Source organism: Euphorbia lathyris, chromosome 9 (assembly GCF_963576675.1).
Source record: "Euphorbia lathyris chromosome 9, ddEupLath1.1, whole genome shotgun sequence".
Classification (NCBI taxonomy): Eukaryota; Viridiplantae; Streptophyta; class Magnoliopsida; order Malpighiales; family Euphorbiaceae; genus Euphorbia; species Euphorbia lathyris.
The window spans coordinates 71423275-71495363 of record NC_088918.1 but is presented as its reverse complement, the minus strand read 5'-3'; the positions used below and the strand labels follow the sequence as shown (position 1 = coordinate 71495363).

At 38.6% G+C, this 72089-nt stretch overlaps 2 protein-coding genes across 2 annotated transcripts; both read right to left on the bottom strand.

Annotated features, from left to right (window-relative positions):
• Positions 1 to 22437: 22437 nt before the first annotated feature.
• LOC136207192 (glycine-rich RNA-binding protein 4, mitochondrial) lies at positions 22438 to 26313 on the bottom strand. The gene is made up of 4 exons (XM_065998497.1): positions 25971 to 26313; positions 23410 to 23478; positions 22951 to 23057; positions 22438 to 22777 (listed from the first exon to the last, which is right to left on the bottom strand). The coding sequence occupies exons 1-4, from the start codon at positions 26137 to 26139 to the stop codon at positions 22664 to 22666; spliced, it is 459 nt and encodes a 152-aa protein (XP_065854569.1). The 5' UTR covers positions 26140 to 26313; the 3' UTR covers positions 22438 to 22663.
• A 15729-nt stretch (positions 26314 to 42042) lies between these two features.
• Positions 42043 to 50769, bottom strand: LOC136205923 (UDP-N-acetylglucosamine diphosphorylase 1-like). Its single transcript, XM_065996778.1, has 15 exons — positions 50288 to 50769; positions 50082 to 50136; positions 49848 to 49999; positions 48480 to 48519; positions 47778 to 47870; positions 47594 to 47706; positions 47422 to 47496; positions 46721 to 46760; positions 46537 to 46619; positions 46358 to 46435; positions 44695 to 44838; positions 43884 to 43951; positions 42764 to 42878; positions 42525 to 42681; positions 42043 to 42348 (listed from the first exon to the last, which is right to left on the bottom strand). The coding sequence occupies exons 1-15, from the start codon at positions 50441 to 50443 to the stop codon at positions 42251 to 42253; spliced, it is 1467 nt and encodes a 488-aa protein (XP_065852850.1). The 5' UTR covers positions 50444 to 50769; the 3' UTR covers positions 42043 to 42250.
• Between the last annotated feature and the right edge of the window lie 21320 nt (positions 50770 to 72089).

Below are 72089 nucleotides of genomic sequence, written 5' to 3'. Positions count from 1 at the left end.
TATGGTCAAACCACCTTAATCGGTTTTCCCTCATTTTATTCTCAATAGATGTAACCTCTACTTTTGTCCTAATTATTTCATTACTCACCCGATCCTTTCTCGTATGACCACACATCCATCTCAACATATGCATCTCCGCCACCGACATCTTATGAATGTGACAGTGTTTCACTACACAACACTCCGTACCATATAACAATCCTGTCTGATTGCCGTGCGGTAGAATTTTCTCTTCAATCTATTAGGCATGACGGGGTCATAAAGGAAACCCGTAGCACTCTTCCACTTCGCCCAACTAGATTTAATCTTATGAGCAACATCTCCATCTACTTCTCCATCCGTTTGGATAATAGATCCTAAATACTGGAAGCAATCTGAGGCCTGAACAACTCTCCCATCTAGGGTGATTGTCCCTGCTTCCCTACTCCTATCGTCGCTAAACTTACACTCCAAATATTCTGTCTTACTTCGGCTCAACTTAAAGCCTCTAGATTCTAAAGTTTGTCTTCATAGTTCCAACTTCCTCTCCACGCCTTCTTTCGTCTCATCAACCAACACAATATCATCTGCAAACAACATGCACCATGGTATACCATCTTGAAGTGAACTATCCATAACGATGGCAAAAAGAAATGGGCTTAGTGTAGACCCTTGATGCACTCCAATCGTAATAGGGAACTCTTCAGTCTTCCCAACACTGGTACGTACATTCGTGCATGCTCCCTCATACATGTCCTTTATGATGTCAATATATTTCCGCGAAATGCATTTCCTTATTAAGGCCCACCAAAATACTTCTCTGGGTACCTTATCATATGCCTTCTCCAAGTCAATGAAAACCATATGCAAATCTTTCTTTTTATTTCGATAGTACTCCATTAATTGTCTCATTAGATGGATGGCTTCCATAGTTGATCTTCCCAGCATAAAGCCAAACTGGTTTTTCGAGATCTTCACCGTCCTCCTTAGCCTTTGTTCGATCACTCGCTCCCAAAGTTTCATAATGTGACTCAATAATTTGATTCCTCGATAGTTGGCACAATCTTGGACATCGCCTTTGTTCTTATACAAAAGGATTAGGATACTTTTCCTCCATTCTGATGGCATCTTATTGTTTCTCCAAATTTTGTTGAAGAACGTCGTCAACCATTCAATTCCTCTCTCCCAAACATCTCCAAATCTCAATAGGATGCCATCAGGTCCTACTGCTTTCTTCAATCTCATCTTCTTTAATGTCATTTTGACTTCATCCCTTTGAATTCTCTGTATGCAGTCACGATTTATCATATCGTGAGGTATACTTATATCTCCAACATCTTGTCCGCGATCTCTATTAAATAAGTCATCAAAATAGGACCTCCATCGTTCCTTGATATCCTTATCTCCAACTAGGACTTTTTGGTCCACATCCTTCACACATTTAACTTTTCCAAGATCTCACGTCTTCCTATCTCTCATCCGAGCAATTCTATATATGTCTCTTTCCCCTTCCTTCGTATCCAACCTTGTATATAGATCCCGATTCACTTTTTCTCTAGCATCTCGTATGACCTTCTTTACTTCCCTTTTAGCCTTTTTGTACTTTTCGTAGTTTTCATCACTCCTACATTTCCCTAATATTTTATAGGATTCTCGCTTACTCTTTACTGCTTGCCGTACTTCTTCTGTCCACCAAGATGTGTCCTTACCCAGTGGCATGCTACCTTTAGATTCCCCTGGAACTTCCTTCGCTACTTCCCTTATACTATGCTCCATCTTAGTCCATATTGAATCTATATCTAAATCCATATTATAAGTCCAAATATCTTTTTTGGTCATCTCATCCACAAGTTTTTGTTGATTCTCCCCTTGCAGTTTCCACCACTTAATCTTAGTCTTCACTTGTGGTGTTCGTTTTCTTATACATCTCCTACTTCGAAAATCAAGCACCACTACTCCATATTGGGTTGTCGTACTCTCACCAGGGATCACCTTACAATCAATATAACTCTTTCTCCAAGTACTCCTTACTAGGAAGAAGTCAATTTGGCTCGCATTACCGTCACTCCGATAAGTCACTAAGTAGGATGTTCTTTTCATAAACCATGTGTTCATGATACTTAAATCATAGGCTGATGCGAATTCCAAAATATCATTTCCTGCTTCATTTTTATCTCCAAAACCATACCCTCCATGAACACTCTCAAACCCATCTCGCCTAGAACCCACGTGTCCATTGAGATCACCACTCAGTGTTGAAACACCTTTCCACATGATTTTGATTTGACAAAATTATTTAAGTAAATGATAAAAAATATTCTAACACATTAAATTTAAATGCTTTGATTTATTCACACTAATGTGTTTGTTCAATGTTGAGTTTATTGATTTATAAGACATTAAGATAAAAATTCTAAAGGCCCATAAGTGGAAGTCAAGCCCAAGTCAACAGATCAAGACCTCACGGCCCAAGAAGATAAAATGCAGTCATATCAACTGAAACGACGGCTCAGCGTGAAGAAGGATCGAGAAGCCTTTTAACAAAAGCTTCAAGAAGAAGCTGCTGAGTTGAGCGACAATGTAGTCAGGTCAGCGGTAGAACAGAACCAACTTGTAGACAAAGTATTTCTACTTTGGGTAAAGTTCAGAAGGCGCAGGAAGCTGTCTGGAAGACTTTGCCGTAAATGTCGAAACATTCTGTTTATTTGATGAAATCTGCTGAGCACTGCCGTAGACAAAAGATGCAAGAATCTCATTGGCCAACGACACTGAGCACGTCCTGAGTGACACCGACAGGAAGCCGTTAGCCTCCAACGGTTATTTCGAAATTCGAAATTACCGGTGCTTGAAGTGTCACTATATAAAGACCTTTCAATTGCTTCATTAAATGCAGATCTTCAATTAGTCGAAACGCTGACCAAATTCATACTTGAAGTTCTGTGAGAAAAGCAAAGCAAAATCTTACACCAATTCCCAATCATTGTGTAAAAGTCTAGAGTGATTTCAATCATCTAAAGTGTCTTAGCAATTGTTGTTTAGGACAAACACTTTATCATTTCTAGAAGAATAGAAAGGAGAGGCTGAGTACTCGGTTATAGTACTCAGCGGTAGTTATAGGAGTGAGTAGAGGTATAGAGGAAGGTACTCTTGTATACTTAGCTTCTATTGTAAAAGGTTTCGTGTTCTACCTTTAAAGAGCTCAGTAGAGAATTCAAAAAGCTCGGAATGCATTCCGGGGACTGGACGTAGGCGGAGAGGCCGAACCAGGATATGTCTGCTGAGTAACATATTTCTAACCCTTAAACTCCTTTATATATTGCTTGCTATAAAACTGACTAAGTAACGAACTCACGCTGAGTTGAGTGCACTAAGAAGCTGAGTTCGGGAATAGACTCTAAGTGCTATCTCCTGACTCAAGGAAAGAAACAGACTTAGTCACAAGTTGACTAAGCTTGTGTCTTAAAATTACTTAGCGCCGCTGTGTAAACCTTTTCTTAAGAAAAGAAGTCAGCCTTAACGGACAAAATTTTAAATAGTTCCTATGCCCCCCCCCTTGGAACTAACCTTGTCACGTTATAAGGGACCAACAAGTGGTATCAGAGCTTAAAATCTCACTGAGCAAGATATAACTATCTTGAGCTGATCCCCACAATGGCTGAGAACAGCACTCGTTTCCTCACAGGAAATCAGACAACTCAGATTTTACCTGAGGGACTGTCCATTACTCGGCCTCCTCTGTTCTTCGGGTCTAACTATACCTTTTGGAAGAACAGAATGAAAAATTTCATTCAGGCAACAAATATGAGTGCATGGCTTTCTATAGTCCAAGGCCCATTTGTTCCTGTTGAAACTATTGTCGGCCAAACGGTTGTTAAAGCTGAGACTAAGTGGACAGAAGATGATCTCAAGAAGCTACAAAATCATGCTTTGGCTATAAACATGCTTCACTGTGCGTTAGATGCTGCAGAGTACAACAAGATTTCAGGTTGTGAGTCAGCGCAGGAGATCTGGAAGAAACTGGAGGTCACCTACGAAGGAACCAACAAAGTTAAGGAGTCCAAGGTGAACCAGCACATGAGGTTGTACGAGCTCTTTGAAATGAATGATGATGAAGGAATCTCTGACATGAACTCAAGTTTCACAAACATAATCAACGAGCTCAAGAGACTTGGCAAGATCTTTACTGAGGAAGAGCAAGTCAAGAAGATACTGAGGAGTCTTCCTAAAAGCTGGCAAGCCAAGAAAACTGCTGTTGAGGAAGCTCAAAACTTAACCACCTACAAGTATGATGAACTCATTGGCTCGCTGCTGACCCATGAGATCTCAATGAAGAACTTTGAGGTGAAGGAGAAGTCTGAAGACAAGAAGAAAAAGTCTCTTGTCATGAAAGCTGACTCCACTGATGGGAGCTCAACAGACGATGAAGAAATGGCAATGTTCACTAGAAAGATGAAAAGGCTGTTCAGAAAGAATGATAAATATTCCAAGAAGCCTTACAAGAAGTTTGACAAGTACAAAGCTGAGTCCAGCAACAGTAAGTACAAGAAGGACATCTCAAAGCCTATTACATGCTTTGAATGTCATCAAACTGGCCATATCAAATCAAGTTGTCCCACCTTGAGGAAGGAAAGGAAGAACGGCAAGAAGGCAATGGTGGCAACCTGGAGTGATAGTGATGAGTCATCATCATCAGAAGTTGATGCCACTGAGTCAGCAAAGATCTGCTTCATGGCAGATGAGCTTGCTGAGCCTTGTGTTTCTGAGCATGCTGACCCCTCCATTGCATCTGACGATGAGGTACACTCAACTGAGGTAATATCACTACCCTTGCTCAGAAATGAAATGATTAATGCCCTGAGTGACCTCTACACACTTGTCAAAAAGTGTAACAAGAAGGTTAGAGCACTCAGCAAGCGATGTGACGAGATTGAAGAGGTCAAACTGAGTGACCTTCGATATCTTCTCCAAGACAACTCAACTTTGCATAGCAACGTAGAAATTATGCAAAATTTTGTCTCTGAGGTCCAATCAGATTCTAAGAAACTGAAAAAGAACGTCACATCTATTCAGAACCAACTCAAGGTTCCGAATAAAAGAAATATTCCTATGAACACTTAGTACCGAAGTACTAGTCAACAGAGATGGAATCCTCAGCGGAAGGTCAGCTGCGACTTCTGTGGGAAAAATGGACACACTGTCCAAGTGTGTCGTCATAAGATTAAATATGATGCTTTACCTGCTGAGCCTAACAAACAAGGACCCAAAAAGACTTGGGTACCTAAAGATAACTAGCTATATTGTAGGTAAGCCTGAGGTGTGCTGAGAAGTCAAAGATGTGGTACATTGACAGCGCATGCTCGAGGCATATGACTGGTGATGAAACTCAGTTCATCACATTTGTGCGTAAACGAGGTGGAAGCGTAAGTTTCGGAGACAACAAAAAGGGTAAGATAGTAGGGTCAGGAACCATTGGTGGTAATCCTACTATTGAGTCAGTCTCCCTAGTCAGCGGACTTAAATATAACTTACTCAGCGTAGCTCAGCTATGTGATAATGGGAGAAAAGTTATATTTGATGACACTGGATGTAAAATATTCGAGGGTAAAACAAATGAGTTGATTTTAACTGTCCCTCGTATTGATAATGTCTTTATGCTGAACTTAGAAAAGAAATTTTCAAAAACTGTATGCTTAGTGTCAAAGGAAGAAAATTCCTGGCTATGGCACATGAGACTTGGTCATGTAAGCATGGACCTCCTAGCCAAGTTAGCAAGAAAGCAATTAGTTGAGGGACTGCCAGAACTTAAGTTCGAAAAAGATCAATTATGCAACGCTTGTCAAGCTGGAAAACAAACCAAACAATCTTTTCATAGTAAAAACATTGTCTCAACTAAGCGTCCATTAGAGTTGCTACACTTGGATCTCTTCGGTCCAGTCCAGCCGCTGAGCTTGGGTGGTAGAAGATTTTCCTTGGTCATTGTAGATGACTTTTCTCGGTACACTTGGATCATCTTGCTGAGTAGTAAGGATGAAACCTTTGAGACGTTTTCAACTTTAGTAAGAAAACTTGAAAATGATAAAGACCTTAAGTTAGCTCACATCCGAAGTGATAATGGTGGAGAATTCAAAAACCAACAGTTTGTTGAATTCTGTGAAGCCAACGACATTGACCATAATTTCTCTTCTTCTAGAACGCCTCAACAGAATGGGGTTGTTGAAAGGAAAAACAGAACCTTGGTTGAAATAGTCAGGACAATGTTGAGTGAGCATAGGCTTCCAAAGTACTTTTGGGGAGAAGCTGTCAACACAGCGTGCTACATACTTAATAGGGCTCTAGTCAGACCCATATTAAAGAAGACTCCCTACGAACTTTGGAAAGGACGAAAGCCCAACATTGGATACTTTCGTGCCTTTGGTTGTAAATGTTTTATTCTAAATACCAAAGACAGCCTTGCTAAGTTTGACTCAAAAGCTAATGAAGCTATCTTTTTAGGCTACTCAACAAACAACAAAGCATATAGAGTTTTCAATAAACGTACTTAGGTCCTAGAAGAGTCAGTACACGTTGAGTTTGATGAAACTAACCCTGCAGGAAAAGATAAGCATCTGACTGAGGATGATCCATACTCAGCACCCGCTGACCAAGAAACAGCCGCTGAGTCACTACCTCAAGGGCTGACCAAAGGTAAAAGCGAAACTCAAATTGTTTTCACTGACCAATCTATACCTACAGAGATTGTTGAAACACAACCAGCTCAAGACATCACTCTTCCAAAAGAGATCAGAATACCAAGAGGACACTCAGAAAGTGTCATTCTTGATGCTGCTGAAAACACCCTGATGACAAGAAATCAACTCAGGAGATACCTCAGCAACGTAGCATTCGTCTCAGTTCAGGAACCAAAGAACTTCGATGAAGCTGAGCACGATGAGTTCTGGATGGGTGCAATGCAAGAAGAACTTGATCAATTCAGAAGAAATGAAGTATGGGACTTAGTGCCAAATCCAAGAAGCCAGAAGACCATAGGAACAAGATGGGTCTTCCGCAACAAGCTGGATGAACAAGGGAACGTGGTCAGAAACAAAGCAAGACTTGTAGCTCAGGGCTACAGTCAGCAAGAAGGTATTGACTACGGTGAGACCTTCGCCCCAGTGGCAAGGCTAGAGACTATAAGAATTTTATGTGCATATGCAAGTTATATGAACTTTAAATTATTTCAAATGGATGTTAAGAGTGCATTCCTTAATGGAGTTATAAACGAGGAAGTCTATGTTAATCAGCCTCCAGGGTTTGAGGATCCTAAGTTCCCAAACCACATTTATAAACTCAAAAAGGCTCTGTATGGTCTCAAGCAAGCACCACCTGCTTGGTATGAGAGGCTGACCAGTTTCCTATTGACTAGAAATTATGTCTGAGGTAAAGTTGATACAACCTTATTCATTAAGAGGAAGGGTAAAGATACCCTACTGGCTCAGATATATATTGATGACATTATTTTTGGTGCCACTAACGAGTCAATGTGCAAGGAATTTAGTAAGCAGATGCAGACTGAGTTTGAAATGTCAATGATGGGAGAACTCAACTTCTTCCTTGGACTTCAAATCAAACAAGGGAAAAATGGCATCTTCATCAGTCAAACTAAGTATGCTAAGGAGATATTGAAGAAGTATGAACTTGAGAATTGCAAGTCAATATCTACCCCTATGGGCACTGACACTGTCCTCTGCGCTGACGAAAATGGTAAGTCAGTAGACAGCAGATTGTACCGAGGTATATTGGCTCTCTACTCTACTTAACTGCTAGCAGGCCGGATATTCGGTTCTCAGTATGTTATTGTGCTAGATATCAATCTAACCCTAAGGAATCTCATTACATAGCTGTAAAAAGAATCCTTAGATATTTGCAAGGCTCAGTGAATGCAGGTTTATGGTATCCCAATACTAATGATTTCACACTCATTGGATACACTGACGCTGACTACGGACTAGACAAGCTTGAATGAAAAAGCACCTCAGGAGGATGTCACTTCCTTGGAAGCTGTCTTGTGTCCTAGTTCAGTAAGAAGCAGGCGTCAGTAGCCCTGTCAACCACTGAAGCTGAGTACATTGCTGCTGGAAGCTGTGTTGCTCAAGTCCTATGGATTAAGCAACAGCTAGAAGATTATAGCGTTCAGACTAAAAAATTTGAAGTCGAATGTGACAACAAGAGTGCCATTGACCTATCAAAGAACCCAATCCAGCACAGCAGGATGAAGCACGTCAGCATAAGACATCACTTCATCAGAGATCATGTACTCAAGGGAGAGATCAAGCTGACCTATGTCCCAACGGATGAGCAGCTTGCTGATATCTTCACAAAGCCATTAGCTCGTGAGCAATTCAACATACTTAGAGAAGCCATTGGTATGTTTAATCCTCTTCAGTAAATTCCAAGTATAATATGTGATATATGCATGCTGAGTTGATTACCATGCTGAGTGATTTATGCTAAATCAATATCTATTACATGCTGAGTAGATATACACACTGAGTGGTTATCTTAAACTGAGTGATTAAACACACGAATTATTCCTTGCGTAGAACTAACTACTCAGAACATTAAACGTTTGAAATCCTCAACACTGAGTAAAGATCCGTTGCAAAATTTAATGCAAAACACGCGAATTAAATAGCCACCTAGGATGACGTAAGCGCAATAATTAGAAAATACATGCGCCGAATGTGTCATAAATGCCAGAATCTTTGTCGATTGAGTATCTCGAGGTCAAACGGCCACCTCAACGCTTCAGATCAACTCGACACTTCTATAAATAGTGGACGATTTTCCACTTTTACCTCTTTACGCTTAGAAATTTCTGGTATTCAAATCCTCTTCTCTCCAAAATTCCCAAAATTTCTCAAATTTCTCTGAAAATCATGTCGGATTCTCAGAATCTCTCCGGAGGCTGTTACAACGACGATAACCGCTCCGATGAAAACCCTCAATCTCCTGCTCCGCAGGAACATAGTGAGACTCCCACCAAGTCTCAAGAAACTAGTCAGCGTGACCACTCAAAGGTCACTACACCGAGGAAGAAAACTAAGGCTGACCAAGCCACTTCCTCGAATGGGAAGCAAAAGCAGGACAAGGCAAAGAAACCCATGGAGCGCACCTACTCTCTAGTCTACGAGAGCGTAAGGGGGGTATAAGGTTGACCACTCTCGATGGTTTTCAAAGGGATTTGTGGAAGCTGAGCAACCCTTCTGTGAGTGGATCACAAAGAACGGCTGGACCGAGCTGTTCTCAGTTCGAGAAGCTACATATCCTGAGTTAGTGAAGGAATTCTACGCTAACCTAAGAGCCGTTGATGATAACCGGGACTATATGGTCACCAAGGTTCGAGGGAAGGATATCTTCATCAACCCTGCTTACCTTGCCTCACTGCTCAAACTGAAAAATGAAGGAGCTCAACTCAGAAAATCAGGTGACCAAGATAAGATTGAGTATTCCGCTGAGTTCTGTAAACCTCCTGGTCATATAGGGGAAATTTCGAGTACCTCCATGGGTCAACATCAAAAGATGGACCACTACATACTGACCAATTTCCTCTTTCCTAAGGTCAACTCCACCAACTCAGCATCAAACTTTGAGCAGTGCTTCATCTGGCACATGCTGACCTATAAGCCGATCAACATGCCTGTCTTTATAATCGGTGGGTTTCAAAGAAGTACTGGAACCCTTAGGTTAGGCTCCATTATCACAAGAATCCTCAAAGATCACCGAGTGAGCTTGGTTGAGGAAATCCACACCTTGGGTACAGAAATCACTGCAGCTGCATTGTTTGGTCTATTCTACGATCAACCAATTGTGCCCAAGAAAGGAAAAGGGGCCGCTGTTCAAGAAACCGAGGGGATGCAGACCCGAAAAGGGAAGAAGGGAAAGCAAGTTCAAGCTGACAAACAGGATAGAAAGAGAAAAGTTGTTCAAACCTCTTCAAAAGATGTTGCTTCTCCACCGAAGAAAGTTCGGTTTGTATCGAGAGAAACAAAGCCTCAAGTGGCACAAGGACAAGCTGAGCCTAAGTCAGCAGAAAACCTCAAAAGGCAAGCTAAGCCTGAGGAAGAAGGAGAAAAAGAGGACACTACTGATGAGCAACCACTTAGGAAGAAGAAGAAAATCTCTTCTGGGTTAAGTCCTATCAACGTAGCCCCACTTGGAGTCGTCATTTCTGAAGACTCTCATTATGTACGGAGTCAGGGCATTGTTTTTGAGAAAAATCCCACTGACCAAGATCAAGAAGAATTGGGTGGTCAGTTTGATGCTGAGGAGACAGCAAATGTTGAGCAACATGAGCCATCAGATGTTGACCAACATGAAACAACCTACACTGAGCAGGTTGACGAAGAAGCTGAGCCAACAGCAAAGGATCACATTGATCAAGGGGCAACTTCACCTACTGACTCAATTGAGTCCATTCCTGCTGACCCCTCTCCTCAAAAGACTAAGAGATTAAGGAGACTTAAGAAGAAGGCACATCAATCCCCTGTCATTGACCTTATGAGTGACTCACCTCTGCGGGATCAGATCACTGACCTTTCAGATATGCAGTTTAAGTTCTTCTCAAATCCCACTGAGTCTCCACCAGAGCAACAGGAAAAGCAAGCCTTTGTTTCTAATCCTAAGGAACATGCTGAATCAACTCCTCCTCTAAGCCAAGATGATTCCGAGCAAGTGCTCGAAGTTCTTGCTCCTCAACATGTTGAGCTAGCTAAGGAAATACCTGCTCAGGTCCATGCTGACACACCTCAACCTTCTCAAACCAGTCAGCTTCAGCCTGACTCTGAGCAAGTAGATACTTCTGCCGACCATCCTCTTCCACAAACACAAGTGTAGAATATCAATTCAAGACCAGCCGCTGATCATACTGGCACTTCTGATATTGAGCAAAACCAAACACTTCCACAATCTGGTTCTACTCGTACTCCGGCAACTGAGCCAAATAATGATGGATCCTACTCTTATCTGAATGCCTCTGAGTCTGGTCGAAGAATCATTGACTCAGCTCAAGCTCTACTCCAGGACCTCCATCAAACAAATACCGATGCCGCTGGGTCAGTTCCTGTTGAGCCAACTCAGCTTTCGCCTGTCACTCAGCTTCTCACAAAAATCAAAGGTCTTAAGGATCTTCTGAGTGTCATGACTTCACTTCAGTCTCAACAGCCCAGACAGGAATCAATAACTAAGCTGGCCAAACTCCAGCTGACAATGGTCAATCACATGAACTCTCTTTAGGGTCAACTTCATAACCTGTCAGCTGCGAACTCAATGTATGCAACTTCTGCTGAAGTTCAACAACTTTTCAACCAGCTTCACACTGAGCAAGCCAGAACAAATGAGCAACTCTCTTCCTCCTCCCAATGCTCCATTGAGCAAATTAGTGAGGCTGTCCGTCTACTCAACTTGAGTAAGGAAGAGATGGAAACTGATCAACTCAAGACGAATGAAATTCTGAGGTACTCTCGAGTCACTTTCAACCATGTGCGCCACTCAAATGTTCAACGTTAGTATTATGATTCGACTTTGCTAAAGATGTTTCATCAAGCCTTTGCCATGCTGACTGACAGTATAACCTGGGTTGGAAAGTCTCAAGCATACATCCTGAGTATGCTCAGTGCCTCGGCTATCAGGATTCCACGTTCTGTCTTGGATGAGGGTGTTCCTATTTTTGATGGCATCAATGAAAGCACACGAAGGCTTAAGGCATTCTCTGGCCGATTAACTCGTGCTGCCATCGACGACACCTTCATTCCTCCTCCTCCCGATGCTGACAAAACGGGGGAGAAAGAACAAGCTCAAAGAACTCAACAATCAGGAGAAGCATCAGGAAGTCAGCAAAAATTCAAGGGAAAAGGAAAAGCTAAAGAACATGATGTCCAAATTAACTACAAGAAAAAATAGCTTGACTAGGATTGCTAGATTTAGTTTTGTTAAACTTGTAGTCTTTCCCTTATGTATTTTGTTGTGCTGACCCTGAATACAAAACTATGCATGCATCTACCTTTTTCAAAATTGACCAATCTTATGTAATGCTTACTTATGTTTTGTGATAAACTCTAACGCATCTTCAGTAAATCAACTGTGTTAATTGTCTACATTGCTCTATGATTGTATGTTGTGTTGATCTAGTTGACCTCTTTTATATGTCTTCTTAACTAAAACACATTGAACAAAGATATACTCAGCGCTCTCTGATATCTAAATCTTCCGCATTAACTGAGTTAAAAAGAATATGTTCCATGAGCTGATCTATTTCTGAAAACTGACCTTAGACTTACTTGATTAAACCTTGAAATGTTTAAAGTAAAACTAAGTCAGTAGCTCAACCCTTACGGGGGAGTATCCTGAGTAATATAAGGTCAACTATCATGGGGGAGCTCAACACTGAGTTCTTCACTGAATATTTTTGCCAACATCAAAATGGGGGAGTTTGTTGAAACACCTTTCCACATTATTTTGATTTGACAAAATTATTTAAGTAAATGATAAAAAATATTCTAACACATTAAATTTAAATGCTTTGATTTATTCACACTAATGTGTTTGTTCAATGTTGAGTTTATTGATTTATAAGACATTAAGATAAAAAAAGTCTAAAGGCCCATAAGTGGAAGTCAAGCCCAAGTCAACAGATCAAGACCTCACGGTCCAAGAAGATAAAACGCAGTCGTATCAAGTGAAACGACGGCTCAGCGTGAAGAAGGATCGAGAAGCCTTCTAACAAAAGCTTCAAGAGGAAGCTGCTGAGTTGAGCGACAATGCAGTCAGGTCAGCGGCAGAACAGAACCAACTTATAGACAAAGTATTTCTACTTTGGGTAAAGTTCAGAAGGCGCAGGAAGCTGTCTGGAAGACTTTGCCGTAAATGTCGAAACATTCTGTTTATCTGATGAAAAGCTGCTGAGCACTGCCGTAGACAGAAGATGCAAGAATCTCATTGGCCAACGACACTGAGCACGTCCTGAGTGACAACGATAGGAAGCCGTTAGCCTCCAACGGTTATTTCGAAATTCGAAATTACCGGTGCTTGAAGTGTCACTATATAAAGGCCTCTCAATTGCTTCATTCGATGCAGATATTCAATTAGTCGAAACGCTGACCAAATTCATACTTGAAGTTCTGTGAGAAAAGAAAAGCAAAATCTTACACCAATTTCCAATCATTGTGTAAAAGTCTAGAGTGATTTCAATCATCTAAAGTGTCTTAGCAATTGTTGTTTAGGACAAACACTTTATCATTTCTAGAAGAATAGAAATGAGAGGCTGAGTACTCGGTTACAGTACTCAGCGGTAGTTATAGGAGTGAGTAGAGGTATAGAGGAAGGTACTCTTGTATACTCAGCTTCTATTGTAAAAGGTTTCGTGCTCTACCTTTAAAGAGCTCAGTAGAGAATTCAAAAAGCTCGGAACGCGTTCCGGTGACTGGACGTAGGCGGAGAGGCCGAACCAGGATATGTCTGCTGAGTAACATATTCATAACCCTTAAACTCCTTTATATATTGCTTGCTATAAAACTGACTAAGTAACGAACTCACGCTGAGTTGAGTGCACTAAGAAGCTGAGTTCGGGAATAGACTCTAAGTGATATCTCCTGACTCAAGGAAAGAAACAGACTTAGTCACAAGTTGACTAAGCTTGTGTCTTAAAATTACTTAGCGCCGCTGTGTAAACCTTTTCTTAAGAAAAGAAGTCAGCCTTAACGGACAAAATTTTAAATAGTTCCTATCCCCCTCCTTGGAACTAACCTTGTCACGTTATAAGGGACCAACACTCAGTACCATCTTTTCCTCCCTAGGAACCTGTTGCACCACTTCCTCCAAGTCCTCCCAAAAATCTTGTCTTATAGAGACATCTAATCCTATTTGTGGCGCATATGCACTTATGACATTCACAACCGCATCCCCTATCATGAGCTTAACACTCATAATTCTATCGCTCTTTCTAGACACTGCTACTACATCATCAATATACTCCCGATCAATAAGAATACCTACTCCATTTCTACCCTTATCCTTTCTTGAGTACCAAAGCTTATAACCCCAAGGAGCTATCTCTCTAGCCTTAGCTCCAACCCACTTGATTTCTTGTAGGCACATTATATTTATTCTCCTCCTCTTCATAACATCTACAATTTCAACTAATCTTCCTGTCAAAGAGCCTATGTTCCATGTCCCAAACCGTAACCTACTACCCCTACTCCTACCATTACCGTTACCGTGGACTAGCTTATTTACCCGCAACCCTTGCATATTTGACACCACCCCCGAGCCCCGGGGTGGCACGCCGTTTCGGGGCGACGACCTAGCAACCCTTGCACATTTTTCACTACACCCGAGTCTAGGAAGTGCAGCGCGTCGCTGAGTATGGAACGCCCCCACGATATTCATATTTTGGTTCATGTCATAAGATGTGGCTAAGTTTTACGATGGCCGTCACAAACCTACTGCAACCCTCCTCCTTTGTCAGGACTTGGGACCGGCTGTAAATGTCACCAAGTGACCCTCACAAATGGAGTTAATGGTGTTTACTATATATATAAAAAAAAAAAAATCTAAAAATTTCAGATCTGATATCTAACACCATATCACATATCAAATATTAGATCTGACCTTTTTATTGAATTTGATGACTAATCACCCTATTTTTTACATTTGAAAATCGGTTAATTACTAGTTAAAAAACTTTATAATAGAAAAAAGATTTTTGCTAAACATTATATTTGTATATATCCTCATGTCTAATTATTTTAATGTATTTGTAAGATGCATTTATACATTTCATATTTTTTTTATTGAATTTTATTTTTATTGTTTTCCTGTAGCTTAATTTTGTCTCCCTTTTCATATTATATTGACGAATTTCAACTTGAGTAAGAAAAGACAAATTTGAGCTAGTGCAAGAATGATTAGATAAGATTACACCTTTATAAGTATTGAAGTTTAATTAGAAACATTAAAGTATATATATAATTACGCTTGCACAAATGCGTTTAGGTATTTTGTTTTTTCGAAAAGAAATGCATTAAGGTATTTATGTATATTATTTTTGGTAGATAGGAACCCAACTAGCTCGGGAGAACCGAAACAAAAAAACTGAACAAAGAACCATTTTTTCGACGGCCACCTCGATCTTAAAAAAATATATTTTTTAGAGGATTGAAGGATGTGCACCACACTTATGAAGATCCAAAATTAAAAAACCAGCGAAATTCGTCATCCAGTCGGCAACTTGATTTCCTTCATGATAAACATGATGAAAAGACACCTTTCAATCCATGCCTCAGAGTTCCCAACATTTAATAATGAGCTAGAGCAACGGATTGTGGACTCACACTTGACCTATCATAAAACTGAGCACCGAACTCGAATCCATTTCTATCACCACCTTCATGTGCCCCTTATCTCAAGCTAATGATGGACCAAAATAGAGGCACCGAAGTTTTCCAGAAAAGCAATACAAATCCTAAGTTAACACCGAACCCACCAAGCCAGTCTCCCTTATTATTTCGAATAAGACCACTCGCAAAAGCTAACATCGGGTTCTTTTTACTCGTTTCGTCCGTATTAATTTTTACCCAATCCCCATCAGGAGGTCTCCAACTAATCCGTCTCTCCTCCTTAGCACTTGCCACACGGTTTAGACAATTCTCATTGACGAAAACAACTTCCCAAGCTCGGTACATAATATGATCAATTTTTTACCCAGAGAAATTAATCTCCTCAAACACTAATATTTTTGAACTTCCAAAACCACCAAATCACCACACAAAGAATTATGTTCCAGGAAACCCTTCAATAAAAAGTCTGCATGAAAGTCAATCCCCACAATTAAGAGAAAAGAATACCTGATGGGTATGAAGGGGAATGAACTTACTCCAAATTTCTTTAGCTTCTGCACAATCCATTAGTACATGAATCTGCGACTCCGACGCATACGATACATCCCATTTCATCTATGACCCTCTCCTGCCCCAATTCGCGTTTCACAAGATTCGATTATGCATGACCATTCACAGGAAGCAGCAGATTCACTCCGAAACATTGACACTCCAGACGTCTTTCCTGCGAGTATCCACAACAGTGTTTGCAGTAGATTCCTGTAGAATTTCAAATCCTGAAGCCACCGTATAATTTCTCGACTTTGACGCTCCCCAAAACCAAGAATTGCTTATGTTAGACTCTACGAACAACATAAAAGAAGCCATTTCGAAGATGCACTATTAGGAAGATATGAAGCTAAAAATGCCCAATGCCACCTACGACCCTTCTCCCAAAAGTCGCTAACCAATAGGGAACTCCAGTGCGTCGGAATATGTTGAGTAGTTCGATCCATCATAGCTTTATCTTGACACCATATATTCGTCCAAAAACACGTATTGTGACCATTATGCACAATTCGCTCAACCCTTTTCCGAAGGAGAAGCACCCAACAAAATGCCTCTCCATGTTGCTGACTGGTTAGCTCTAGCCTGAAATCTCTCCAAACCTTTGTTTCCCCCGCAGTACTTTGTTGCAATGACTTTAAACCATATTGATTTTGTTTCTGTCAACACTTTCCATCTGAGTTTTTCCAACATTGCAGTATTAACCTCCATGGTATAACGAATATTAAGCCCCACCCCCTCCCTGCATTCTTGGGCCGATACACGGTTTACCAATTTACCAAATGCAGTTTTCTCTGTGAGGAAGCAGAACCTCATAAAAAGTCCGGTTACACGCATCCAACCTTTTACACACGCTCAAAAGAAATGCCACTGTTTGCATTGAGTAATTCAAAATTGAAGCTGACATACATTTTAATAAGAGTGATTATATCTGCAAAGAGAGGCATTTGGCCTTCCATCCCAATATACGAATGTTCACTCTATCAATTGCATGTTTAAATGTAACTTTAGAAACCCGAGAGTGAAGGAGATGCATTCTTAAATAAGTACCTAAATTTTCCATTCTCTCAAAGCCAAGAATGTCACAAATCCCTTTACTTACCACTTCAGACACATTGGGGGAGAAGAAAAATCTAGATTTAGCAAGACTGGCCTTTTTGCCCGAGCAATTATAGAATTGGCTAATAACATTATTAATTGCTACATCCTGGTCGATATTGGCTTCAAGCACTAAAACAATACCATTCGCAAAAAATATATGGGAGGTCGGTGGACCATCCCGCGAGAGAGTAATTGACTTCCAAACCTGACAATGAATAACATTCTCAATCATGTGGTTAAAGCGCTCCAAGCAAATGACAAATAGATACGTTTTCCTGAGGCCCCTAGAGGGGGCAAAGCTAGATAGTTTCTCACGGTTCTAAAGAACCAGCATAGACGAGGCAACTACATAGTTCGAAATTAGTTTTACCCAGTGCACACCGAGACCTAACAGAGTCAAAGTATCTCTAAGGAATTGCCATTTGATCCTATCGTACGCCTTCTCTAGATCAAGCTTTGGAATCATTCCCTCCATCCACTTTGCTTGTGCTTTAGAGAATGAATTGCTTCCTGAACCATAATCACATTATCCAAAATATGTCTCCCTCGAAAGAAATTGCTTTCAGTTAGAGCCACAATGTTCCTTATATGAGGTTTAAGACGGTTCACTAAGCATTTTATCACCACCTTATAGAGAACATTACAGATGATAATAGGTCGAAATTGAGAAATAAAATTTCAGGTTAGTTACCTTTGGGATCACAGTAATAAGTGTATTCTTTAACTCTGGTTTCAGAACCCCTAAATTCCAAGTTGATAGAACAAGTTCACAAACCTGAGGTACAGCCTTCCCCCACAGCTTCTAGGATTGGCTCATTTTGCATCAATGGGGATGCACGGAACCGACGACATAGTAATCTCTCAAAGCAATTAAATCATACAACAAACCAACGAGCTATTTTTATGGTAAATAGCTATTTTTATTTTATAAAATAACCCTCTTATTATCTAATTATCACAAAAAAAACCCTAAACAAAATATCAAATTCACCATCTTCTCCTTCTCTCACGTCTTTCTTTAATTTATTTTCATTCACGCTCACTCTCTATTTTCTCTCTCTAAACACACTTACTCTCCCTGATTGGCATAGAATTTCATGGGTAAAAGATGTGGAAAAACTGTGTTGAAGCAAAGTCCATACAACATTCCCCGCCAAGCATTGAAATGATGAAGATTAAGATTAAGATAAAGATGCATAAATCTGATGAATGTTTAGAGAGTTAACAAGCTATCTAAACCTGCTTCATGCCTATTTCCACACACTCTGTAAACACTCATATTGTTTGCCAATTTTTCCAATCCACTGTGCAATCTAGCTCATGTATTTCATATCATAAACTTGATATCCAAAATAAAACTCAACCAATTTCAAAAATTGGCAAACAATATGAGTGTTTATAGAGTGTGTGGAAATAGGAATGAAGCAGATTTAAATAGCTTGTTAACTCTCCAAACATTCATCAGATTTCTGCATCTTTATCTTAATCGTTTCATCTTTATCATTTCAATGCTTGCCGGGAAATGTTGTATGAACTTTGCTTCAACACGGCTTTTCCACATCTTTTACCCATTAATTCTATGCCAATCAGGGAGAGTACGTGTGTTTAGAGAGAGAAAATAGAGAGGGAGAGTGAGTGTTTTTAGAGAGAAAATGAAAATAAATTAAAGAGAGATGTGAGAAAAGGATGAGATGGTGAATTTGATATTTTGTTTTTGTTTTGAGGTTTGTTTGTAATAATTAAATAATAAAGGGGTTATTATATAAAATACATAAATATAAAGATAAAAATAGCTCTTTGCCATTTGACTTTTGATTTTTTTTTTTTAACATCGTTAGTCATTTTGGCGGCCAGCGTAAAACTTAGTCACATCTTATGACATGAACCATAATATAAATACCGTTGGGGCGTTCCCTACTCAGCGACGCGCTGCACTTCCTAGACCCGGGTGTAGTGATAAATGTGCAAGAGTTGCTAGGTCGTCGCCCCGAAGCGGCGCGCCACCCCAGGACCCGGGGGTGGTGTCAAATATACAAGGGTTGCGGGTAAATAAGCTAGTCCACGGTAATGGTAGGGGTAGGGGTAAGGGTAGTAGGTTACGCTTTGGGACATGGAACATAGGTTCTTTGACAGGAAGATTAGCTGAAATTGTAGATGTTATGAAGAGGAGGAGAATAAATATATTATGCCTACAAGAAACCAAGTGGGTTGGAGCTAAGGCTAGAGAGATAGCCCCTTGGGGTTATAAGCTTTGGTACTCAGGAAAGGATAAGGGTAGAAATGGAGTAAGTATTCTTATTGATAGGGAGTATATTGATGAGGTAGTAGCGGTGTCTAGAAAGAGCGATAGAATTATGAGTGTTAAACTAGTGATAGGGGATGAGGTTGTGAATGTCATTAGTGCATATGCGCCACAAATAGGATTAGATGTGTCTATAAGACAAGCTTTTTGGGATGACTTAGAGGAAGTGGTGCAACAGGTTCCTAGGGATGAAAAAATGGTACTAGGGGGTGATCTCAATGGACACGTGGGTTCTAGACGAGATGGGTTTGAGAGTGTTCATGGAGGGTATGGTTTTGGAGATAAGAATGAAGCAGGAAATGATATTTTGGAATTCGCATCAGCCTATGACTTGAGTATCATGAACACATGGTTTATGAAGAGAACATCCCACTTAGTGACTTATCGGAGTGGCGGTAATGCGAGCCAAATTGACTTCTTCTTAGTAAGGAGTGCTTGGAGAAAGAGTTATATTGATTGTAAGGTGATCCCTGGTGAGAGTACGACAACCCAACATAGAGTAGTGGTGCTAGATTTTCGAAGTAGGAAATGTATAAGAAAACAAACACCTCAAGTAGAGACTAAGATTAAGTGGTGGAAATTGCAAGGGGAGAATCAACAAAAATTTGTGGATGAGATGACCAAAAAAGATATTTGGACTTGCAATATGGATTCAGATATAGATTCGATATGGAATAAGATGGAGCATAGTATAAGGGAAGTAGCGAAGGAAGTTCTAGGGGAATCTAAAGGTAGCATGCCACCGGGTAAGGACACATCTTGGTGGACAGAAGAAGTACGACAAGCAGTAAAGAGTAAGAGAGAATCCTATAAACTATTGGGGAAATGTAGGAGTGACGAGAACTACGAAAAATACAAAGAGGCTAAAAGGGAAGTAAAGAAGGTCATACGAGATGCTAGAGCAAAGGTGAATCGGGATCTGTATACAAGATTGGATACGAAAGAAGGGGAAAGAGACATATATAGAATTGCTCGGATGAGAGATAGGAAGACGCGAGATCTCGGAAAAGTTAAATGTGTGAAGGATGTGGACCAGAAAGTCCTAGTTGGAGATAAGGATATCAAGGAACGATGGAGGTCCTATTTTGATGACTTATTTAATGGAGATCGCCAACAAGATGTTGGAGATATAAGTATCCATCACGATATGATAAATCATGAATGCCTGCGGAGAATTCAAAAGGGTGAAGTCAAAATGGCATTAAGTAAGATGAAGTTGAAGAAAGCAGTAGGACCTGATGGCATCCCTATTGAGATTTGGAGATGTTTGGGAGAAAGAGGAATCGAATGGTTGACGACGTTCTTCAACAAAATTTGGAGAAACAATAAGATGCCATCAGAATGGAAGAAAAGTACCTTAATCCCTTTGTATAAGAACAAAGGCGATGTCCAAGATTGTGCCAACTATCGGGGAATCAAATTAATGAGTCACACTATGAAACTTTGGGAGCGAGTGATTGAACAAAGGCTAAGGAGGACGGTGAAGATCTCGGAAAACCAGTTTGGCTTTATGCCGGGAAGATCAACTATGGAAGCCATCCATCTAATGAGACAATTAATGGAGCACTATCGAAATAAGAAGAAAGACTTGCATATGGTTTTCATTGACTTGGAGAAAGCATATGATAAGGTACCAAGGGAAGTACTTTGGTGGGCCTTGATAAGGAAAGGCATTTCGCGGAAATATATTGACATCATAAAGGACATGTATGAGGGAGTATGCACGAGTGTACGTACTAGTGTTGGGAAGACTGAAGAGTTTCCTATTACGATTGGAGTGCATCAAGTTCCGCACTAAGCCCATTTCTTTTTGCCATCGTTATGGATGAACTAACAAGTTCACTTCAAGATGGTATACCATGGTGCATGCTGTTTGCAGATGATATTGTGTTGGTTGAGGAGACGAAAGAAGGAGTGGAGATGAAGTTGGAACTATGGAGGCAAACTCTAGAATCTAGAGGCTTTAAGTTGAGTCGAAGTAAGACAGAATATTTGGAGTGTAAGTTTAGCGGCCGTAGGAGTAGGGAGGCAGGGACAATCATCATAGATGGGAGAGTTGTTCAGGCCTCGGATTGCTTCCGGTATTTAGGATCTATTATCCAAACGGATGGAGAAGTAGATGGAGATGTTGCTCATAGGATTAAAGCTGGTTGGTCGAAGTGGAAGAGTGCTACGGGTTTCCTTTGTGATCCCGGCATGCCTAATAGATTGAAGGGAAAATTCTACCGGACGGCAATTAGATCAGCATTGTTATATGGTACGGAGTGTTGGGCAGTGAAACACTGCCACATCCATAAGATGTCGGTGGCGGAGATGCGTATGTTGAGATGGATGTGTGGTCACACGAGAAAGGACCGGGTGCGTAATGAAATAATTAGGACAAAAGTAGGGGTCACATCTATTGAGAATAAAATGAGAGAAAACCGACTAAGGTGGTTTGGCGATGTGAGATGTAGAGCGCTTGATGCGCCGATTAGGAGAACCGAAGAGTGGCAAAGGGATGTAGTGGTGAGGGGTAGGGGAAGACCTAAGCAAACTTGGAGGAGGGTGATCAAGAGTGATATGAGTTTATTGGGAATTGAGGAAAATATGGTAGTGGATAGGACGGAGTGGAGGGAGCGAATCTGTGTCGCTGACACGACTTGATTTTCACGGTTTTATATGATGGTTCATGTTAGCCGACCCCGAATCATTTCGGGACTAAGGCTTTGTTGTTGTTGTTGTTGTTGTAGTCATTTTGGACTATCTTTGCTACCAAAATGAACCACAGGGTACCAATTTGCAAACTTTTAAACCACGTAGTTCATGTTTGAAAATGACTCAAACCACAATTTATTTTATACTTTTTCCTTTATGTATTTTTCTATTGACTAAACTAAAATTTTCTGCTGACTGATTTTCTGAAACAAACAAGCACCGGAAACCGGAAAATAAGAAAATATTTTCCAGCAAACAAACAGATGCATATATTACTATGAGGCTTCCAGAATGAATGACTATGACTATATTTCTTAATAATTATGTGTAATTGACGTCATAAATATATGTATAGTTATTGTTGATATCTATTTTTTTATATATTTATTTATATATATATAAGAGAGAATTCCATGATTTTTTCCCTTACCCTAGAAGAAGTTAAAAAAAAATTGTTGCATATACAGAATGATATCAATCTATATTTACATTCCTTATACCATAATTGAAGATCACCACAAAAAGTATCATCCTACCAATAAGTTCATATACTTGTGCCACTAAAGATCAATGAAGGCTTGCAGATTGAATGTAAAACATTTTTCTGGTAAACATAGCTTACCATTTCTTCTGCTCAAGTGGTTTCAAAGTAGCATGATGAACTTGGTCAGTACCAGCAATCTGTGATCTCCTTTGGAGGTCCAGAGGCTTTCGGGTATCCCCCGAAACTTCCTTTCCCAGGCTTCGCGAGTTCTACATATATCACTCTTCCATCAAACATCTGACAATAAACAAAATAACATCAGATCCGAAACTTGATATTTAAGGGTGACAATCTCTGATACAATAACATGATGTATAGAGAAAACCCGACTGACACAATTCATGATTTTGACACAATAACCCGAAATTGCCACCTATGAAAAAAACCAAGGCGATGAGACGAAGTACAACCTTGTGGTCCATATTCTCCATGGCTAGAATGGCATCATCTTGACAACTATATTGAATAAATGCATATGCTTTAGACCTCTTTGTGACTTCATCTTTTACAAGCTTAACTGCCACAGACAGCAGATGAAGTTGGGAGACAAGCAATATGTATCTGGATGACTGCAGAAATTTAACAAATAAAATACAGAGAAAAGAAAAGCTCTATTGGCTCCTAAACTTTGCTTCTTCTTTTTTTGTTGAGTCCTTGATGTTCTATTTTGTTGTATTTAGCCCTCAAACTAATGTAAACTCAAACAGTAAGATCTTATTTCAAAATTTTGAATTTTAGTGGCTCAATGTTAGTATTTGTAATGTTTTAAGGGCCTAATACAACATAATGTAACATTAGGAATAAATTGAAGAAAAAATGCTAAGTTTCGGTTGGCCTTTTGCCTCAGTAAGTAATAAAAGTTGATATACCTTCAGCTATTTCACCAAAATTAGAAAATTCGTTTTGCAAACTAGTTTCACTAACTGAATATCCCAAATCTGCATGTCCAAGCACCAAAGGAGGGTCAGAAAAAATAATAAGATGAAAAGAAAATAGGACTACAAAGTCAAAAGAAAAGAAAGTCCACACAGCTCAATACTCACCATAGAAATTTCTGAACTTTTTAACTTTGGGTGAGATGATACAAATTAAATAAATCAATTGTGATTTTTATGTCATCATTATGAGTCTCTTGTGCACCTAAATCATGTAGATAGTTCTTTATAATACGATGAAACGTTTTCGTAATGTCCCATGGTAATCATGAGTTGCAATTATATTAAACTACATCTCATATCGATATCATCATCAACCAAGACATCATTGAACAAAAGCTTACAGGGCTATTTTTCACATCAAACTCCCCTAACAGGCTGCGTCTTTGGATTTGATTATGCAGAAACTTAATGATTTACAATGCAAGGAAGACTAATGAAATGTCAACTCCAACAATTTCTTTGTCCTCGATCTTCCTTAATCTCTAGGAATTAGTCACTTCGAATGGGAACTAAACACGAGGGTTGTGCTTGTTGCGGGACTTAACCCAACACCTTATGGTACGAGCCGTCGTTGCAATTAACAGTTGGATGTCTAATTGTCCAGGCAGTAACCAAAATCTTTATAAGCAGAACCAATCATTAGTTCCCAACCGTGGGGTGAATGGAACCCTATACATAAATCCGTTAGCGAAAGAATGGAAAAAGCTTTTGTTGTGTCACTTATGATGGTCACATTTAAAGAAAAAAATCATAAAAGTCATAACTAGTTCCATGTTAACCTGTATTAGTTTAATGCTTAAAGCTTTTCCTATTCCTATAGAACCAACACTTGTAGATTCAGCTCTACTGAAAATGCCTTGCCCCAACTAATAAATTAAATTTGAAATATAAAACTGGAGTCAACTGACCTTGATGGATAAGGATTTCTTTACTTCTTCAACCTTATCCTCCACATCCTTCGGATGCTTCTTGTCCTGTTCGCTCATAGTATCTGCCCATTTTATCTTCTCTTGAATTGAGACAAGTAAATTCTCTGATGTAGACAACCAGCTTGATAGTGTTTGCAACATATTCCCAAGTTGACCAGGTATTATTCTGACAACTTGTTTTCAATTAAAAAAATTGTTCACATTTGCACAATTTTGGGGAAAGGGTTGAGTTTCACAGCCCTTGCATGCTAATGATGAAATTTTTTAAGTTTTGGCTAGTAGTAAATTGAACAATGTGTCATGAGCCTGCAGCTTGCTTGAATATCTAAAACAATCGCCCGTTCGTTTCAAGGAATCACGCTCCTAAATGATTGATAAACCTCCATTACTTGCACATATTAAATAACAGATAGCACATAAAGCTGCTTCTAACTACTTTATGCCATTGGTACATGTACTCAATTAAGAGAGGCTCTATCTCTTATAACATTATCAATTTGACATCCTTATTACCTATCAAATATCAAACTCAAATCTCTCACAAAAGTACTCTCAGTTGCCATTTCCTTGGCTGAAATTTCAGACATTCTTTTTCTATGCAAGCTTTCCCTTCCTCAACCTACACAAGAAATGCTACATACACCAAATATGAACAATCAATCCCCTAACCACCCGCCACAACCTTGAGAAAGCTGGATTCTGAGCTATTGCACTCTCAGTGGGCAGGCCAAACATTAATGAAGTCCTTACAACCTAGAAATAAGTTTGCATTTCTTGTAGCTCATGACCTCACTACTTGCGGATACTTACATGATCAATAAAAAAAGTCACTTTAGATACCAAAAGCCTGCCTCTGAAACTAATAAAAGAACCAAAGTGTGCATGACAGAAGCCTGAGTAACTTCATAAGCAATCTCCCTCAATTTTTTCCCTCTTTATAGTTGCTCTTTCAAGCTGCTAGATTATCTCAGCTAGGTATCAATTATCTAATAGTCATGACTCAGTACCATTACCATAGCTGTATCTTAATTGAGTTTTTCCATCATAAAGGAAGGCACTTCCTCCCTTCCCTTTTGCAACTATACATCAATTTCAAACTATTTATTGGTAAAATACACATCATTTTCGACTTAAACATGAACTAGTGCATTCAAAAAGGACACTTCCAAAATCTTTCACCAATATCTAAAGTCATCTAATCATTATCCACTAAAGGAACCTTTTTCCGAAATGCATAATTGAATCTTATCTCAGCCCACTGAACATACTCTAAACTCAGTTTTAATTGACCTAACCAAGGTCATTTTGGCCAATGCTATAAGTTGAAGACTCGAAGTCACCAACTCACCATTGATTCTCAGAAGGGTCAATTGAAGTACCAACTACAACAAACATAACATATATATGATAAAATAGAAACCCTATATACAAGACCCAAACAGTTCCCAAAATTCAGCAGTAATACGACATAATTATCAAAGTATAACATTAAAAGGATATAGAATAGACTTCCATTTTAACAAAAAAGAAATTGAGAAAAGAAGAAGAGAGTAGAGAGATTACTTTTAACGATAATTTTGCTAGCCAGAGGAAAATTAGAAGTGGAAACCGATGCTTTAAGCTTCAGAGAAGGAGGGTTGCCGGCGTAATTACACCGAGATTTTATATTTGTGGGGAAGGAAATGCTAATTGGTATAGGAAAAGAGAGCGTTGCAGCTGCCGATGGATTCATCTCCGAATCGTTCGGTTCGATTCTCTATTTTCTGAAATCAAGCGGGGAAAAGCAATGCTATACTTTTCTCATATTTCTGAATATATGTTACTTGTACTTGGGAAATTTATTACTAGGGAAAACTTCGAAAAGAAACCTTCTAGTTAAAGTTGCAGTTTTTCCTAGGGTTGGAGTTAATACTTCAAAAAATTAGTAATACCGTTAAAGTTGGAGTTTTTCGTCAATCACTCCCGTTTACTTTGGAAGTTCAATCATCCCATGACTCCAATAATCCAATATTATCACCAACCGGACATGACGTCAAACTGAATTGATGAGAGAATTATAGGTCATTTGGTCGGATCGGATGGTTCGGATTGAACCGGATGACATAATAAATAAATAAATAATATTTTTATATATTAAATATATATAATTAATTTAAAATTATTTTTATAAATTATATATATCCAAAACAAATTATAAACAACTTTTAGTTTGTTCTTTTTTGTCAACTTGAGACTTAAATATATAACGGATAAATAGAATTTCGAATAACTTGAAATATGTAAACGTATTCTATGACATGCAATCTTTTTAACGGTATATTATAAACTCAAAACGAACAATTGAAATGCTTTAGAAGAAACTAAAAATAAACTAAGCATTCTTATCCCACATAGAAAAGAAATGAGAATATTAACTAGTTTATAAGTAAATGGCTTTCACAAGCCTTTAAGTAATTAATAGAGAAAATGCTCTCTCACGTGCAAGGGGGGATGCAGTCGATCTACCATCAGGTTAGGGGCGCACCCGCACGACGTGGGCAACGCGAATGCCACACCGAAATGAGCTCTCTTAGCCCGATCTCTTTTTGCTAAATTTATATAAAAACTTTATCTTTTTTATTTTTTCTTCCCCTTAAATTATTTTTATTATTTTTTCCTTACATTTTAATTTTTTTTTAAATAGCAACTCGGTGTGAACCGGGTTGATCGGTTCCCGGTTTAACCATCGGTCGAACCGGTTCACACCGATTTTCAGAGGGTTGATCAACCCAGTGAAGCTAGGTCCGGACTGCCTGCCGGTTCCTGATCGAACCGGTCCAGTTCGGGCTTGATAACATTGCTCTAATCTCATTCTCCCAAACCTCCTACGAGGTATTTGTTAGAAGGGATAGAGAAAGTGGGATAGGGATAAAAAAACACGAGATACGTTATCTCATGTTTGTTTGGAAGATAAAAGAGTAAGACAGATGAGCGATAAGTCTCTTTTCCCTCAAATCCTATACCCGAGGAGGTGGTATAAGGAGGTGGGATAAGCTCTTATGATTTTAATATGATGAAAAAGTCTATCTTATTCCTCAAATTAATGTTATATAGTTTAAATAAGGTTAAAATAGTAAAATGTATTATCTTATCCCTATCTCTATCCCATATACCAAACATTGAATAATAATTTTGGACTATCATATTTTTATCCATATCCCAACCATTTAGCCTTATCTTTAACCAAATTTTTATCTTTATCCTTATCCCAATAGAATATTGATAACAACCCAAATTATTCTTGAATAAGGAATAAGGGAAAATAAATAGAAATAATGGCAAACCATTATTCCTTTTAAAAGAGATATTTATGCATGATTAATGTGGAATTAATGATAATTAATGCAGGGGTGAATATGCAAATAATGAGGCAAAGGAAGGAGTCTCTAGCATTATGCCACGCCACGTGGACCATGGCGAGATACGCCATAACGAGATACGCCCGATAAGAGCGAGTGGCGGAGACCCGCCATAGCTCTCAAGGAGAGCGTACATACGCCTTGACGGATCAAAGAATATTATCCCAAGGACCAAAAGGGATATTCACCTTGAGAACGCCGCAAGAAGAACCGGATGGCGGATCTCCACGGTTCAGCTCAGTGAGATCCGCTGGCGAACCTATGAGGCGAATCTCCTCTTTCACCTGATTCATCACAGTAACGGCTAGCCGCCGACTCGGCCATAAAGACCATTAATGAGCTATCAATTAGCTAACCACCAGGTTAAAGGTAACCAGTAACCGCCAGCTTAAAGGTAACCAGTAACCGCCATTAATGGAGCATTAATGGAGACCTTCTAGTTGCTGAAGGTTACGACTTCCTAGCTATATATAGCCTACATCCCTAGGCTATCAAGATACACATTCTCACAACCTTTGTCAATTCAGTTTGCTCTCTTGTTCCTCTATACTGACTTTGGCATCGGCGTGTCCCCGGCCGATCCCAACGGCGCCTCACAGGGAAGGGCTCCGATCAAGGATTTTTCCACAAGTTATCAATTGGTGCGGTGAGCGTGGATCTCTAACAAACAGAAGATCACAAAATCTTGATTGTATAGAGTTTCACAAAGAACAAAATAATGGAGTCAATGGAATAGAAATCTCAATCTCAAACTTTGGCTCAATCAATACATCAAATCTATCCAAAGATAGGCTTCTCCATATATTGGTGGGAAAGAGTTTTCTACATTAAATCTGGAGTTTTATGATAAATAAGATAAGTTTCCTACCATTTCTTATTCCATTTTTAATTAAAGAAAATTGAGATCCCTCACTCTTATAAAATGCTATGAATATCGTTACATGTTATTATGATAAATCTAATAAACTATGAAAGATGAAGTCATGGACACAAATCTTTCATTAAATCTTGCATGCTTACTATGCCCTCATATTTTTATGCATGACAAGTGTAATATGATATTATCATTGAATTAGTACAAAACACATGTATAAGACCCGTAATCTTGGGATTTACAAAAAAAATTCATCCATTCAATGTGATTTTGTCATTTGATATTAAAATATCATAAAAGGGCTCATGTAATTACATATGATTTAGATCTGGTCGGTCTTTTGGATGAACATGCATATAACTATTAGAAGAAATTACAAAAAGATCATATTTGGTTTTTCCTTGTACAATTCACCATCTATATATGGTTTTTCTCCTATATAGTACTTTTAATATCAGAAATTCATATTTTTGAATATTGTTTTGTCAAACAGTTATTTCATTCCCTTTTTTACAAGGATGTGTCTATTCATATAAAAACTGTTTATTTGATATTGTTAGAATTTCTGTTAACAACACAAGAGACTTGAAAATATTGAGTCTATTTGTAATTATCCTGTAATTGTCCCTAACTATTAAGGCCATTATGGGCTGATGAATTACCAAATTGGATAAACAAAACTTTCATGTCCTGAGCTAACTACAAAATAGTGCAAGTGTCAGTTTCGGATCAGAACATTAATTTATGCAAAATTCTTAGGATATACATGAGAATTCCTTAAAGATTGGAAGAGAATCATGGTACATGTATTTTTCTTCTAAAATTACCCTTTCTCTTCTATTTTATTCATACAAATGAAATGATATAAGAGTAATTTTATATATAACTATATTATTAAATCATCACTTACCTTTCTTTAATTACACCTCATTCAAATGAGGCTTTAATGATCTCTGAATACCATTAATCTATGGATGCACAATATTAATTGCAAGTAAATAGCAACTATGTAAGATATCTTACCCAATATAGAATGCCATAACTTTTATGACGTTTAAAATAAATATGCTATCTTGGATATTAATGCGTATTGAAATACAAAAGGACATTATTCTTAAACCATTCTCATTATGGTTATTTATTAAGAATTCATTATGATATTCATGTGCAGTAGCAATCTTTATGGTTATGACCGTTATACGTGATATTATTATTAAAACAAGCACGATTAAAATTCTATTATGAATTTGTTTGACATATAATATTTACTCAGTTTTATCCTTTGACTAAGCTCATTCTAGAGTCAGGGACCAACGTGAAGGAATTATTAAGTTGATTCCAATATGAACTAAAAATTCCATAAAGAGACATTGCATCATACATGATATTTGCCAACAAGGCAAATGCAAACATTCTTTTGCTATGAAGTATGTTCCATGGATCAAGCCATTGATCCCCAAGGTAAGTGAATATAGCTTTTATGACTTACCACAATCTTTTAATAATGGACATAGCATGCCCCACTTCTAGAGTTCTTTCAGTGCTAACCCACAGGTACAAGGGAGTTGCTAATACTACAATCAGTGCAAACACTGATATGAAAAATAAAGCTCAATCCAAAGAAGTGTATATGCAGAGTCACTTCAGAAAAATTCATTGACTATGTCATTGGCCAAAAAGGAGTTAGAGCAAATCCAGATAAAATAAAAACCTTGCGAGGAAAAAGGTGAAAAGAGCGCCTAAATAAAAGTCATGTGAGGAAAAAGGTGAAAAGAGCGCCTAAATGAAAGCCCCACTATGGGTGAGAAAGATCCAGAGGTTGAACGGGCGGATCATCATACTAGAAAGATTGTCAACAAGCATATCAAGGTATAAAACAATTCCTAGCAGAACCACCCTTGATGAGCAGACCAATCTGAAGGGGAGACCTGCATTTGTATCAATCTGTCATGGATAAAGATATGTGCACCGTGGTTATTTAAGAAGAAGAAGGTCAGCAGTTCTCCATCTATTATGTTAGCAAAATATTGAAGGATGCGGAGACAAGATATCAGAAGTTAGATAAAATGGCTCCCACGGTTGTGACAACATCCATCCGCGTTAAACCATATCTCCAAGCATAACCTCAACATGATCGAGATCAAGATCAAGAACCGGCTTCACCATCATGATTCAACATTGAACACACGAATGATGAGATTGAAAGGCGAGTGCATACCGCTCTATATAGACAAGAGAACAATGCAGAAAGGTACGCCATCAAGTTAACATGAAATCGACATTCACAGCACGGATCCTGGGGTACGAAGCGGACAGAATGTTTAAAGCTTCCAACTTGCCACAATATAAAAGAAAAGATTCAATATAAGCGGGACATTACATATCCCGAACCTAAAGGAGGGGAGCATGTAACCGTTGGAAGAAACGCCAAAGCGTACTACAGGTTGGCCACCACACTGAAGCTTGCTGGGAGCTGGCAAACTAGATAGCTTTGTCCAGAATAACAAATAACAAGATGACAAGCAGAAGACAGATCCCAAAAATAAATTCAAAAGTGTCATTAATGTCATAGCAGATGGACTAGTGTATCAGCCACCCGTGGAAAAAGCAAAAATATCCGCTCTGGATAAAACATCCCTCCATTGCTCCTTTTGTAGAATTAGGTCCGTTAATCTCTCCACATGCAGATGCATTGGTAGTAACAATGGCGATTCAAGGATGGGAGATAAAATAAAGCGAGTAAAGACACGGGCAGTTCTCGCAATGTCATCACCAAAGGTGCATTCGCCAAACTAAAGGTTGATCCGATCCAAATAGAAACAACCATTGTTGACATCATTGGAGTGACGGGTCACACTATCCAAACCAAGGGCCAGAGGTTGCAGCCCTAATTTCCATCCGTCGTCTGACAATGTACATTCCCACCAGCAAAGGAGGAGTAATGATTAGCGGGAACCAAAAGGTGGCTAAAGAGACTTATACTCGGCGTCACTATCAATCCGCCCACAATCCAAAGAGGACGAAGGTGAGAAATATTAACTTGTCACTACAGCTTTGGGCGACACAAAAACGCTCCTTATTGCTGATGGAAAGCGGGTGCGGATCGCCAAAGGATTAAAACTTGAGATCAAAGAGGATGTTAAAAAAAGTTCTCATTGAGTTTGAAAGCGTATTTACATAGGAGAATGAGATCCCCACAGGAGTAAGCCCAGATGTGATTACTCATAAGTTAAACATCATTGAGGATGCGGTTCTAGTTGCTCAGAAAAGACGGAACCATGGGCCTAAAAATCAGTATTTTTACATATTCTTATATGTGCATTAAACTGTTATAGTATCCTATATTTTATAATTTATTCTTTCTCGCCATACTTCTTATATTCATTTGCCTAGCTTTTAGTGCTCATATACGCCCAGTGGCTGGCGAATGAAAAGTTCCACAGGCGGATCAATTACCTCAAAGATAGGACAATTGATCCCATCACGGGCGGATCCCCTTTCCACAAAGATAAGAAGCACAGACCCTCAGGAGCTTTCAAATGAGCTCAACTCTCTCCTCAAAGACAAGAAAAGGATTGATCACCATCAAAAGCGGGTTAAAATCGTCTCAAACATGAGATCATTACACCCTCAACTTTCTCCTCAAAGATAGGAGAACACTCTCATGGGCGGATCCATCTTTAGATGATCACCATTCGAGAAAGAGTTAAAACATTCCTTGGACGCAAGGACTTTACACTCTCTCACTCCCTTCCCAAAGAAGGGTTCACAAGTCCTACGGGCGGATCGCTTCACCTCAAAGATAGGTAGCAAGTTGATCCCCTAGGCAGCTTTACTTCCTCTAGAAGGAATAGAACAGCTTCTAAACCTTCACAAAGGTTCACACATTGGGGTACGGCTGGCCACCTACCCTAAACAATCGGAGAAATCCTAAACCAGATTCTAGAAAATTACTTGCTAAAAGATATAATGCATCAGTAAAAATAGTTCTGGAAAGCAAAGGGTTCATCCAAATAATGAAGCCTCGTCTTCATCTCCAAGTAATGAAGCCTCGTCTTCATCTCCAAATAATGAAGCCTCGTCTTCATCTCCAAATAATGAAGCTTCGTCTTCATCTCCAAATAATGAAGCCTCGTCTTCATCTCCAAGTAATGAAGCCTCGTCTTCATCTCCAAATAATGAAGCCTCGTCTTCATCTCCAAATAATGAAGCCTCGTCTTCATCTCCAAGTAATGAAGCCTCGTCTTCATCTCCAAACAATGAAGCCTCGTCTTCATCCAATTAATGAAGCCTCGTCTTCATCCAATTAATGAAGCCTCGTCTTCATCCAATCAATGAAGCTTCGTCTTCATCCAATTAATGAAGCCTCGTCTTCATCCAATTAATGAAGCCTCGTCTTCATCAAAGTAATGAAGCCTCGTCTTCATCAAAGTAATAACAAATTCTCACCTCCACAAAATGCACAAAAGTCCCTAAATGGCTGATCATTCTTACTGATCCCTAAGGGCGGGTCATTCTCCTCAATATGGCAGAACTGAAGAAAAGAAGTCCCTAAAGGCGAATCATAATCCTATGTCATAGGAACAAATGATCCCATAAAGGGCGGGTTATTCCCTTTCTAAAGGAAATATAACTCTCAAGAAGCCCCTAGAGGATAACAATGGATACGGTTGGCCACCTATCCACCAGGAAGCAAAAGCCCCTAAAAGTGCATCATATCCATATATGATCCCACATAGGGCGAACCTTGTTCATAAGATCCCGCATAAGGAAGCCCCAAAAGGCGCATCATTTCCATATATAATCCCCCATCTAGGGCGGGTCCACTTTCCTCCAAGATAGAAAAATAAAACACCATTTACACAGCCCTGAAGAGCTTTTTATACCTTTAGGGGGGGCTTCTGATAACAACCCAAATTATTCTTGAATAAGGAATAAGGGAAAATAAATAGAAATAATGGCAAACCATTATTCCTTCTAAAAGAGATATTTATGCATGATTAATGTGGAATTAATGATAATTAATGCAGGGGCGAATATGCAAATAATGAGGAAAAGGAAGGAGTCTCTAGCATTATGCCACGCCACGTGGACCATGGCGAGATACGCCATAACGAGATACGCCCGATAAGAGCGAGTGGTGGAGACCCGCCATAGCTCTCAAGGAGAGCGTACATACGCCTTGACGGATCAAAGAATATTATCCCAAGGACCAAAAGGGATATTCACCTTGAGAACGCCGCAAGAAGAACCGGATGGCGGATCTCCACGGTTCAGCTCAGTGAGATCCGCTGGCGAACCTATGAGGCGAATCTCCTCTTTCACCTGATTCATCACAGTAACGGCTAGCCGCCGACTCGGCCATAAAGACCATTAATGAGCTATCAATTAGCTAACCACCAGGTTAAAGGTAACCAGTAACCGCCAGCTTAAAGGTAACCAGTAACCGCCATTAATGGAGCATTAATGGAGACCTTCTAGTTGCTGAAGGTTACGACTTCCTAGCTATATATAGCCTACATCCCTAGGCTATCAAGGTACACATTCTCACAACCTTTGTCAATTCAGTTTGCTCTCTTGTTCCTCTATACTAACTTTGGCATCGGAGTGTCCCCGGCTGATCCCAACGGCGCCTCACAGGGAAGGGCTCCGATCAAGGATTTTTCCACAAGTTATCAAATATCAAACGTCCCGCTAAGGTTTTCCATTCATTTCCTCCTCTCTCACTAATTTAAACATCTACCCTCCTTATAAAATTTCATTTTAGTCTCTATTTTATTTTTAATTTTTATTTTGATCCATATATTTATTTATTTTTACTTTTTAATCATTGGATTACACTTATATATTATTTATTTATTTATTTATTTTTAAAAAATATTGTTGACTAATTTTTACTTTTTTATTTTTATTTTGATCCTTATATTTATTTATTTATATTTTTTATCCCTAGACTAATCTCACTTTTGATCCTTATACTTATTTTTTTTATCTTGAAAAATAATTTTGACAAATATTTTTCTTTTATCATATTATTCGGTTTTGGTATTTATTTTTAGTTATTTTAAAATAATTATTTTATTTTAAAAATAGAATATTTATGCATTTTCTTTGATTTATTTTATTTCTGTTTTTTCAGTTTCATCGTCTTTTGATTTTAATAGTTGAATAAATTGATTTTCATTCTTATATTTACATGTGATTAATTTATTAATACAGACACATGTATGTATAGAAATTATTGTTAGAAATACAACTCTAGTTTATTACTTTATTCAAACCAAACAGCCACAAAGGGAACCATGAGTATATCATTCCCTTTGTGGAATTGAAACAACCAGATAAGGGAATTCAGGGTCATTTCATTCATTTCTCCTTGTTTCACTTTCTTGATTCCATTCTGTTACCCCTGTGCGAACCAAACATTATTTTTTATTTAAAAATAAATTATGAGAGAATATTAATTTAAAAAAAATTATTCTATAACGTCATTAACTCAATAATAATACTTAAAATTTGTTTGAACTTTCGATGTGTCACTAATTTTTTTTTTTTTCTACAAACACCAAAAATTACAGATATCATTTTATGACAAAAAAAAAAAAATCACAGCCCATAAATTGTTTGAAATCATGAAGATATTTCTTTTGAACTTTTCCCTTTATTATTTGGAAAAGCACACAGATACATATTTATTATGTTTTCTATGCATTTGTAAATATATTAAAAAAAAGGGTTAAGGTGCAAAAATACCCCTAACATTTTGGGTCAGGAGCAATTTTACCCCTAACGTCTAAAATGGTGCAATTTTGCCCCTAACGTTTGTAGCCAAGAGCAATTTTACCCTAACGTTAGTAATTTGGGTCAATTTCAGACACTATTATAAAATACATATATTTTTATTCATTATTTTGCACCAATTGCATATCAATTCATTCAAAAAAAAAAAAAGATTTCATATTTTTTTGTAATTTAATAATAGAATTAGAGATTAATATTTATAAATTCGGTGAATTTTTTGAATTTTTTTATCTAATTCGTACAAAAGACATTATATTTTTTTATTTTTTCCACATCCCAACATATGTTTATGATTTGTTACTGATAAAATGACGCACATGTGAAGTGTAGATGATAAGATTAATGACCGAGAAGATAGTTTGATGAATTATTTATGAAATTGACCCAATTTATCAACGTTAGGGGTAAAATTGCTCTTGGCTACAAACGTTAGGGGTAAAATTGCACCATTTTACACGATAGGGGTAAAATTGCTCCTGACCCAAAACGTTAGGGGTATTTTTACACCTTAACCCTTAAAAAAATGGTATCTTCTATAGTTTTTTTTTTTTGGCAAAAAGCATCCTGAGGCTCCTGATCTTTCATTGTTTGGTGCATTAAGCCCTCGATCTTTTATTTAGACACATTAAGCCCCTTATCTTTCATCATTTGGTGCATTAAGTCCTCGATCTTTCATTTAGACACATTGGGCCCTTGATCTTTCATATATGGGTGTATTAGGCCCTTCCGTAAATCAATTAATATATAGGTTTATCAAGGGCATGTTTGGTTAGGTTTATATAACTGCAGCGTTTCGCATTTTCTCTGGACACTGCAATATTTTGGAGCTTTTCATGAGCTCTTTTCATGAACAGTTGTTTGTAGTTACTTGTTATTGATAAAATTACCCTTCTTATTTCCACAAAATGTGCTTCAATTTTAACATTATTTTTATTTTTAGAACATAATTATCGAAAAACAAGGTTTTATTGTGTTCAATAAATTTTTTATTTTTTATTTAAATTATTTTATTAATTTGTATAATATATTTTTATTTTAGAATTTGTTATTTTTAGAACATCATTTGTTGTCACACCAAACACGACCTTAATAAACCTATATATTAATTGATTTATAGAAGGACCTAATACACACATATATGAAAGATCAATGGCTCAATGTGTCTAAATGAAAGATCGAGGGCTTAATGCACCAAATGGTGAAAGATCAGGGGCTCAATGTGTCTAAATAAAAGATCGAGGGCTTAATGCACCAAACAATGAAAGATCAGGGGCCTCAGGATGCTTTTTGCCTTTTTTTTATAATAATGCTAATATTTCATTAAGTAGTAAAATTGCAAGTACAAGATAAGACCAGTAAGGCATAAAACCCCACATACATATAGGCTAAGTCTAATACATAGTCCACTAGGGCAAGAAAATAACTATTAAAAGCAAAAAGGGCCATCAAAGGCACATCGAACATAAACAACAGTTGAAACATATATTTATCATAGCTCCAAATGCGCCGTAAAGCAACTGTAGACCAATCTTCAACATTTGCACCATTTTGAAACTTCAGAGCTAAGTCCTTTCTTATGCAACCACGTAGATCCAGTAATCTACGGATAAGATCTACCGTTTCTGTCCTTGCTAAAACAGAAAAAGTTACAAAAATAAAGATTGTAGCCACCAGATGCAATATCAACAGATCTAGAGATCTGATAAGATATAGGATCCAACTAACAAAACCAACACAAACAAAAGGAGAAAATAACTACAAAGACAAAAAGCAAAGAAAACGTAAAAATGGTGGGAGGAGGAAGAAGGAAGACAAGCTTCCTTCTTCCTCCTCAACTAGGCTACAACAAAGAGGAGGACAGCTAATGGGAAGATCGGCAGATATGGAGCAAAGAAGAAAAAAGAAAAAGAAAGAAGAAAGCGGTGGGTGGGAGGCGGGGGTGGGTATGTAAATCCTAGAGAGAAGGAAGACCTTCTCTCTCTAGGCGTGTTGTTACAAGATTAAATTGACCTCTCCGTCTTCTATAGTTACTTTGTTTTTGACAAAGTACCATTACTTGGTGTGATTTCACCATTGGATGATGGATCATAAAATTAATCCAATGATGAAAACACATAAAGTAAAGCTTACTTTGTAAAAAACAAAGTAAGCATAGCCTTTACCTAAAAAAATATATCAATGTGATTTAAAAATTTATAAACACGAAACTGGAATTTCATCCATTTATAAATAATAGACTTTTTCACTAAATTTTCCAAATTCACTACTTATCAAATATTCAAAACAAAAATTACAGTGGCTTCCATTCTATAATACAACAATAAATCCTTAGTCCCGAAATGATTCAGATCGGTTAACATGAACCATCATATAAAACCATGAAATCAAGTCGTGTCAGCGACATAAATTCGCTCCCTCCACTCCGTCCTATCCACTACCATATTTTCCTCAATCCCCAATAAACTCATATCACTCTCGATCACCCTCTTCCAAGTTTGCTTAGGTCTTCTCCTACCCATCACCATTATATCCCTTTGCCACTCTTCAGTCCTCCTAATCGGTACATCAAGCGCTCTTCGTCTTACATGGCCAAACCACCTTAATCGGTCTTCCCTCATTTTATTCTCAATAGATGTAACCCCTACTTTTGTCCTAATTATTTCATTACTCACCTGATCCTTTCTCGTATGACCACACATTCATCTCAACATACGCATCTCCGCCACCGACATCTTATGAGTGTGATAGTTTTTCATTGCCCAACACTCCGTACCATATAACAATGCAGGTCTAATTGTCATGCGGTAGAATTTTTCCTTCAATCTATTAGGTATGTCAGGGTCACAAAGGAAACTCGTAGCACTCTTCCACTTCGACCAACCAGATTTAATCTTATGAGCAACATCTCCATCTACTTCTTCATCCATTTGGATAATAGACCCTAAATACTGGAAGCAATCCGAGCCCTGGACAACTCTTCCATCCAGTGTGATTGTGCCACTAACAATTCGTAGTTTATGGGCTAACAATTCGTGCCGTGTCAATTTTCAGATTAGTGTCAAATGAATCAACACTAATGCAACTTAAAAACTTTAATGTCATAATCGTGTTATTCTAATCAAATTAGTATCGATTTCGTGTCATTTTTCTGGGTCACAATTTTACTATGTACATATATAAATTAATGGCGAATCTTAAAAATATTGGGGACATATTGATACATTTAAATATTTAATGTCATTTTTGGATTAGTAAGTTAAGAGTAACAATACAAAAGTCCACTAATATCATGTTGAGGATCATGTAATGTGTTTACAAGTCACATTTTATTTTACTATCTTCATTAAGGATGACTTGTAACAATATAGAATATTCTAGTCGTGTTTACAAGTAATATTTGTAATTTCATTACATTTATTAATAAAGGTGACATGTAAAAACATGAATAATTTTAAATAATCGTATCATTTTGTGTTATTTCTAGTTAGCATGTCAATATTTTAGCTCAACTAAAAAAGTTGTGTCTTTCTAAAAGGAAATTGCATGTCAATTTCATATCAACTTAAAAATGATGTATTATCTACTAAGTTAAACCCAAACATTAAAATTACGTGTCAATTCCGTATCGTATGATCGGGTAGTGTGTGGTATCTCCTCTAATTGATAGTAACAATAAATCTTAATGTTAACAACACATGCGTAGATAGGTGAGTGTGAGGTAATAATAGGTATTGATAACACATGCAAGAGAAAGTGAGTGCAAAGAGGTGAGTGACAAAGGATAATCTTAACAATAGAAGCAGAGATAAGCGAGTATTCATAAGTGTGGAGGTGATAATAAGTCCTATTGTTGATGAAAAAAGAAATGGTCTAATGCTCTTTCAGTCCCCTTAATTTGTCTAAATTGGTTATTTTACCCTTCTAACTCATCAAATGTTTTATTTACCCCCTTGACTCTATAAAAGTGGTATTTCTCACACTCTCAACTTGTCCATTTACCCCCCAACTCATAGAATATCCTATTTACCCTCTTAATTCCATAAAAGTTGTATTTTTCACCCCATACAATCCGTTATCGGCGCCTAAATTGATACATTTTTTAAACGTTAAACCTATATTGGTACTATTTTGTACGTGTATCTTTTATTTGTTCTTTCTCTTTTCAGCTTTCTTGGCTAGTTAAATTTTGATTATCTAATTATTGTAATACAATATTATTGTAATAAACACATGAAGGATCAATATAATTATCAAATTAAACAAAATAAAAAGTCGATATTAACAAATATATTTTCAAACTCATTTGAATAAGACCTATTAATTTTGCACTATAAAAAGGTAAAAAAATACCACTTTTATGGAGTTAAGGGGTAAATATGATCATAAGAGGTGAGAAATACCATTTTTATGGAGTTAATGGGGTAAATAGGATATTCGATGAGTTGGGGATGGGTAAAATGATCAATTTGGACAAGTTAAAGTGGTGAAAATACCATTTTTATGAAGTTAATGGAGTAAATAGGACACTCGATGAGTTGGAGGGGTAAAATGACTAATTTGAACAAATTAAGGGGCCGGAGAAGCATTGGACCAGAAGAAATTGATTGAAAAATTATTTATATATAGAGAGAGTTCATTATTAAAAATTAAAACTCTATTCTCAATATTTTTTAATTAACTAAGCTTCTTCTTAATATTATTTCCTTAAGTTTTATTAAAAAAAAAAAAAAAAAATTATTTCCTTAAGCAATTCATTCTCCTTTTTTATGAATGCAAATTAAATTAGACCCACGTGATAAGAAGATTTCACCATTTAAACTTATACTTGGGGTAAGTATTTACGAATAAGTTAAGTTTTATCACATTATTGCTACATTACAAATTAGAGAATACATTTTATTTTATTATTTAGGTGGTTTTATTAGTGATTATAGTCAAACCTAAAAACATTGATGCATTTTTCAAGAGAAAAACGATATAAAAGACAAAGAACATGATACCTTCATATAGCCCCTTACAATTATCATCCAAGCACACATGCAAGAGTAGGTGTGGATGTGTTAATAAGTCTTAGTACATCATGTAGATCATGCGGAGATAGGTGAATATAGAGAGGTGATAAGTGGTAATCTTGACAACACAAGTAGAAATATGTGATTGCATTGAGGTAATAAAGGGTGATGTAACGGTTGAAAAGTTAATGGTATACATGCATTGAAATTCATCCAACTATTAAGAAAAAAATAAGCATATACATATTCGTTATACTTAAACTCCTCTTTTAGTAGCATTCGTTAGACCATCTGTAGCACTCATAGCTACATTCTAACTCGATTATTTCCTAATAATTGTTGTACTTTACAAGTCACATTAATTTCTTGACCTGACAGTATCTCGACCTTTAACTGCTAAAGCGTTGTAAATATTAGGCATCTTGCCCGGGGGAAAAGCTACATCTAGTACTGGTCCAATGATTTGAGCGATAAGTCCCTAGTTCTTTTTTTCAAGCGGAAACTCCCGGACCAGAAGTAGTAGGATTGATTCTCATAATAATAAAAATAAGAAAAACAGTGTTCATACTATGAACATAGTATGCTGGCGGTCGGGCAAACGTGCCCCCATCGGCTAGCGGTTCAGGACATCTCTCTTTCAAGGAGGCAGCGGGGATTCGACTTCCAGATTTTTTACTATTTTTATATTTTATAAAAAAAATATAATAATAATAATAATAATAATCCACTTCTTTTCATAATACCCTACCCCCAGGGGAAGTCGAATCCCCGCTACCTCCTTGAAAGAGAGATGTCCTGAACCACTAGACGATGGGGACACATTTTATGAACCACTACCCGACCGCTAGCATACTATGTTCATAGTATGAACAGTTTTTTGAAATTGTCAATATAATAAAATGGTATAACTAGATTTGAAGAATCTTTCTGCCTTTCGGATTTCATATAATTTTTTTATTCTTATATTAAAGAAAGATTCATTCTAATCGCCATTATCTATTATACGCCATGTATTGCATTGACCTCTTTCTTCTTTTTCTACATTTACAAATCCCTTGTATTTTTAGCTTATCAAAACTTAAGCAGCTATATGAGATTTATATATAGATATCCCACGATACAATTACAGGTACAAATCAAACTACACAAATTTTTAAGCTCAATCAATTTATACTATAGGAGATATAATAAATAAAGTCCTACCTTAAACCAATTGGGATAAGCTTAATTTGATCAGAATATTCTTTAAGACTGTTGATAGACAAATCCAAATGTGAGCGTAACCAAATGAGATATAGGATGATTTTCACCTGCTAGTGACTGATATGAATTTGATCGGTCGCCGTTAGATTTAAACTTATTAGATCTAAATTTTAGGATGATTTTAATCTCCACCTCATAATTCTCATAAACCAAGATCTAACGGCGACTGGTCAATCACTGATCATGTGAAAGTCACTGATGAGCTATATCAGAAAGAAAAACTAACAAAAAAACTTGCATTCTTGCTGAAAATAGGTTGTATAAGCAACCATGCTGCAAAAAATGGATACTTTAAACATGGTACATCACTGCTCAACATTTCGTAGAATACAAGTGAATAAAATTGCAAGTTTCTCAACCACAATGCTGAAAATACAACAATGCCTTAATAATACATTTCAATCACCAATCCTATTTAACACATACACGGTAAAAATATGAACCTCATTCAAATTTTAAGTGAGAGCGCCGCAACTTCATTCATGACCGAACCAACTAGAATGAAATTTCACAAGGAGCGTGAAATGTTCTTCCACGGCATATAGCTTCTAGGTTTTCTCCAGCATAAGAGCAAAGAGGCGATACCTCCACACCTGTAGTAGATCAAACAAGTCAATGATAAGATATACTAATTCAAATCATTCCGTCTTCCCCTCAACTATTTTAGGAATAAATTTGGTGAATCCTCCGGATCACCATAAAAAGAGTTAGACTAGTATATTCACCTAATTTTCAGAATGGTACCAGAGAAAATAAAGCATGAAAGTACCTGTTGCATATAACGGTACTGAATGCGTTAGGAAGCCACCTGCTGCAACAACCCAACGGCTATGGAGCCGAAGAACAAGCAGCCTAGCACTGTCTGGAGTGTCAAAATTTGACCCGTTCGCATTTTTTACTGGTGCAAACTCCTCTTCACGTAATACCTGCATATTGGAACAATCAAGTTTCAAGAACGGGATAAAGGTCTAGGTTTGAAGAAAAGACTAAAAAGGAAATCCATGCTACCTCAAAAAGAGCAGTTGAAGGAGCATATGGGAATGCGTCAAATATAAATTGCTCCAGTTTAAAACCCATTGTAAAACCATGAATTGAAGGAATCCTTTTTTCGGCAAGATGGTAACTGCATTTACAAAGCATGTGCAAACTAAGATCATTACAGCAACTTGTATATATATATATATATATATATATACACACACAAAATTACAAGTGCTTAAATATATTTATGATGTAATCCAAGCTCAGCGAATAACCCAACCCTCCATTCTATAGCATCTTATATACGGAGGATGTAACAAAGTTATGAAACATACAGATTCTCATCATATTGTGAATAGATATTGAAAAATTGTTACGACTGTGAAAGCACATCATGTCACGTCCTCTGCCTCTTCTTCAGGTATGGGTGAGTCCTATAGATGAGGATACTAGACGGTGTAAACATTTTCAATATAATTCTAGGGTAAATTACATCCATACGCTTGAGCTATAGCGTTATTAACAGAGTAGCCCTTGAACTTCATTTCTTGATATATAAATCCTTGAACTTTGCATTATTGTAACACTGAAGTCCAATTCGACGAAAATCCATTAAAAGTTCAAAAGAACCTTAAACTTTGACTACGTCGTGACTTTTTTTATCCTTGTCACCATAAGTAGGCATTTGACCATAATTTTATGGTGATGTGGATTAAAAAAAGTCAATAATGTGGCCAGCGTTAATTTCAATTTTTGAAACTCCTAAATAACATTACTTTTCACTCAGCTAGCATGAAATATATATACACCACTTTTGCTAACAACAGGAGCTTCAAGAATTGAAATTCATTTTACATGGAGTTAATGTATTACAAACATAGTATGCTCTGAAGGGAGTTAATACTAGAGACTTGCAATAATTCTAAAAGCTAGACTACGTTCTTTCCACTAGTTGAAACAAAAGGTCTACGCTGCTGCATACAAAAACGGCATGTAATTCCAGTATGTGAATTTCAATCAACCATGCTTGTGATGATTCTGATGAAGCATGTGTAAAAATTCTTTTGAAGAAATGAGAAAACATAAATGTCAGGTAGGGAGCAATAGAATCTTATCACACGCTATAAAGTAAGAAAGAGTCACTGACATGCTGTCTTTTTCTAGAGCATTTGCAACTTGATTGAGAAAATCCAGAGTAAACATGTGTAGGCACACCTGGAAACCCAAAAAGTAGATGATTTAAGAGCAATGAGTGATAAAAAGTACTAACTAGTATCGATGCATTTCACTGGTTGAAGCATGCTAGAATCCTTGATGCATTTGCAAATCAATAGAGGTATAATATCAAAAGGCACTCATTAAAAAAAAAAATCAATAATATTAGAATAGGGAAACAAATATCTAACAACAGGTAGTGTATTCCTTGGTGCATATCGTTTGGACTTATATCCATGTACTCTCTCTCTCTCTCTCTCTCTCTCTCTCTATCTCTCTCTACCATTATCTTTAGTTACATTTTATCTCCCTTCTAATATGCATATAACGCTGTTACAGACACCTCATGACATTCACTTCATTCTTCCAAGCATTTCACAACATGTTATTCATCTCACGCATCAGGCCTAAACATCAAGTATAATCATGTGTTACTAAGGCATTATAACCATATTCATGTGGGTACCAAAATCACCAAAATGTATCTAGCGAACCAACTACCAGTGTTTAAATTTCCAAAAACTGAGAGACTGTTAGTGAATACTATTAGCAAAACAAAGTGCTCAAAATTTTACTATGATTATAACATCAATAATCAAATCAAACTATATTTTTTTCAGCTCCAATAAGTTGAAATTTTTTGCCATCCAACAATTCCAGGTATAATGCAAGCAGATGATAAAAAAAAAAAAAGGAATATGCAAACCACAATATCACTTAGGACAACATATAATGGACCTTACATTACTCCAACAAAAACGAAGGCGTCCAGTTTGTTGATTAATTGCAGAAGCTAATGTTTGATCCAACTCACTGTATTCAACAACAGTAAGAGGCCCTCCTTTACCTCTCCTCACGAAAACACCAACCTTTTCTTGGGGATAAGCCTGTAATAAAATCACTTGAACCATTAGGATATTGCAGAATTCCAATTTTGTACTTTTAAGTATCAAATCTGTATGATTGCAAACATAACTCCATTTCACATCTATTTACATTGAGAGGCGCAAGCTCATCCTCAGCTAGATCACTTCCCAACTAATAAGCCCTTCAAGAAGCCATTTCTTCGGCTCAAATAGACCAAGTCAAATAAACATGAAGGCTATCTAACGAGGCTGAGAAAGAAATTAGGAAAAGCATGAATAAAGAACAGAAGTTTCAAATTATTGTCTAAGTTGATGTGGCCCTATTCCTAATTGTAATAAAACTTGTGATGAAAAATGAATTGCTTTTGTTTTTCTAAAAAATTCTGAAAAGAGAGGATCCCCAATGTTCCACAGCTATATTTCATCACCACAGTACGCGATCTACTGTGATTATAAGATAGTGGGAACAGTTCCACTTATGCAGCTTCTGATAGAAGGATAAATTAAACTTCATCATGCAGCAACTCCTAAAAAGCACAAGCTTTTTGTTTGATTTTCCTACTTCAAGAAAAATCTCACATGCATATACAACTAGTTGTGCAGTACCATATGAAATTGGAAAAAAAAAAAGACTTTCCATGCGTACAAATATGTCTTTATACACTATTTTCTATAGATTTTTAAAGACTTCCCCTAAGTAAAGTACAAGCGGAATGGTTAGACATAGTTATTAAAGGCGCAAGGCGCACTAAGGCGCAAGGGGGTCCTGGAGCCTTGGCGCAAGGCGCAACTTAAGGCGCGCGCCCGAGAGACTCGAGGCGCACCAAAAAAATATTCAGAAATTCATAATACTAGTCACAAATAGTCAAATACAAACAATAAAACCATAAAATGCATGAGTTAAGTTCTAGTTAACTACTAAGGCATATTGTCTGCTGTGATATGTGTAGTAAAAACTTTCGATCTTTGTCTGTCTCTGTTTTTCTTTTATTTTTTGAACTTAAAAAACCCTAAAATACCCTAACCCTAAAACACCCTCAAAACCCTAAAATACCCTCAGCCCTAAAATACCCTAAATTACCCTAAGGTAGCCAAGGCGCGCGCCTTACTGACCAAGGCGCTAAGGCTGGAGCCTTAGCCGAGGCGCGCCTCAGGCGCACCTGAGGCGTGCCTTTAATAACTATGTGGTTAGATGAAAAAAATATGAGGCAACAAGAAACTTGAGTTTAGCATTTTGCTCCTTTAATAGTAAATACTCAACCACCTATAAAATTCGACCAAAGAAAAGTTCAACATGAAAAATGCAAAACTAATTTGGGATGGGGTGGGAAGAAAGCATGTGCTCACAAAATGAGCTTCCATTTTAGCTTCAAGATCAATGAAGACTTTCCCAATTAAACTTTCTATAAGTTGAACCTAATATGCCGGTTTTAGTCAATTTCTTTAGTTGTCATAACATCTCTTAAAGATTCTGAAAGATGGCAGCCATACAGTTATTAAACCTTTCTCAAATGAGTTCACAAAATAGCAAATTAGTTACCTTACGAACAACTTTTGCAGCAGCAGGTACACCTTTATCAATAAAATATCCCAAAAAAGTTGGATCAGCTACACGAACCTGCTTTCAAGACCCTAATCACTACATTTTAATTTATGAAATTCCACGAGATTTGAAATTCACTGATCAGATGCTGGAAAACAAAGACAAAAAGCTCTCACCAATGCATTGTCAACTCCATAGCAATCCACATACTTAACCCCTCTCGATGCCATATCTTCCAGCAATCTTGAATATTTCAGTGCTGAAAATAATTAAAACTATAGAAATAAGAATCCAAGAAAAGAAAGTATGCAATTGAGTAAGCAGCAACCAGCATGGTGCACGGGATATTCAAAAAGCTACCTGTGTATACTCCACCATTTCCATCTGGAGACTTAGCAACCTAATCAGAAAAATCAACATCATGACCATGAGTTCAAAGATATGGGCATGTAAGTTTCAAAAAAAAAAAAAAAAAAAAAACACAAGCTAGAAAAATAGGGTGGCTAGTTCGAAGAACAATCAAAATAACACCATAAAGAAATTAAGGTGTTATGTGAAAGGAACCACCCAGTAACAAACTTTTTGCACCACTGGATAAGCCTCGTGCTGTCCTGACAGATTTGAGCCAAAGCAACCATGTATTTTTTTTCCATTTAAAAGGCCCTACAAGGAAGAGGGAGGACCTAAGAACAGAGGCTCCAACTCCCCTTAACCAGTGAAGGAAGTGGAGTTTCTGTACAACAAATAGATGTTGGGACACCAAACATGGGTATGGAATTGATGTATTCTACTAATGCAGTATTTCCTAGTTAAATTTTCTGGCTGCCTGATGTCTATTGCAACTTATGCAACACTGCATTAAAGGTTGCCTGATGTTTTATGTATCCTAGCCAAGGACTCACTAAAATTCTTTTATTTTTAAAAAGAGTCAGACCTCTATGAGATTAGAATTTGGAATTCATGCTAAGTTATATAGAGAATATAATCTGCAAGATGCAACTAAATAAGTAACAACAAATATTGGGACTTCTCATTAGCTCTTTCACAAAATAAAGGCATACTTTGAATGGAGTCTCCATAATAAATCTGCCATCCTGTGATACACTGGGTATGGTGCCTTGCTGGAAGAAAGTGACCTGCATTTGAAAATAATGTTGTTCAAATTAACAAGAACTGCAAAAGGAGTATTTGACAGAATTTTTTTGAAAAGAAGATAGGGGTAAATTTTTTTACTTGATCAAATTCAAGGCCGAAGAACTTATGACTTTCGAAGTATTTGCGCGTGCTTTCATCAGTAAATGGGCTCGTCATTATGTACCAATGTATTGACATCGAACCACCAGAACCTATCCAAGAAAAAAAAAATAGTATGATATTTAAAAACATAAGACTCAGAACATAGAAAACTGAAAGTTACCTTCATTTGCAGCTTGAGCAGCAAGTTTTTGGACACATAGAATCCGCTCGGCTTGAAGCTGAAAAAGGGACTTGCCAGATGGAAGTCCAATATCTAAAATGAAAATATATAATATATAAATACATAGGATCATATTTGAACCATTATATTTCCTTGTTCTAGAAGTATGTAACTAGCACAGAAAGCGCCACAAATATATGATGTTATGAGAAATTTAAAGGCATGCATTTATATATCCATATAAGCCCAAGAAATTTTTTACATACAATCTCAAGAAGATGGAGAAATTTTTTATATTTCTGTTTTTTGAATTAAAAAAGCTAATTTATTTAAAAATAAAAAACACATCGGGGTACATATGAAAAAATCAGAACATACAGCAAGCTACTACAAAATCAAATTTAAAATGTATTTCTGAATAAATGAGCTCAGCAAAATGGTCATCTCAACAATCAAATAATCCTTCATTCCAAGTATCACGTAGAGCACATATGACCATGCAGATAAGAAGGGAACTGTATTTTCTCTAATGCATGTATCTTAATATGTGAGTCTCATTTTTCGCCCATTACCCTGGGCAAAAATTGCAACTTAGATGTTACTTAGATGCAGAGTATAGATTCAAATTACCAGAACAAAACCAAATCAATACAACATTCGTAAAGAAAGTCAGACAATGAAATGAACAAGAGAGTTACTCACTGAAACATCCTTTTGGATCTGAACTTCCCAGCCTTGTCCCCTGCATTTTTCATTAGCGGACAAACATATCAGATAAGCTCTCAAACATATGCTAAGAAAAAGATTGTATGAATTATGAAGGTATAATCACAAAGGATATAGGATTAGTCAAACAACTAAAACTTTTTCCAAATGCATCTAAAACCAGGTGTATAAAGTAAATAGACCATTTCTACCAACAGTAACTTATTGAAAACCCAAATCCAAATAAACCTCAAGGCAACATGGTGATATACTAGAATTATAAAGATCCACAACTAATTTGGATCTACTTTTCTCATCTGGAGCTATACTACTTCCAAGTATTAAGGTAAACTACGAGCACGGACATAATACGACATCTGCAAATCAAGCAGACAAAACAATAATTTTTCAGAACATATTACAATTTATGCTCATGTGACACACTACATCCAAAATAGTCAACTTTATTTGAGTATCACTATCAAAGCCTGTCGTCTGCAGCAATTCATACGTAATATCTTTTGAGTTTCCAAATGGCACATAACTTAAAGTTATTTGGAGCAGAACAAATAGGGGGAGTACAACTTCTCCTTTTGGTGAATTGAGGCGTTAATATGGTCCTACAATTTTCCAAATAAGGCTGAACTGGTTATACACATGAGCATTGGGGAGAATCATATACAATGGTTTAAATCCTCAAACGATCCGTCTCTAACTTCATACATGTTCAGTGAGATTTACTTATGAAAAATGTCAGTAGTAAACATAAAAACGTTCAACTTGTATACTCATACCACATTATGATAATTGAATTAAAAAAGTTGTGCACAATCCTATAAAGCAGCATCTCCAAGGTAATAACGGTTCTTGGAGCACAAATATACTCCTTCTCTAGTTCTCTTGTCATTGCATAAATATACGGATCAGCCAAATGCCAAAGTGCTCATCCTAAAAAGTAACCTTCTACCAGCAAAAATTTGATACAAATTGTTAATGAAGTAAGAAGCATCTATTCTTTGAACAATTAAGGATTCTGATCTAAAACTATCAAAGGTACAAATAACTAGATCTAATTGTCTGAGCCGACATCTTCCAAAAAGAAGAGCATCCAAAAGAGAGAGAGAGAGAGAGAGGGATAAAGAGAGAGAGAAAAGAAGCTAAGAAAGAGAGATTAATCTCAATCAACTATCGTTTAATTATTACCACTTTTTAAGTGGAATAATTGCATCATAAAAAGACTTTTTAGTTCGAAATAAAAAAATTATACAAAAAGTAAAAGCAATCAACACCTACATTAGAATACATCAAGAAAAGTATAGAGTTCAACATTACTAATTACAAGTCAAAAAAGAAAGCAAAAGGTACCTGTCCACCGGACAAAAGTAGAATAGCCAACTTCCCGTCATGGATCGCCTTCAATCCCATCTTCCACCACCTTTCTCTATCCTCTAAAGTCCTTTCTTCCACCGTCGACACACTATTCTCCGGCACTGGCTCAATGGCAGCTACCGGTAGCGCTGCACGAACTCCACCATTAGACACATTAACATAAAACAGTGTCCATTCAGAAAAAAAAAAATTATATAGTATGAAATAAACCTTGAGAACTAAGTGAACATCGAATTATCCGATCCAACCTTGGAAGATCTAAATTCTGCAACAAAAGAAACAACATCACTCAGTAATTCAGCATTTCTAAACAAATCTGGAGTAAGTGAATCGAGTTATCATAATATATAATTTGCCATTCAGATCATCCAAAACTCATTAGTTTTGAGTAGGAGAAAGAGTGAAAGAGAATTGACCTCGATGTCCTTAACGAGAAGGTCTCTCTCGTCAGGAGAGAGCTCATCCCAAAGGGAAAAAACGTCTTCCTGGCCATAGTCTTTAAGCCGCTCGAGCAGAGCCTGAGGAGGTGGAGGAGGAGGCGAAGACGCATTACCGTCGACAGGTTCTTTCATTCTTCTCACAGATTCCTGTATCTAGATCTCCTTTTTTGGAAGTTAGTATTGAATTTCAGTAACTGTATCAGTTTCAGTAGGGAGATTTTCGTTTTTCGATTTCCGATGTCAATCTCAATCCTTCCTCGGATCAATCTCAATCTCAAGAATTAGGGCTTTAGAATGAATGGAGGTAGAGAAGAGAAGCCAGAAAACAAGACAGGGATTCGAAATTTCGAATGAATGAAGGGAGCAGAGGGAGAGAGGAATTCGTTCGAATGAATAACAGAAGCTAGAGAAGAGTAGAAGACATAACACAGTAGTTAGTCGACAGTTTTGACTAAATTACATACATGCCTCCTAAACTTTTCAGTTACTTCATTATAGCCTCTGAACTTCATAGTATAACATTTTGACACCTCAACTTTATACTTTACTCGTGTAATGGCTTTCTTTAACCTTAACCACGTCAACATTAGCAATGATGATCTTGAAATAAAAAAAAAAAATTAAAAATTAAAGTTGTTTAAAATAATACTTATCATAGAACAGTCGTTTTTAATTTTCCAATTACAATTTTTGAACATTTTCCTCTTTAAATAATCATTTTCTATTAGTTTTATAATAAATAGCAGTGATCATATGGATTAGTATTAAAATGAAGAGAAAATTATAAAATTGGGTTAAATGAGAGATCCATTTATATATTTAGACTAATTACACAACCTACTATATATATATAAACTATATTATTGTGACTTTCTCAAAATATCCTAAACATTTCATCTTCATCTTCCTATCTACATCTACAGTTTCTCATTCTCCTTCTTAGAGCATCTCCAACACTAACTAGCTATTTGACTCTTTAAAATAATATAAAATATTAGTTTAGTCAAATTTAGCTAACCAAATTTATGTTTTGCTCCAACCATGCTAGCTATTTGACTCTCTATTTAATTATTTTATCATTAAATGTGATTAAATTTAAAGAAAAAGTAGAAAAAAGATACAAAGAAGAAAGAGAAAAAATGATTAAAAAATAGAAATAGCTAGCAAAAGAGACTAGCCAAATTTAGCTAGTGAAAATGGCTAGCTATTTATTTTAGAGAGCCATGTCACCTTGTTGGAGTGGTCACTCTCTAAATGGCTAGCTAAATTTGACAATTTAGAGAGCCATGTCACTCTATTGGAGATGCTCTTATCTATCATTTCATCTTCTCTCTTCCTTTGTATTAAACTCATCACCAAACATTTCTTCATCATCATGTATGTCTTTTCTTCGTTTCTTTATATCTTGATTCTTCATCTTTCTGTTTTTAGAAAATTAAATCATGATTCTCCATCTTCTTGTTTCTTTTCGTTTCTTGGTTTCTTTCTTTCTGTGCGAATCGAAGCCATCGTTATTCTGTGTGTTTTTCTGCATTTATCATATGGTTATTGTTGATTTCAATGGTAAAAAAATGGAAATAATGTAAGTATCTACTGTTTCATCTTCATCTCTTTTTTTCAGAAAATTACTTCGCGAAATAAGTTTTGTGAAGTCTGTGAAGAAAAAATAGGATGAAAATGACGATTTTGCTTCGCAGAAACGATTATGCGAAGAGAAAATCATCATTTTTATATGCTTTTTTCACTTCGCAGACTTCGTGTAATCGCTTTCTGCGAAGCAAAATCGTCCTTTTGGGTTAATTTTCTCTTCGCATAATCGTTTTCTGCGAATAAAAATCGTCCTTTTTTTGTTAAATTTCTATTCGCAAGCTTGCTAACATGACTTAATTTTTGTGAAGGTGGTTGACTACAAAACAACAAATTCAAGTATCCCTTTAGCTTGAATACAAAAGCATTAATCACAGTAGACAGTGTTCTGGGATGTAGGGGAGATGGTGTTCTCGGATGTAGGGAAAGAAAAGAAAAATCGCCATTATCATCCCAAAAGGCCATTTATTCCGTCGATTTTTCTTGCTTCTGTAAAGCTTGGAAGCACCCCAATTTTTCTTGTTTCTAGTTCCTTCTTCTTCTGGGATTTAGGGTTTAAGGTTTGAATTATTGTTGCAATTTTGTTGTAAATTTTGATAATGTTATGATTTTAATGTTAGATTTGTTGTTGCAAGCTTGTTGTAAATGTTGATAATGTTACGATTTTTATGTTAGAATTATTGTTGCAATCTTGTTGTTATGATTTGAATATTGTATACCACTTTGCATTGTTTGCAATTTGTGAAGACTGCGAAGATAATACTGCTTAAAACCATTACTTTTACTTCGCATATTGCGAAATCTGTGAAGTAAAAGTCATTCTACGAATTAGTATGGCATTCGCAGGGTTCGTATATTACGAAATATGCGAAGTAAATTTCATGTTCTTAAACAATATTATCTTCGCAGACTTCACAAATTGTGAAATATGCGAAGTAAATTTCACGTTCTTAAGCAATATTATCTTCGCAGACTTCACAAATTGTGAAATATGCGAAGTCAGATGGAAGGGAGAAAGAAGAAAGAGTAAGAAATTTCTAAGTGTTATATATAAATATATAAAGGGTGTTTTGGAAAAGTCATAAAAGAATAGTCTAGATAGGTAATGGGTTGGGTAATTGGTCTAAATATGTTGATAACATGGTGATATTATCCCAATGATCAAAAAAGATATTTGCCTAAGAACGCCACGTGTTGGTCACTTGATACGGGAATACCACGGCGTATTGAAACAAAGAGATCCGACGGGAGGATCACCAAGGACTCACCAAAAGAGACCCGCGAGCGAACCTGTGAGGCGAATCTCCATAAACACTCAATCCGCCATTAAGAACGGCTGGGCCGATCCGGCGATAAAGACCATTAATGAGCTATCAATTAGCTAACCTCCCACTTAAAGGTAACCTATAACCGCCATTAATGGGACATTAATGGAGACTTTCTAGTTACTGGAAGTTACAACTTCATGACTATATATAGCCTATGTCTCAGGCTATCAAGGTACACATTCACTTACCCTTTGTCAATTCAGTTTGCTCTCTTGTTCTTCCTTACTGACTTTGGCATCGGAGCTTCCCCCCGTCGAACCCAACGACGCCCCCACAGAGACGGAAGTTCATCGAAAATTCTCCATAAGTCATCAATTGGTGCGGTGAAGGTGGAACTCTTAATCAAATAAAGGGTTTCCATTCACATTAGAAAAGATATGACAAATGGAGAACAGAACCCCTCCTCAGGGGTTGAAACGCCCTTGGTAACACCCTCAAGCCAACCTGAATCCAGCGCTGGATGCGTTGATGGGAGCACTCCGGCAACTCAGGATGGAAGGAGTCTGTCGCTAGATGCATTCGTTGAAACATGTGCGGGAGCCATAGGAAGAGCGTTTGGCCCTGATATGGAGAGACGCCTAAGGTCGTTCATGATAATACCAGAGCTTCGGCGCACCAACCCTACGTCATCTCAATGGCAACAAGCCATTGTTGGATCTGGCGCCCATGATTCTTCATTCTTCCAAGCTCAACCCACGGATTCCATGGTGACTACTACCGTAGCTGGTAATAACCCGCCACTCAATCAGCAATTATTTTCTGATGAAGCAGGTGGAAGTCAAAGGATGAATCTGGGCGGATCAGGTAATCCAAACTGCCCGCGGTCGAGTCTCCCTGAGGGCGGATCGGAAGGCCGAAGGCACAAAAAGCGCCGAAAAGGGAAAAGTAGGCGGTCGAAATCACCTTCGCCCTGGAGACCAAAATCCTCCCGTAGGGGTAGATCACCCCCATCTACTGGTCGTAGACAAAGTAAGAGGCCAATAGAGACGCCCCGTTCAGATAGGCCACCGCCACCGCCACACCAAGGAGAGGGTAGGCACCTTCCTTCTAGAGATCATGGAGGCAGTAGTGGCCAAGGTGGTGGAGGCCAAGGTGGTAACGGGCAAGGAGGTGGAGGACAAGGTGGTGGCAGACACGGTGGTGGAGACGGACGTTCGCCATCAGATCCGTCATCTGGTTCCAGCTCGTCATCTTCTCCAAGTAGATCTCCCCGTAGGAGACCTCCGAGTCGATCGCCACGAAGAGGGCGCCCCAGGGCAGGGCCGGAGAATTTTGATGATCGAGTTCGAGCTCCGGTGCTCCGTATTAATGAAGAGGATGCCCGACATAATCCATTCGCCAATCGTGATTCGCCCTTTACAGCATGGATCGAAGCGGAGGAAACGGAGATGCATCAAAAAATACCTAATATACCTGTTTATACGGGTGCGGACAACCCGGAGGCTCATGCAAGAAAGTATCGAATGTTGCTCAGCCTTAACCGTGCTAGTGAAGCAGTCTTATGCCGGATGTTCATTACCACCTTAGGAGGCCCCGCTTATAATTGGTTCCAATCTTTACCTCATGGATCTATTGATAGCTGGGACCAATTAAGTAGGCAGTTTTGTGCGAAGTTCGCTGGATGTATTCCTCTAGTGGTCAAATCACGAAAGCTTTTCGAATTGAAGCAGAATGCGAACGAACCCCTTCGAGAGTATGTAGACAATTTCAACAAATTGTGCATACGAATTGTCGATGTGGATGTCTCCATGGCGACGGAAGCTCTAGCAAAAAACACCACATGTAAAAGCTTGCAAGAAGATTTAATTCGGAAAAAGCCCCGTGATATGGCGGAATTAATCGAAAGGTGCAAGGATTTTATGGAGGTAGACGACATTCGCCGCGAATCACTATCTCCGCCTAGAAAGGACAAAGGCGAATCTCGCCACCGAGATAGAGAGAAGGACAAGCACCAGGATTCCTCCTCTAGAAACCGGCGAAGGGGTTATAAGAACAAATCGGCATTTGTCACATCCTTCACACCTCTCAATGCCTCTAAAAGCGAAGTGCTAATGTGGATAGAGAACAGCCAGCACAAGCAAAGCATTTCATACCCCGAACCAAAAGGGGGGAGTACACTAACACTGGGAAAAATCCCAAAAATTATTGCAAATATCACAGGAAAAATGGCCATGACACAGACGCATGTTGGGAGTTAGCCAGAGAAATTGAACGTCTCATCGAGAGAGGCAAATTGGACCGGTTCGTCCAAAATGATGGCAAGAAGGGAGATGGTGATAGATCCAAAGATGATCCGAAGAAGAAAGGAAAAGGGACCATCAATGTCATAGCATGTGGACCTGGGTACCAACCTGTACTGAAAAAGGCAAGAACCACTGCTCTTGACAAGGCATCACTTAATCGCCATTTTGCAGATGTTGGCCCAGAGATCTCTCCTCGTGCGGATGCCTTGGTCATTACTATGATGGTGGAAGGCTGGGAGATGAAAAGAGTGATGATCGATACCGGGAGTTCGTGCAATGTCATCACAAGAGGAGCCTTTGCCAAGCTTATGGTCGACCCAATCCAAGTGGAAACCACCATAGTGGACATCCTGGGAGTGACAGGACATACCATCCAAACAAAAGGCCAGGTAACACTAGATTGTGAGTTAACAGATGAAGATCAAGTCTGGAAAGGCGATCTGGAATTTTCTATCCTGGACGGCCAGTTAGCTTACAATATTATCCTTGGGCGGCCCTTTATCTCCGAAGCAGTAGCCCTTATCTCCATACGCCACTTAACTCTTTATATCCCCACGGCCAAGGGAGGTGTAATGATCAGAGGAAGCCAAAAGGTAGCTCAGGAGACGTATTCGGCATCTTTAATGATCCGCCCCCAGTCTAAAGACGAGGAGGAGGAAGAACTCGTCACAATGGCCTTGGGCGAAACAGAGATGTATCTCATGGCGGATGAAAAACAGGTACGAATGGCTAAAGGGCTCAAAGGAGAAATTAAAGAAGCAATCACCAAAGTTCTCCATGAGGCGGAAGACGTCTTTGCATGGAAAGATGAGATCCTCCCCGGGATTAGTCCAGATGTGATCACTGACAAACTCAACATCGACAAAGACGCGATTCCGGTAGCCCAAAAACGAAGAAACCATGGTCTTGAAAGGCAGAAAGTGATAGAAGAAGAAATCACCAAACTCCAGCGGGCGGATGCTATTGAAGAGGTACTTTATACACAATGGCTGGCGAATGTAGTTCTAGTCAAGAAAGCGGGCGGATCATACCGCATGTGTATTGACTTTACAGATCTCAACAAAGCTTGTCCCAAAGACAACTACCCTTTGCCGTGTATTGATATCCTCGTAGATGGAACCGCTGGACACGCCATGTACTCTTTCACTGACGTAAAGTCGAGTTATCACCAAATCCCAATGGAGCCTTCAGATAGAATCAAGACCTCGTTCGTGACTTACCAAGCCACTTATTGCTTCAAAGCCATACCCTTTGGGCTTAAGAACGCAGGTGCAACCTATCAACGGATGATGAACAAAATATTCGCGGAAAGCAAAAGTGATAACTACTCTGTCTATGTAGATGACATGATCATCAAGAGTACCACTGTGGAAAAGCATGCAGATGATGTAAGGGAGGTACTGGGCGTACTCCGACGTCACAACATTAAACTGAACCCGGAAAAATGTACCTTTGGTGCAACGTATGGAAAGTTCTTGGGATTCATGATTAGCCAGAAAGGAGTGAGCCCAAACCCTGACAAGATCAAAGCCGTCCTGGAGATGCAAGCGCCACGGAATATCAGGGAAGTGCAACGCCTTAACGGGCAGATCGTAGCCTTGGGCAGGTTTATCTCATGTTCAGCCCGTAGATGCCAGCCCTTCTATGAGGTGATCAAGAAGCAAAAGGCGTTTGAATGGAATGAGGATTGCGAAAAAGCCTTCGAGGGAATCAAAAGGTTTCTCACAAAACCGCCCTTGATGAGTCGGCCCTTAAAAGGTGAGAATCTTTATATGTATGTCTCGGTCACAGATAAAGCTGTCTGCACGGTCATGATAAGGGAAGAGGATGGCCAGCAGTATCCAATCTATTACGTGAGCAAAGTATTAAAGGATGCTGAAACCAGATATTCCAAACTCGATAAAATGGCTCTGGCCGTTGTCACCACAGCAATTCGCCTTAGGCCTTACTTCCAGGCTCATACTGTCATAGTTCGAACAAATATACCCATGAGGAAGGTATTGCAAAAACCAGAAACTTCTGGGAGATTGATGGAGTGGGCAATCCGCCTTGGAGAATTTGATGTACGATACGAGAGCAGATCAGCCTTAAAAAGTCAAGTCTTGGCAGACTTTGTGAATGAATTCACTGAAGAGGGGATGAATCTCCCTAAATCTCAAGTCGAAGAATGGACGATGTATACAGATGGAGCCTCCTCGGCAGAAGGAGCTGGTATAGGCATCGTAATCACAGGTCCTCAATATATAAAACTACGGTACGCAACAAAATTGGATTTCATTGCAACCAACAATGCAGCGGAGTACGAGGCCTTAATATTGGGACTACATCTGCCGAAAGAAATCACTCCCGAGCGGATGGTGATCTATAGTGACTCCAAGTTGATGGTCAACTAAGTGATCAAAAATTACGAGGTAAAGGATGGCGTTTTGGCCAAATATGTTGCTGAAGTTAAAAAATTGCTGGATCACCTTGAAGCCAAAGAAACTAAATGGGAGTTGATCCATGTACCTCGCGGATCAAACACTGAAGCGGATCATCTAGCTAAAATGGCTTCCAGCAAAGAGAACTGGGTGGATCCACAATGTCCATTCGAAGTTAAAGCAGCTCCGGCCTTCGCCTCAGAGGAAGTATCCCTACTCACGACAGTAGAAGGTGATTGGAGGTCGGCAATCTGCCAGTATCTGTTAGACGGAGCACTACCTACGGACAAGGAGGAAGCTCGACGGATAGTCAGGAAAGCGGCCTATTTCTCCATGATAAATGATTGCCTCTACAGAAAATCTTTTAGCCACCCTTGGTTAAAATGCATTTTGCCAGAAGAGGGACAACAGGTTCTCAAGGAGCTGCACGAGGGAACATGTGGAGCTCATGAGGCATCCGCTTCCATCTTGAAGAAGTCTAGGCTAGTAGGGTTTTATTGGCCCACAGCGGAACTTGATGCACAGAAACTGGTGGAATCTTGCCATAGTTGTCAGATTCATGCGAATGAATCTCATACCGCCAAACATCTCCAGAGGCCCATCATCGAAGGTCGACCCTTTGCTGTCTGGGGAATTGACATTGTTGGACCATTTTCTCCTACTCGTAGACAGAGGAAGTACGTGGTAGTGGCAGTAGACCATTTCACTAAATGGGTAGAGGCTGAAGCTGTCTCCTCCATCAATGCTGAACGAATGGTGGAGTTCGTCAAAGATAATATTGTGGGAAGATACGGAGTTCCACACACGATCATCACTGATAATGGAACGCAATTCAACTGTAGTGAGTTCAAAGCTTTCTGTGAAAAATTGGGCATTCTGAACAGATTCGCCTCCGTATATTACCCACAATCCAACGGTATGACCGAAGTCACGAATCGGACAATTGTAAATGGAATAAAGAAAAGACTGGGTGAGCATGATAAGAAATGGGCGGATTAGTTAACAAGCGTCTTATGGGCGTATCGTACAACTCCTCGAATGGCCACAGGCGAAACCCCATTCGCCCTCTCTCATGGCGTGGAAGCTGTAATCCCAGTCGAGATATTGGTTCCAAGTGACAGAGTTGCATTCTATTGCGAGGATGAAAATAGTCATAGATTGAAAGAAAGTCTTGATCAAGTGGAGGATAGAAGAGACGAGGCATATGTACGTATGGCGGCATACAAGCAGCGGATCGCAGCTTATCATGACAAAAACGCCAAACTTGTAGACCTGAATGTGAGAGATCTCGTGCTCCGCAAAGCCGACAAAATCCAATCTAGAGAAGGGAAGGGCAAGCTAGGGCTCACCTGGACAGGTCCATATCGAATAGTGGACAAGATTGGGTTCGCCACATTTAAGATTCAAGACATGGAGGGAAATACATTGCCGCGCACTTGGAATCTCCAAAATCTCCGCAAATACTTCGCCAGAAAATAGAATGTAAACAAGGTCTTGAGTACTCTTTTTCCTTTAATAAGCTTTTTTCCCATGAGGTTTTTCTTATTAAAGGTTTTAATGAGGCTCACATATGAGACCCGCTTGCTGTAATAAAGCGTATCTTCTATCAATAAAAAGCAATTGTTCTATTGTCCATATTCTTTTTAAGTATTTTCTTGCAGCAATATAAATATTCCAGTCTCAAAAAGAAGGGGGCATCCAACGGATCCCACACTAAAAGGTACTGCTATCTCATAGCTACTTTTTCTCCTCAAAGATAGGAGAACAATCTCATGGGCGGATCCATCTTTAGATGATCACCATTCGAGATATAGCTAAAACATTCCTTGGACGCAAGGTCTTTACACTCTCTTGCACCCTTCCCAAAGAAGGGTTCACAAGTCCTAAAGGCGGATCGCTTCACCTCAAAGATATGTAGCAAGTTGATCCCTAAAGGAAGCTTTACTTCCTCTAAAGGAATAAAACAGCTTCAAACCTTCACAAAGGTTCGCGCAATGGAGTATGGCTGGCCACCTACTCCAAAATAAATCCTAAAAGCTTATATATTTACTTACGGAAATGTAAAGGTAAAATAAATGACAACCGTAAGGATTAAACAATTGTACTTAAGTTTTACAAACAACAAGACTAAACATTGACAGGAGCATTCTCCTTAGCATTTTTCTCGCCTGAGGCACCTGCTTGAGAAGCTTCCTTCTCAACAGCTCCAGATACGCCCACCAAGGATACTTCCTTTTCCACAGAAGGTGTTCCCTCAGGAAGAAGGGCGCCATCGGTTATCAGCTCCTCACCCGCCTTTGGAGGTACTTCCTCGAGGTCCACTAGCTTAACATTGGCGGAAGGCTTGCTTTCTTCGACGAGTCCCTTCATCCATTTCCGAACGTAATCACGGAGGTGGTCCTTGATGTCTGGGATTTTGTTATATTTGAGAACATCATCTGGGTCCGAAACAGCGAACTGCGGATCTGTAAAATCGATCTCGGGATACGCCAGCTGGAAATACGCCATGATAAGCTCGCCGTAATAGAAAGCTTGCTCCCCAGCCATGTACTCTGCATCTCCTAAAGCATCCTCATGCTCCTTAGCATCTGCTTCAATCTTCTCCTTTAGCTTTTGGATCTCGGCATCCTTAAGGGCAATGGCGGATGCGGCTTTCGCGTTAGCGTCAGCGACTTCTTTCTCCAACTTTTCTATAGTAGCCTTGTCCGCTACACCTTGAAGGAGCTCCGCTTCCATGGCGCGTAAGTGAGTATACATCTGTTAAGACGAAACGGTTCATTCAAAAGCTACCAAAAGGGGATCACTTATAGCCAAATGCCAGAAGGAACTAACCGTTAGAAGCTCAATCTTTCCCATTTGAACATGGGCTGATCCTGGGATCTGATTTTGGTTCTTCTGTACCTCGCCCAACTGACCTAGAGCCTCGTCCAGGTCATTAATAACAGATTCATTTCTCAAGGATCCCCTGGCACCATACTTGGCGAACCAGTAACCGCCTAGGTCCGGCTTCGCCGTCTGCATGAAGATGAGAGGATCAAAACTTAGATCCAAAGTATGGTAAAAAGATTAAAGTAAGAACAACTGGCATGTTCCCCCTCCACCAAAGACGCGGTGGATTTCATGGCATCCTCCATAAACTTTTGACCGCCAGAAGCTGCAAGCTTCCTCCTTTTCGGAGGCGGATCGGCCGTTGTATCCGCCAAGCGTTTCCCTGCACCCTTTTGGGGATCCGCCACCTGCTCTTTCTTGCGAGCCTCATCTTCCTTCAACTTCCTGCGCTTCTCTATAAGAGCGTGATTGGCCTTAGATAAACCCCTGCCAAAGAGAACAATAAAGCGATCGAGGTTCAAAAGAAAACACAAAGTTACCTTGATCAAACTGGGCAATCTTCGAGTAAATAAACTTGTCCCCTTCTCGACGAATCAGGGGAATATCATTCATCATGAAGTCTAAGGCGTCAGCGTATGTCCAGGCATCCGCCTTGACACTCTTCATGAGCTCCGCCACTACCTCATCACTATTCGTCAATATACGCATATCTCCCGCCATGTGCAAAGGTTTGGGATTCCAGAATGTTGGGAAGCCTAGAGATTCGCCCTCGTTTATCTTTACGTAGAAGAATTTTTTGTCCCAACAATAGACGTTGGACATTTTGCCGCTAAACGGCGAATACACTCCAAACTTTGCAAAGGTGAGGAAAGACTCAGACTTTCGCTTCGACGGTTTATGAAAAGCTCAAAAGATACGAGGAGTGTATACTACCCCTAAGTTCGAGGCAAGGTAACAATCTAAAGCAATATCTAACCAGCCATTTGGATGTAATTGGCTAGCAGTAATGTCAAAGTAAGCAAGGATGTTCGCCATCATCTTTGGAAGAGGCAGTCGGAATCCTCTTTCTACGTGACTACAGTACACAGACAAGAATCCACTTGGCGGACAGGCGGGTCGTTGATGAGCGTCCACCAGTTGGGTCTCATAGTTATTTATCCATGGGAATCTACTCGCTAGATCTGCTAGATCCGCATCACTCATGCGAGAGGAAGTAGACTCTGCACGAGGTGCCTTTTTCCTGGGCGGAGCAGAAGAAGAAGCTGCCATCCTGGAAAATCACCTAGAATCTATGGCCGGAGCAATACCGGTGATAGGAACAGAAAGGTTTTGACTTCTACCTAAACGAGTCCGACTGCGATTACACGCCGAGTCGAGCAACTCAGCTAAATCGGAGCTAACCGTACCTTCGGGGGAAAGAGAATTTTCCGACGAAGAAGTGGTCCAACTAACTACAATTTCAGAGGGAGATGTCAAATTAAAAAGTTCAGAGGTTGATCCAGAGGATGAAGAAGAGCTCCTAAACATTCATAAAATATAGAATGAAAAGATGGACTTACATGAAAAATAAAGGCTTAAGGGATTCTGAAACTCCGAAGAAGCTCTGCAAAGAAGACGCGAAGGAAAATGGAGAGAAAGAACGAATGAAGAAGAAAGAGAAAAGGAAAAATGAAGAAGGCGTCTTCTCTCTCCTCAGGCGGTGCGTCTGCCACACGTGTCACCCCACGATTGGCATCGAACAGAGTGAACATTAATGCAGGTAATTATGACGGCGTGCAAGGAAGCTCAAAAGCCCTAAAGGACTTTAAAGGAACTTTGGGGGGGCTTCTGATAACATGGTGATATTATCCCAAGGATCAAAAGAGATATTTGCCTAAGAACGCCACGTGTTGGTCACCTGATACGGGAATACCATGGCGTATTGAAACAAAGAGATCCGACGGGCGGATCACCAAGGACTCACCAAAAGAGACCCGCGGGCGAACCTGTGAGGCAAATCTCCATAAACACTCAATCCGCCATTAAGAACGGCTGGGCCGATCCGGCGATAAAGACCATTAATGAGCTATCAATTAGCTAACCGCCCACTTAAAGGTAACCTGTAACCGCCATTAATGGGACATTAATGGAGACTTTCTAGTTACTGGAAGTTACAACTTCATGACTATATATAGCCTATGTCTCAGGCTATCAAGGTACACATTCACTTACCCTTTGTCAATTCAGTTTGCTCTCTTGTTCTTCCTTACTGACTTTGGCATCGGAGCTTCCCCCCGTCGAACCCAACGATGCCCCTACAGAGACGGAAGTTCATCGGAAATTCTCCACAAGTCATCATATGTAAATGGGCCTCCCATTTGATCCAGTTTTATAATTTTCCCTAAAATGAATCATTATGTTAATAAAGTTTAAAGTTAAAGAGTCGTAATGTTTAATTCCGAAGTTCATAAGTCATAATGAAAGTAAGTAAAATTCAAGAGGCCATATAGTTTTTTAGGTTTTTGTTTATTTTATTTTCTAAAAATAATAAAAATAAAAAGGGCGAATTATATTCAACATCTTGAATTTTACACTTACTTTCATTATAGCCTAAACTTTTAAACTTTATCGTTGAATAAGATGATGAGATGATATTCTAATCCACTTTAATTCTTGAACCTTTTGATTTTAAGGTCATTTGTGTGTTGTTTGGTTAAAAGAGAGAAAACGATTATTTAGAGAGAGAAAGCTCTTAAAATTATGATTGAAAAAACTAATATATTAATTTCATTGGAAATGTAGTTGTTAATAACTTTAATTCTCGAACTTTTTTATTTTGATAGTCGTCGGCCACTTTAACTTGGTTAAGTGTAGGAATAATCACTATAATAGTAAAATGTAAAGTTTATGGGCTATTATATTTGATTTTGAACTTATAATAAAAGTAAGAGTAAAATTTAAGAAAGTGTTTGTTTCAACTTTTCGGATGAGTGTTTAGCATTTCACTTCAAACCGCAGAAAATATAACGTTTGGTTAGATTTATATAACCGCAGCGTTTAGCATTTTTTTTTAAACAGTAGTATTTTGGAACTTTTCGTGAAAAGCTTCTTTTCGGAGCTTTACATGAACATTTGTTTATAGTTATTAATTATTGATAAAATTATCATTTTTATTTTCACAAAATATGTTTGTTTTTAACATTATTTCTATTTTTTTTAACATAATTACTGAAAGAACAAAGTATTGTTGCGTTTAATATTTTTTATTTAAATTATTTTTAGTAATTTGTAGAATTCATTTTTTTATTTTATAATTTTTTTATTGATTAATTTAAAACATATCATATTAGACATTTTAAATACTAACAACAATAATTTTATCAAACACTAATAATTAAACAGCTAATAGTAACAACACACAACTTACTGCAACCACAAACAGTTAATCGCAACAGCATCAACTAATAGCTAACATCTAAACGAGACACGCCCTAAATGTCATAAATATAATTTAATAAAAATGATTTTCTTTAAATAGCAACATAGCAGCCAAAAGCTGTCAAAACCCACCAAACCGTTCGGCACTATCTTTTTTTTAAAACAAAAGGAGACTTCTTATTCAATATCAGATAATAAAGTGTTACAAATAAACTCCGGGGGATTATGTTTCCATATCCTAATGTCAGTCTCAGAATCCGAAGCTCTAGCTAACATGTGAGCTATCGTATTCGTTGACCTCCTAACAAATGAAAAGGATCACACATTAAGCCCATTAATCATGGCTTTACAATCATCAACTATGATGCCAAAAGGGGAAACTAACTCGGTGGTTCCGTTAATAGCCAGAGCCAGGAGCTGAGAATCCGTTTCAGGATGAACACCAATAATGTTTTCTTTCTTTAACCAGCTTAAGGCTTCCCGACAGCCCATGCTTTCTGCTAGTAGCGGATCTTGACATTGTCCTAGAGGTCCGTTTCCAACTGCAATGAACTCGCCCCTATGGTCCCGAAGGATGAAATCGAAACCCGCCCTCCCTGATTCTATAAACAGTGATGCGTCAACATTCATTTTTAAGCTTCCTGGTTCTGCACAGGTCTAAGCTGAACGCGTATTAACTGTTTCTCTCGTGTCTGCCGCTTTTTGGGCTAGTTGCCATTTAGCTAAAAACGTCTTGGCACTGCAGATAGTTATTGCTGGGGCTGTCGTTTATCTTCCCAGAGAACTGTGTCACGATCATTCCATATATCCCAACACAAGGTGGCCGCCAATTCTAAGGATTTATTGTCGAAATTGTTTTTAATATATCTCCAGAAATCAGTAACATTGCTTACCGTCCTGCTCAGATCTCCTATATTGGATAATAACCATACCTGGCGGGCTTCTGGGCATGAAACCAGTGCGTGGAAGACGGTTTCCTCTTCAAAGTTGCAACGCGGGCATATAATAGTTGTATCAACCCGCTTTTTCGCTAGTTCAGATCGTGTAGGTAAGCAACGAGTTGTTTCCCTCCACACCAGATGACGAACCTTTGGCGGAGCATGAATCTTCCAGATTTTACTCCAAATTTCGCTAAGATCTGCCCCCTTAGTATCAGACGGATTGGTTTGGATACGACGGTATCCACTTCTGACAGAATAGACTCCATTTCTTTCCAATTTCCATGACCACATGTCCCGTGTTTCTCTTCGGCTCAAATTTACTTTTGTAATTAGCATTCTGTCCCTGACGAAAAATAAATCTTGTAATTTCGTGAGATCCCAATCTCCTTGCGGGCTTACTCAAAATGATGCTACCGTTTCTTCTTCGCGGCTAGGGGGTGCGATGCTGTCCATAAAAGGGTTGATATCATCAGGTAGCTAGGGGTCTGACCAAATATTAACTTCTGTACCGGACCCAACAAGGATACGACATTGTGATTTTAGTAGAGGAAGGCCAGCCATGATGCTCCTCTATATATAGCTTGGATTTGTTTTAATTTCATCATCAAGGATAGAAGTCTGAGGGAAGTAACGTGCTTTGAAGATTCTTGCAACAAGTGAGTTTGGGGAAACCAGCATTCTCCATGCCTGTTTTGCCAAAAATGCTATGTTAAAACAGTGAAAGTTCTTGAAACCCATACCTCCTTGATGTTTCAGTTTGCATAGCCTTTCCCAAGATCTCCAATGTATCTTTCTTCCTTGTCCGTCTTTCGAGCCCCACCAGAAAGAGTTTAACAGCTTTTCAAGGTCTTCGCATAGGGTAATAGGGATTGGGAACATGCTCATGACATAGGATGGGAGTGATTGTAGAACCGATTTGATTAATATTTCCTTCCCTGCTTTTGATAGGAACCTATTCTTCCAGCTGTTTATTCTTTTCCTGATCATTGTTTCAATATACTCGAAGACTTCCCTTTTATTTCTTCCAATCAGTGATGGAAGGCCTAAGTATTTGCCTGGACTTGTCACTACTTCCACATCAAGGTTGGTTCCGATGCTCATCTTTACAGCTGCTGGCACATTCTTGCTGAAGTGGAGGGTGGATTTATTGAGATTAATTTTCTGCCCAGAAGCTTCTTCATATTGTTTAAGGCATTGTCGTATAGCCTCACTTTCTTCAATTGTTGCCCTGAAAAACAGATAACTATCGCCAGCAAAAAATAGGTGGGTTATTGCTGGAGCCTGAGGTGCTATCGCACACCCATGAATTCTTCCTCTTGATTCTAGCGCCGACAATGCAGCGGATAGGCCCTCTGCACAGATTAGATATAGATATGGAGAGATTGGGTCTCCCTGTCTTAGCCCTCTCTGTGGAGTGATAGGACCAAGCATATGTGGTCCATTGATGATCATGTATTTTGCTTTGGTGATGTATTGTATTATTAGATGAACCCATGTTGGAGAGAATCCCAGTTTGAGCATCATTTTTTCAAGAAATTTCCATTCCACCCTATCATATGCTTTGGCCATGTCTAATTTCAGCGCATCATACCCCACCTTCCCTTGAGTTTTCCTATTGAGGTAGTGATTTACTTCAAAGGCTAGCATTACATTGTCTGTAATCAATCTTCCAGGTATGAAGGCGCTCTGCTGTTCTGAAATGATGCTAGGAAGAACTGTCTTGAGCCTATTTTCCAATACTTTTGATATTATCTTGTAAATTATGTTACAAAGGGCAATAGGACGAAGATCGGATGCATATTCAGGAACTGACTTCTTTGGAACCAAAACCAGCAATGTTTCGTTAATTTCCTCCGGTAATTCACCCGAATTGAGCCACTGGAGACAAGCCTCTATTACTTTCACGCCCACCACTCCCCAAAACTTTTGGTAAAAACATGGGTTGAAACCGTCTAGTCCAGGACTCTTTTCAGGATGCATTGAGAAGACTGCACTTTTAACTTCCTCTGGGGTAAATGGCCTGAGAAGATCATCGTTATCTGCTTTGGTTACTTTGCATGAGATGTTAGCTATTATAGGGCCAGGATCACATAACTCAGACGTGAATATGCTGTTAAAATAGGAGGTGATGATATCGTCAAGTCCAGACCCCCATTCCCTCCATTCCCCGTCGTTTCCTTTTAATCTAAGAAGGAAATTTTTCTTTCGTTGCGCTGTTGCTACTTTATAGAAGAAACCTGAGTTTAAATCACCCCCTTTTAGCCATTGTTGTTTTGCCCGCTGCCCCCAATAACTCTCTCTCTGGTGCAACAATGTGTCTAGTTCTTCTTTTGCTTCCTTATAAGCCTGGACTGATTCGGCATCATTTCTTGTTTTTGTACTGCGGATTACTGATTTACATTTTTCCACCTTCAGCTTAAAATGATTCCTCAGCTCATTGCCCCATTGGAACAGTGAAGAACCACATTCCTTAAGCCTGTTAGGAAGAAGAGTATCTACCTCGGACTGCCAACTTGTCACTACTATGTCCCTGCAATCACTTTCAAGTAACCAAGCATTCTCAAATCTGAACCCTTGATTTAACTGAATTTTGTTCTACCATAGCGATAAGAAAAGGGTTGTATGATCTGAGCATGAGACTTCTTCATTTATTAATTTAGCTTCACGAAACCTGAGTCGCCAGTTTGAAGAAGCAAGAGCTCTGTCAATCCTTTCCTCGACTAACCTGCCAGTTTATCGCCCCCTTTCCCATGTAAAAGGGTAACCCATCAAGCTAATGTCTGATAATCCACTTGATTCGATGGCTGAATTAAAGCCTCTTATTAGTGCTGGGCTCTGTCGGACCCCTCCGGATTTTTCTGCCTGTGACCTGATGTCGTTAAAATCCCCAATTATAAACCATGGAAGAGAAGAGAGAGTTGATAGCTGTATAATTAGATCCCAAGAATCTTTCCTGCGTGCTCTCTCCGGGTAACCATAATAACCAGTCAATCTCCATGGTTCTTGACCTGATAGATTTATTTCCACATCAATATAGTTCCGCGAGAAGTGGAGCAAATTAACTGAATTTTTCTATTTCCAGAAGAGAGCTAGACCTCCTCCGTAGTTGACTGCTTCTACCATAAAAACCCACTCGTATCCGATCTTCTTCTTTATTGTTTTAATTTTCTCTCTGCTGCACTTAACTTCGCTTAGAAATACAAACTCGGGCTTTGTTTTGGAGACTAGGTCCTTCAACATACAAACTGTATGGGGATTGCTCGCCCCCCGATAGTTCCAACTTAGAGAACTCATTGCCCCGGGCGGGCCTGGACACCAGGACCCACCTCTTTATCATTCTTTGTCTGAGCTGATTGGAACTTTCCATTTATCGGGTTTGAGAGAAGCAGGGATTCCTCCTCCATGTTTCTAGTTTGGGTTTCTAGACCCTCCTGGCGTCTTCTCTTAGGATCCGAGATGTTGATTTCCCTTGAGCTTGTATCTGTCCCTGGGGTACTATTCTGCTTTTGGATTGAAGTAGCTCTAAAATTTCCATACCTTGTCTTTGAAGTAGTGAATGTGGTTTCTGATGCGCCTCACGGTAGTCGCACCGCGAGACTCACTAAGGGATAAGTGTACCCCATCGTTATCAAGTAATAAATTTCTGGAAAAGTCCAGGTATCATCCACAGGATTTATTTCTGCAAGTATCGAGTTACTTGGTTTCAGGTGTTATCTAGGCTTAGGGGGTTTTGAGTTGGTTTTTCTTAAGTTAATCTACTCCTAGGTTGAACTATTCTACTCCTAGCTAAGCTATCTACACCTAATTAAGTTACTCTACCCCTAATTAAGTTAAACTACTCCTAAGTGATATTTTACCAATGCAATTATCCGAAGGAACATGAAGGGATACAATGATAATGAAAATAGATTGTTTAAGCAATTGTATTAAAATCTAAGTCACTTGTGTCCGAGGCGATTAACCCGACCTATCCTCCTAAAGTCCCTAGTTCGTGATTCCCTTGTAAGGCCGAAACTAGCTCTAAGGCTCAGCAATTTGGGCTTAATCTTCTATAGGGTCGTCAATCCTATAGGCACTGACTAGGTCAGATTCAGCTCGCAATATGTGCCAACTTAATTTTGGGATTATCGAATGAGTTAAACCAATCAGACAAAGCGTAAGACAAAGATTAAAGCATTAAAACAATTGAATGAACAAAAACTATAATATATATCAAAGATGAAAGTATTGTCACGAAGATACAATGAGCCTAGGATTCATAACATGGATCAGAGGCTAGACAGAATATAAAAGAAGAAAAATCCCTTTCAGGGAACCTGTCTACCAATGCAGGCGTCTTCCTAGGACTTAAGGATGGAGCTTGAGCAATCCTCGGTGATCGGAGCTTCGGAGGTGTCTTCAATGGAGGTTTGAAGGATATGGAGGAGGTGGAGAGGATTTCTCAAGATGAAAAGCTAAGAAAATTACAAAAGATAAAAGATGCTTAATTACATTGGAAAAATCCTATTTATAGGCGTGGCTCGGGCCCTTTTGATGACCTATTTCGTGTCCTTATGCAGGTAGGAAGTCGTGGGGCCGATCGTGGAGTCGTGGGGGCAGAATTGGTCTTTTTGACCAATTCCCGCAGGTCTGCTCGCCGAGCAGGGCGAGCTGCTCGGCGAGCAGGCTCCCTGCTCGCCCGAGCAGGCCTACAAAGGCCAGCTCGTCGCGATCTGGCCTAAAATAGGCCAGTTTGTCGAGCAGTCTTGCCCGATACGCCCCCGCGCGGTTGCCGAATGCCAACAATGTGTTTTTCGCCCGAACTTATCCCTGCGCATGCACAGAAACTCCAGATAACATTAGTCCAAAGGCTAAATTGCCCCGCCAATCGCTTATTTTGAGCAAACGCTTCGTTTGGTGCGACTTTTGACGGATCAATTAGCTTCAAAAGATAATGGAATTATAATATGCATGCCATTTTGGCCGTATTTGCCTAAATTGATCATAAAACGAGCCTAAACAACGGAAAGTAAATAAAACATTTCCAATTTCTAACTAACTCACACAAAAGCATTTAAATGCGAGAATTGCTCGCTTATTAACTAAATAACGCTAAAACCCGTCCTAAAACCGTACCCAACGATAGGGGTTTTTGACCCCTATCAAACCTCCTCGCACTTAAAACTTTACTTGTCCCCAAGTAAACTAAAAAACTAAACCCGCAATCAAAAGCAAGCTAGAAAACCTCCCGGTTTGACTAGGTGCTTGACACAATTTCGAGCATCTGTAATTACATGCATTCGGAAATACAAAGTAGAGACACGATATCCAAAAGCCGCATTTCAATTATCATAGGTCATATGTTTTAAGAAAAAGGGCACATGTTCAATTAAACGAGCTTGAGGGGATCGCTAAGTAAAACACCTCACCGTAGGTAGTTCACTCATTTCACACAATTTTGGTGGCTAAAGTGTTTACTCTCGGCTTATGTTCTTGCTTAGGATTACGCCGATTTTGCACGTTCATCCGAGTTCCTCTATTATGCTATATGACTCCGATGATATCAAAAACAGCCTCGAATTGGGGTTGCAATGTGGTTAGAGGGTTAAAGGTACAACAAGGGTTAATAGTTCTAGCGCTAGAAAAACAAAGTTCAAATGGCTTTAGCAAATATGAAGTGACTGAGCTTTTTATTCATTCATTATTTTCTTTTTAGGACGTTTTCTTGAGACGTTTTGATTTTAAGAACTGGGGAATGAAGTTCTCCCCGTTTTGTTCGTCTCTTTTCTTTTCTTTTTCTTTTTCTGTTTTTCTCTGTTTTTCTCTTTTTTTTTCTTTTTGGGATAGTGATGCTCATTCACTTTTTAGCCTTTTGGCTTGCTACTATGATGCCATAAACAAAGATAAAGCGCTAGAAACAACAAAGGCTCGATGTGAGCTTTGTAAAAACTTAGGGTTAAGTAGCAAACCAAATGATGGTTTGCAAAAATTGGGTTAGAACGAAAGAAAAATCTATAAACTACAAAAATATAGGCTCAAAGGGGCTTCCTAGAGTGGATGAAAAAGAGAAAATAAGGTAAAGAAAAAGGGTTAATTCTAATGAGGCTGATTCATCGTTTATCATCTCAAATCATTGCATGTAGGTTCAACACAGTATTAGGTGCAAAATCTGTAATCTTTCCACAAGTCAAAGCATTCACACAAAAATGTCAAGAAAAAGAGCTTTTTGATGTTCGCTCTTAGGCTCAAATTCAACTCACAATTCTTTGGGTTTCAATTTTGTGTTTACTAGTTCTCCCCAAACTCAAGTTTAACATCACATGCCTTCAATTCTTAAGTTATCTACCTAAGTAATGATTTTAGCATTTCTTCAAAAGTAGGGTCTAAATGCAAACTTTAGCTCATGCTTTTACAGATACAAGGATTGTGTCCTACACCTAAACTAGTTGTCATGCAATCTTAGATTCGGTTCTCAGCTCTCAAGGACAAATAACGAAGTTTAGATTTGAAGGAGGTTCACGGTTTTATGTCCTAAACATGCAAAACATAAATAAAACCCGAAAACGCAAAACTAAACTAGACACGACGCAACAAAAATTTAAAAATTATACAATTTTTGTAAGTTTGTCTACCCCTCCTCCTCACACTAAAAATATGCAATAAGTTCCAACATTGCATCACAAATCATAAAGAACAAGTGTAAAAAGTTAGGGTGGAGAAGACAACTTACTGATCGGCCGGGGGAGGTGGCCACTGCATGTTGTAGCGCTCACAGTAGTCTGCCGCTACATATTCAAGGCCCGTGAGCCTCCGGTCCATGTTCTGTTCAAAGGTAGTGAACCGTTGGTCCATTTGTTGAACAGTATTGAAGGTCCGAAGGTTAATGTCTCTCATTTCTACCATCATGGTGTTAATGGCGTGGAATTGGGCCTCCGTCCCCGGCCCTTGGTGTTCCGTTTGGTCATCTGCTGCTGCAGCTTCTTCTTCCTCAAGTTCGGCGTGCTCTCCCTCTCTTAGTCGTGGTAGGTTTCTTG

Coding starts and splice junctions, on each gene's coding strand:
- LOC136207192 (XM_065998497.1), bottom strand. CDS start 26,139: ATGAATCCATCGGCAGCTGCAACGCTCTCTTTTCCTATACCAATTAGC. Junction 23,479..25,970: donor TAGCAAAATTATCGTTAAAA/GTAATCTCTCTA, acceptor TTGGACATGCAG/ATTTGGGATATTCAGTTAGT. Junction 22,778..22,950: donor TGGAGAATATGGACCACAAG/GTTGTACTTCGT, acceptor GTTTATTGTCAG/ATGTTTGATGGAAGAGTGAT.
- LOC136205923 (XM_065996778.1), bottom strand. CDS start 50,443: ATGAAAGAACCTGTCGACGGTAATGCGTCTTCGCCTCCTCCTCCACCT. Junction 50,000..50,081: donor ATGTTCACTTAGTTCTCAAG/GTTTATTTCATA, acceptor GAGTTCGTGCAG/CGCTACCGGTAGCTGCCATT. Junction 47,707..47,777: donor TGCTCAAGCTGCAAATGAAG/GTAACTTTCAGT, acceptor TTTCTTGGATAG/GTTCTGGTGGTTCGATGTCA.